This window comes from Mesoplodon bidens (genome assembly GCF_964165515.1).
Source record: "Mesoplodon bidens genome assembly, chromosome: Y".
Taxonomy (NCBI): domain Eukaryota; kingdom Metazoa; phylum Chordata; class Mammalia; order Artiodactyla; family Ziphiidae; genus Mesoplodon; species Mesoplodon bidens.
The window spans coordinates 48,758,446-48,830,534 of NC_138180.1; the positions used below are offsets into that span (position 1 = coordinate 48,758,446).

A 72,089-nucleotide genomic window follows, 5' to 3' on the forward strand; every position below is an offset into this window, starting at 1 on the left:
TTCTTTGTCCTCCACCCACCCTTTCACAGTATCCGATTACACTGTGGTGTCAAGACTTTCTGGTGAAAAATAACACAAAGCACCCCCATACCTGTCAAACAACCCTGTCAAGGATGGTGGGGTGGTACCCTACACAACTGAGAAACAGTGAAAACAATACAAAATGTTTTGTTCCAAAACTGTATTATTTCATGACTTTCTAAGAGTTTATTTGGAAAGCTCTATGGAGTTATAAAACATGTCTGATTTGTCTCTCTAATGAAGTGCCTACAACATGAGGCTTAAAAAAAAGTGATTATGGATCATGTTCTATTCATGTCACCTTTGTTTTGCAAATTAAATTTGTTATGCCACATGAGCTCAAAGACATGAATATTATAATAATGCCAGATCTATAAATTGCAAGAAGAATGAATTAGAATTTTAAAATGCATTCAGTTCCAAGGAACTGGATTTCTTGAGGATAGATTTTTCACCTACAGAGAAAAGGTATTCTAAATTACTGTGTTTCCATCTTAACCATTTAATTTCATTCTCATTTTGGTAATTCATATTTTTCAACATAATGAAAACATTAAAAACAAGCAAAAGCTAAATGGTAAACTATTTTAAAGTACTAGTTGGACTTGGTAATCTAAATGTTCTTAATATTAATATTATTATGGTTAAGTATAATAACAATAAAATAGTTACCATGTGACAAAAGGTATTCTATACTTTTTGCATGTATTAATCCATTTGGCTTCAGAAACATTTTACATTTTAAGTATAATCATTATCTTCTTGTACATACTGACAAACATCTTATAGGTTATGTGATCTGGTAAATTACATATTTTTAATGTTAATATTGTTATGGTTGAAGATAATAATTATGCAACAGTTAAACAGTTCTTACTATGTAACAAACACAATTCTAGGCTCCTTACATATATTAACTCATTTAGCCTCATACACATTCTATAATTTAGGTGTAATCATTACCCATGATGAATGAATTAAGGAACTGAAAAACAGAGAGGTTAAGTAACCTCCCCAAGGTCACACAGCTATATGTGGTACACCCTGGATTTGAACCAAACAGTCTGCATGAACCAGGAAAACAAATGCCGACTTCCCTTAAGCCACATCAATTAAACTTTCAGTCTGTGTGTCTGTATGTAAATGCACATGCAAACTGAGTAATTTCATTTTTATTTGTTTATTTATTTTTTTTTTCAAACTGAGTAATTTTAAATCAAACTGATTTGACTTCAACAAATGCATCTGAATTTTAAAATCCAAACGAGTATGGTCTTTGTCAAAGTACTCACCCTGAATATCCGAGGCAAGTTCAGTGTGCTTCAGCAGCCGCCTCTCTTGTTCAAATGATTCTCACCTCGCGGAAGAGATCCTGCAAGTGATGAAATGAATCAGCAAGCTCCACAAGAAAAGCCAGCTCAGCACTCAGACCTGTCTGGTTCTAGGCCAGAACTAGAATTTTCCAGTTGTGCATCAATCATCTTGTCAGACCTCTTGCATAGTCAAGTATCAGTAAACAGTCATTAAGTACCTACTGTATGCCGTTCCCTCAGCTAAATCCCAGAGCTTTTAAAAGGTAAGTATGCCTCTACTGAGCTAGCAGGATTCACAGAAAAAGGATCCAATTTATATCAAATATTTATCATTTGCCCCTCTACGGGATAGTCAATAAAATACCCTAAACTTTTGAAGACGATTCCAAAAAAAAAAGAGCTCCCTGTCTTTTCTGTGACTATGCTGCAGTCCTGATAGTGTACTTTTTTCCCCGTTTTATTGAGATAGAATTGACATACAGCACTGTGTACGTTTTAAGATGTAAAACATAATGATATGATGTACACACATCATGAAATGATGACAATATGTGTAGTGAAGATACATCATCTCATAGAGGTACACTAAAGAAACAGAAAAAATACGAATGTTTTTCTCGTGATGAGAACTCAGGATCTATTAACAGTTTTATATAAAATGTGCAGCAGTGTTAATTATCTTTATTATGTTGTACGTTACATGCCTCTTACTTACTTATCTTAGAACTGCAAGTCTGTACCTTTCCATTGCCTTGTCTCACTCTCCCTCTTGCCACCTCCCACCTCATAATCACAAATCTGATTTTTTTTTTTTTTTTTGCAAGTTAAGTTTGATTTGGGGCCAGATGAGGACTGCATCCCAGGAGACACTGTTTCAGAGAGCTCTGAGAAACGGCTCCGAAGAGGCAAGGGGGGAGCCAGGCAGTTTTGCAACAAAAGGGCAGGTAGTCCGAATGTCATAAGATGATTGTTAATTAACGAAAACCAGGTATCTCAAGTTAAGGAATGTAGCGCTTTTCTATGTATGGGAAGATGCAGGAGTCTGGGCTCACTGAAATCCTTCCTTTGACCTGCACCTCAGCAGTCTGGGGCCAGTATCCTGTGTTTTCATATCCTGAGTTTCCTCAGGGCTCACCGCGGGGAGCGGCTGCAGCCTGATGGCTGCTAGATGGCAGGTATTCTTCCCTTCCTGAGTTCCCTCAGGGCTCACCCTCCCACCTGGCTGCAATCACTGATGACTGTGACATCCTTTGTTTACTGATACGGCAGGAAATATCCGATTTCTCAAATCATCCTCTTGGTCAGGAATTTGACCAATACTTGGGAGACATTTCATGACCAAATTTAGTCCCATGGCGCTGGGAGGCTCATCCCAGATCAGGAGAAAACTCTTGCTGATATGCCACTCCAGGTGCTAATTTCCGGATTAGGCCCTGTTGATAATTAAAGATTCTCTGGATCCTCTGTCTGTTATGATTCAGGAAATGTTCTCCCTTATTGCTTCTTCCCATACCTAGAACCACATTATTACAATTATTTTATAAGAGTCATAAATGTGATCTATTTCCTCAAGATGTTTAGTCATCATCAATTTTGTTGGAGACCTGGTTACACACTGGGTACTGTAAGAGACAACAATCTTATAAAATAGACAGGATATAAGTAATGCAGCTAGTAACACTGACAAAGCCATAGTGTAGCAGGGAGACATAAAGCACAATTTGGAAACAAAGAACAAATTAAAACACTGATTAGTATAACTAGTTGTAATCCAATTGCAATAAACCATCAAGTCCACAGTAGAGCCAGCTGGAGAAGCCAAATTCTGGCAGGTCTGAACTCTTTTTCTCTGAGTCTGTTTGTTCTTGAAGTATAATTGACCTTCAACACTATGCTAGTTCCTGTTACACAATGCAGTGATTTGATACTTCTATACATTTCAAAATGATCACCTTGATTAGTCTGGTTACCATCTGTCACCACACAAAGATATCATACAATATTGACTCTCTGATGAATGCACTTTTAAACTCTTTACCCATACTCTGAAATTCCATTGGCAGGATACAGGTCAGGAGTCATGCTGTTTTAACATGTGACCTGACCCCAGGGACTGGGTATGGCAGGATTCCACATCACTGGTGCCACCTTAATTTAATGCTTACACTCCTGTCTTGCAATGGCTGGTGTCATCTTTTCTCCCTCATTAGACCGTAGCCTACCTGCCTCATTCATTATTATATCCACAGGCCTGTGAAAATGCCAACACACAGAGCAATCACAGGTGATACTGCTGAAAAAATACATTCATAGATTAAGGAGACAGTTAATAACCTCTTAACAAGACTGTGTGGAATAAAACACTTACTTCAAAGTATGAGTTCTGACGGGTGTGTTAAAAAATCTATCATATTACTTTACAGACAGCCTTGCTCTTCGTGCATTTAATACTTCTAGCACTGACACCCATGGCATGTCGTAATTTATAAATTTAGTAAGACACAAGTTCAGACAGCATTGTTAAAGATGTTGGGAAGACATCATTTAGGCGGTGAAAAAGCCTAGCAAATAATCAAACATCGATATCTAATATAATCTTTCTTCTCTTTATAGCATTCACAAGGGGACACTATTACACGTTAAAATGATGTTCACAAGTCTAGGTTATTGATAAGATGTCTGGAAGCAAGATATGCAAACAGGAGTCTTACATACATTTACTATTAGGTCACTGACTGTATCATCAATTAAGTTATTGGCAGTTACTGGGTTAGATTATCTCATATTGATGGCTTTTTATATAATGTTTCATACTAAGTTTGAGATAGAAATCTCTAGAAAGTAAATTATACATTATATTTACCTATGTGTGTTGGGAATATACATCATACATATTAATTTTACATGGGTAGTCATTATTTTGTTTCTCTAAATTTGTATTTGTTTGTATTCTCTAAATTTTCTATGAAGAATGTTTCTTTAGAAATAAGACAAATATTTTATTTCTTAAAAAACTAAACTCTTACAGGTGTAGAAATAACTCACACTTCTTTTGTGAAATAATGATTCCCCCTTGAGTGTGCGTGTGTATAGCCATATACAAACATAGTTCAAAAGCCTATTTTCATGACCTAGAAGTTACATTAGCAATAGCTCTAATTATGAGCTCATTAATAGGAAATTATACTAGTTAATATAGAAATTATACTTATTTTTAAAATTTAGTTTTCCTCACTAAAAAAAATGAGTTCATAAAGTGGACTCTAAGTAACGGCTATTTAGAACCTCAATGAACATTTTAGATACAAACAAACATAGAAACAGTCTAAACAAGTAACATACTCTATAGCCATTTGACTTTTATTCAGGACAGAACCTAACTCATCTACCTTTGAAATCAATCAGTACTCTATAAAGGTGAAGGAGGCAAGAGATGAGAGGGACAAAAATGACCATATTAATCTCAGCTTTCTTTTTTTTTTAAACATCTTTATTGGAGCATAATTGCTCTACAGTGGTGTTAGTTTCTGCTTCATAACAAAGTGAATCAGTTATACATATACACATGTCCTCATATCTCTTCCCTCTTGCACCTTCTTCTTTTGAATGTTTACATATTTGATTTTATATCTGGATTTCAGTCATGTCTCAAGGAAGGCACACAGAGCATGTGTGCCCTTTGATGCGTGTGTAGACTCAAGTGGATAATGATAACTGGGTCTGAAAGCTGACTGCCCTCTCTCTGGAGGTGATGTGGGGAATGATAAAGCACAGGCAGGGGAGAGTCCGCTGGTTTCTAACTGGACTAGGGTCGTGTTAAAGTGAGACCTCCCTGGCACTCCCAACCCTGGGAATTGGGGCTTCTCTCTGCCATTTACATGCTTCTGGGATCTGCGGTGTCCCACTCGCATCAGCCAGCAGGGGGAAGCCTGTAGACAGTTATAGAAAACAATAAACACGGACCATGTGAGGAAACCTATTTGCACATATGGGTCAGTTCCATCTGGTATTACGTTTGTGGGATTTTGCACGTCATCTTGCAGGATGCAGGCCCACTCTTCTGAAAGTCACTCAGTAACTAAAGGCAAACATTTCTGAGAATCTGCTGTGCTTAATTGCTACTATCCCTTTAATCGAGTTCCTTGGACAAAAGCAAGGATCAGAAGTTGCCTCAACACTTCGAGAGCAGCCAATGAATAACCAGGGGGGAAGGGAAAATATAAGATAGTGATAATAGTCTCTCAACAGTGTGCACTAAAACAACCCCCGTTTACTACTTCGCAGTAAAACAGTTAAGGGTACAGCTTTGCCCTCTGACGAACCTGGGGTTTCTTTCCTTTGCTCCCTTCTGTTTGGCCAGGTGATCTGGGAAAAGTGCTTTAGCGTGTGTGAGGCCACTTTCTCTACCTGCTTCAGAGCATTTATTGTGGAGATGGAGACGAGGAACGTAACACAATTAGCAAAGGCTCTGGCACACAGTATGGGCTCAGTAACTATTCCTGATTACTATTAATTGTGATTACTCTTCATGCACAGGACATTTAATCCAGTGCAAAGGTGCAGCAGAAAGTGTCAGGAGTATCTGTCCAGCCCACGAGCCTCCAGGCCTTGGCACCCATCCCTCGCCATTCCTCACTGCTTGGACCAGGGAGGGATCGTGATACACATTTGGCCAATCATATATTCTCTCTACTGGACACGCAGCCTAGAGGGAGAGGGAGGCTCTTCTTTGCGACATTTGGCTAAACCGAGGGGCTCCCACGTTTGCTCACGTGCACCTTGAGAAGCAGAGAGCAGATCTCCTGAGAGGAAGGGAAATAAAAGAGATGCTGACAAGACCCTGGCAATCCACATTGGCAGCAACATGGATGGACCTAGAGACTGTCACACTGAGGGAAGTAAGTCAGACAGAGAAAGACAAATACCGTATGATATCGCTTATATGTGGAATCTAAAGAAACGGTACAAATGAACCTATTTACAAAACAAAACTTGAGTCACAGAAGTAGACAACAAACATGGTTACCAGCGGGGAAGGGGGGGCAGGGATAAATTGGAAGATTGTGATTGACATATACACACTACTTTATATAAAATAGATAACTAATAAGAACCTACCATATAGTGCATGGAACTCTACTCAATACTCTGTAATGACCTAGATGGGAAAAGAACCTTAAAAAGAGTGTATATATGTATATGTATAACTGATTCACTTCGCTGTACACCTGAAACTAACACAACATTGTAAATCAACCAAACTCCAATAAAAATTAATTTTAATTGAAATGTTAAAAAAAAAAAACGACCCTGGCGATCCAAAGCAGAAGCATGGTTTCTGCAAGCTTTCATCTTTTTAGTGCCCATCCCCTCCAGACTTCCACCGTTCCTTGGGTTCTGTATTCTAACAATAATTTTCTTTATCCACATATGATGATTTTTGGTTTTTTCTCTCAGCAACCAAGGGAGTCTTAACTAAGGCAACAAATCTCAAAAACAGAGAATCTTTTTAAAGAGCTCATTCTTTTACAAGTAGAACCCAATAATCCAGACAGACTCATTTCAGGCGTAGCAAAGAATTTCGTTTCTCCCCTTTTCCTCCAAGATCATATCTGGGTATACGGGAGAGGACTCCCGAGCAGGGCTATCTAGACGGGCCCCGTGCTCAGAAGGCTCTCACACCTGGTCTACTGCTCTGCTGTTATCATCTTGAAATTCTTAATAATTTTACCTCTGAGCTTGCGGTTTACGAGTGAAGTCCGATGGGTCAGTAGAGAGCGTACACACGAATGAGCAGAGCGGATGCATGCGATGTGCATTTCTGCTTTCCCTTGCCACCGCTCTCTTGCACAGGGCCTGAGGTGCCCATGAACAGGCGCAGAATCCCAGTGGACCCACCACGTGGGGGAGACACCCAGTCTCACAGCCAGCACAGGGTAAGCTCGCCACACCCGGAACTGAGCCGGCAGGGGTGTTGCCAGCCTCAAGAGGACACGTTACTCATCCCCACCAGAACGTCCTACAAATGCAGAAGGCAGGCACACGGGTACTAAGAAACACAAATGACCAAGAGAGAACCCTAGTACTCCCTTTCTTCCTGAGGTCACTTCCCTGTATTGGCCAATCTCTTAACCTGGAAGTGATGACATAGAAGAAAAGTGAAGGAGTAACTCTAGTTGTTTTCTTGCAATCCGTGCATATTGGTCAGGTGGAGAATGACCAATGTGGACTGGTCAACAGGCTGTGCAGAATCTTCTAGACCCCCTGATGACCAGGCTGAGGCTTATTTTAGCACTGGCTTTCTATGTGGGCACCTCCATCGACCAAACCTGCAACATGGCTCTGGTGTCACAGTGGCCAAATTGAGAACTTCTCAAGAACAGTGGTCCTCAGCCCTGGCTACACCTTAGATTCACCTGGGAGCTGTGTCTTCCTAATGATAATATTGAGGTCCAGGCTCCATCCTACATGCATCAAAAGGAGCAGAATTAAGACACTGTACTGGTGTACCACAGTTCCCAAGGCTATGTCTGCAGAAACAGGCAGGGCGATCTTTGTCTACAAACCCCATCCCAACACACATACATGAGAAATGGGGCATGCGCACACTGATTTTCTACCTCAACACCCCTCCTTCCCTCACTCAGCTGGGCCAGAGGCTGGGATGGGTTTTCCCCCTTTGCTTAGGCAGGGACTTGCCCTAAGTCATAACCTGAGGCCCCGTCATCCACAGGTAGCCAAACCAAATCAATAGTCCTCGTGCCATCACAGTACCTGACGTGGAGGCCCTAGGCAAAGACGCTGCACCAAAGCTTTGGGCATGAACAGTGCTGCCTTGTGTGAACAAATAGAGAAGGGAAGAGACCCCTAAGCCTAAGACGTGAGAACTTCCATGGTTAACGGTTTGCCACAGGACGAGCCTCTCAAGATCCTGGGGTGATGGTGCAGCTGGACAGGATCACTGCTGCCTTCACTTATTTATGACAACGATCGTTGTGAACGCCCCGTGAGTGGACATCTGCTTTTAAACATCTGCCACTACGGGGACAGTAGAGCAAAACAGTCAAGGAATGGATCCTGGCTGAGCCAACGATCAAGCGTGCAATCTCGAGAAAGTTACTTTGTCTCTCTGTGCCTCATTCAGCCATCGTCGCCATGTGAGCGCCACTGTCGGTCACCCCACAGGATTCTTAGGGATGTTGAATGTGCATTGGTGCGGACAAGGTCCCTGGAGGAGACAAACAGCAAAGACCACGCAAGTGTGCGTTCAACAAGCAGCAGCGAATGCAAATTTGGCGTTGCTCCACGCCTTTGAGCACAGAAATAGAAACCAAAAATATAAATAAAAAGCACGCCCAGAGAGCCTTTGCGCTGCAGAAAGTATCATAGTCACTTGCCACTCTAACATAGAAAGTACAGAAAAAAAAAAAAAAGCATAAGTCAAATGTCAAGAAAAATGTGTAATTAATAGAAATGCCTCTGATTTCAACAATTACGCGTCAACATCTGATGAAAATACACCTCGGGTGGGTGGCCCATACGAGTGGGGTCACTGAAATGAAGTCTACATGGTTAGGAGATCCTTCTCACACAATATTAAGCAAAAATGTTATTTTAGTTTCTTTGCTAACTGAAGGAAAATAACCTTTACACTCGTCTGTGTTCACAGAATGCTGAAATGAAGCTAACTTATATTTTAAATATTATCTTGTGAATGCTTCTGTACCCTACAGAATCCAAATCTTTCCTATAATACAACTGGGAAAACGGGGTCATGTTGGTGATAAGCTGATTTTCTAAAATTTGGAGTATACGAAAAAAGTAAATGAAAAATAAAATTTGGAGTATGCGTGCATGAAAAAACAGGAAAATTAAATTTCAGAATTACGAAGACCTTTTGGAGACCGCTGACCTTACAATTTTACTTTTACAGCTGTTTTCTAAGTGCCATGTGGCCATGCAGCTACTCCAAGGACTCTGTTAAGAAAAGTTTACTTTCTGAAAATGGCCCTTCAAAAACATGCTAAGAGCGCAGTCCTGCTCCCTCAAGGGGAGAGAGTGAATGAAATATGAGAAGGAAAGTTTGGAGCTTAAAATGACAGCTTAAATAGGGCTCTCTGGCTTCCATGTGGGAATTTAGAAATACGAAACTAACGTTAGGCTGGAGGTAGACTTCGCCAAGCAAGGAATGCTGCTGAAATGACTCTGAACTTGCCATCTCTTTTATTCACAGAGAATGAATTCTGTGTGTTCATTATTTTAAATGTATCTGCCTACTGGGAAATAGCACAGTTCATCAGAACTTGGGATTCCTTTTTTCCCTCAGGAAAAACTGAATCAGTCCATATGATTCAACAAGTATGGCTCCATAATACTACCACATTCTAAGTCACTGCTCTGCTGCTAGTTTTCTGAGAATTCAAGCCCTAACAGAAGACTCTGAAATTACAGCTCTCTTTTCCATGTCAGCCTGGGTCCTTTCAAAATTCCACTTTGACCTCCACTTCAGACTTCTCACCCATTTTACCCATTCATTTTGTAGCTTTGTGAATAGGGAATGTATCTGTGTATAGTTTGCTATAACACATCACTTTTGTCTTAGAAATTCTGTGAAGATGTTGTAAAGAATGATTTTGAAAGTTTATGTTAGTGGTATATTTCTTATGGTTTTAAAATCAAATATGAAATACATTAGTGGACACCCACTAACTGGTGACTCTAATCTTTTCCCAAACGCTCAAAGTAAGGGATGACGGGAGGACCTTTGAGATCACTTCCCACTCTACAAAATGCTTTTGGTAGAAGGGCACTGTCATTATTGTCACAGCTGTTAAAAACAAACATTGATTTAGCATCTACTTCTCTGACCCTATGTGTAGGGTAAGATCCTTGGTGGCACCTCCAAGAACCACAGCTCCGTACATGGAAACGTATCGCAGGGAAACATTCGCATCCATTTACACCGATTTGGTGAGCAACGGTCTTGTACCATCTCTAATATCCAAAATAGCTCATATAATTCAAAAAAGGCAAACAAAACTATTGATTAATTCAACGGTGAACACTTATGCTGAGCAGCATGTACTGTTCCTCTAAACACACCTAAAATCGCAACCAACTTTTCAACGCCCCAAACATCACAGTCGTGTTCTTATTTGTTTGGGGAAATACTCGCCAGGTGAATACGTATCATGAAGTTTTCTATATTGAAAAGACTAAATTTCCCTGTCTTATATGGAGATTCTAGCTGCATGTCTGCTTGCTTAACTCTGTACTGCAGCGGATGTGTTGGCTTAGGCTTGCCCAGCTGACTCCATCCGGACTTGGCAATGCGTCCCTTCACTCTGTCCGTCGTCTGCAGTACTCGCTCCCCCGTTCACGGGCTCACATCACTGTATCCCCATTTGCCGTTCACACTGACTCTTCCAGGGACACGCATGCGACAAAAATAGAACCAGCAGGAGTCTTTTTCTAAGTTGAGAGGTGGGTAGTGAAAGAACTTTTCCACTGATATGCTGAGAGTCGGTGAGGCTGCCGGCAGCCTCCTGGGGATGTCCGGACTGCAGAAGGAAACTAAGATGACAAAAACAGGAAATGGCACCATGGTGGCCTTCCAGCACCCACTGCATGCTGGATCCAGCCATCTCTACAGTCAGTCCTACCTCTATACCTCCCCATATTTGATATTTATCCATTTTGGCTGTGCTGGGTCTTAGCTGCGGCACTCGGGATCTTCACTGCGGCACGTTTAGCTGCGGTATGTGCAGCATACGAACTCTTAGTTGCGGCGTGCCACGTGGGATCTAGTTCCCCGACCAGGGATCGAACCCAGTACCCTGGCATTGGAAGCATGGAGTCTTACCCACTGGACCACGAGGGAAGTCCCTAAACCTCCCGATATTTGAACTAGCACATGCTTTTTGCTTAAGCCAGTGAGATATCTGAAACATAAACTAAAGACTCCCAACTCATATAAACATTTAGCTACTTTCTAGATGCCAGGCCAAAAACAGGAAGTAGAGACTTCCCTGGTGGCGCAGTGGTTAAGAATCTGCCTGCCAATGCAGGGGACAAGGGTTCGAGCCCTGGTCTGGGAAGATCCCACATGTCGCGGAGCAACTAAGCCCGTGCGCCACAACTACTGAGCCTGCTCTCTAGAGCCCGTGAGCCACAACTACTGAGCCCAAGTGCCACAAACTACTGAAGCCCGCGCGCCTAGAGTCCATGCTCCGCAACAAGAGAAATCACTCAACGAGAAGCCCGCGCACCACAACGAAGAGTAGTAGCCCCCACTCGCCTCAACTAGAGAAAGCCCGTGTGCAGCAACAGAAGACCCAACGCAGCCATAAACAAACAAACAAATAAATAAATAAAATCCAAGGAGCACAAGACGGTCCCTGCTCCAAATCAACTCTGAACACAGAAGGTGGAGGCAATCCGCATTTCTAACCAAAATGAAAGGTGAAGAATACTACCGCAATGCCTCAAGCATGGTAACAAAGAGAAGGGTGTGATTAATATGGACAGAAGGTGTTTGAATTTAATCCAAAAGGACTTACTGAGACAAAGGAGTTTTTTAGGCCCAGAAGAATAAGTAGAATTTAAGAGTAGAAAAATGTGAAAGCACATTCCAGTAAGAAAAAACAGTGAACTAAAAATGGACAGTTTATCCACTAAGGTTTTTTTTTAATTTTCTAATGCCTACTCCAGTCCTTGTCATATATTAGACACTAAAGTATATTTAAAGAGTGAACATGCGCTTCCCTGGTGGCGCAGTGGTTGAGAGTCCGCCTGCCGATGCAGGGGATACAAGTTCGTGCCCCGGTCCGGGAGGATCCCACACGCCGTGCAGCAGCTGGGCCCGTGAGCCATGGCCGTGAGCCTGCGCATCCGGAGACTGTGCTCCGCAATGGGAGAGGCCACAACAGTGAGAGGCCGGCGGACCGCAAAAAAAAAAAAGAGTGAACAAAGGCATGAATACAATTGATTAGATACATGATTTATCTGGAGTTAGGACCCTGGTCAATGACATGACCCCCTTCTATAACACTGTTCCTAATGGAAATTATGTTCTCTTTACAATAATCTACTTTATGACACAGCTTCCAGGAAAAGGAGTAATCAGAGTGACTTAGTGCTGTAACTTATAAATGCAGAAAGGGTGGCTTGAGTTAATTGCTACACTTGCTTTTTTTTTCTTTTTCAGATGCAAACAAGTTTCCCAAATGTTATCAATTTATACATCACATTTATGAAACACTTTTACCACTTTTTAGTAAAATTATAAATACCTAAATGTGAAGACCAATTACAAATTCTGACCAAAGAAAGGACTGAAGGAATAACAAGTTTCTGAGACCCGTCAAGGGCCAAAGAGCACAATCCTGGGCACATAATAAGAACTTACTAGCTCATTAATTCACTTCTGAACCCCTGTAGGGGAGGAAGGTCTGTCCGCACCGTTGTAAAAGTCATGGGTGCAAAGGACTGGCATGGAGTGGGCCCTCAACAGGTGTAATAATTATTAACAATAAGCTTCCAGCAAATAGGAGTGGATGCAGAAACAAAATACACCAGAATTCTTATTGTCTCCCTTGGAACTGAGGTGATTAGATAATTGGATGTTTTGGCCGTTAGGCTGTTTCTTTTGACGACAGCATTGGTAATGATGAGATCCTGTACTCCACATTAAAACGGGGGAGTATTTTGGTGAATCTGATGACGCATACGGCACCAAAGCCGACACTGTTTATCACTCAGTGCTATCACCTGTTTGACACTGATAGTACTTCCCCAATAATCCCCTCCACTGGAAGGTAATTATCTGAAGGGGAACGAGAGGGACTATTCCCAACCATCTGTACAAATGGTGGACCACAAGCAGCCAGGTCAAGGGCAGAGCTGTTCAGCAACAGAGAAAACAGGGCAGAGAGAATACAGATTTTCTTTTATTGGGCTTTTAAAAATGTTTAGGACTCTGTCAGGCATCTGGTACCCCACTCCCACCATCACTTCACAACACCAACCCCTGGCTACCAAAGATCTAAAACCCCCTTTGTATAAAAGATGTCTCTTAAGTATGAAAATTTTGAAAGCTTCTCTGCTCTATTTCACACTTATACAGAATATCAACGGCAAGCACTGTAATTAAGTAATTCTAATACAATAACAAACACTCAGAAAATCTTTCTACCTTGATCTCTCAGTTCAGTGTACATTATATTTGGAACCTTTCACATATTAAATTAAAACAAAGCTTATACATAAAGGTTACATTTTTCTTAATGTTTTTTCTAATAGAAATAGCTTGATATTTAGTTTCTATGCCATGTTAAGGTGATCGATAGTGTACACTTTCAGATGTCTCCAATCCCAAGTAAATTACACTTCTTAAGGACGCCTAGGTTTGAATTGTTTTCAAATGTCACCAGTCTGGTTACATACAGACATTTGCATATATATGTATATATATAACAGAAAATATATTACATATATAATTCATATACTTTTTGAAAAACGTATTCTTCCATTTAGGAAAGAGTCACTCAAGGGACTTCCCTGGTGGTCCGGTGGTTAAGACTCCATGCTCCCAATGCAGGGGGCACAGGTTTGATCCCTGGTCTGGGAACTAAGATCCCTCATGCTGCTCAGTGCGGACAAAAAATAAAATGGAAAAATAAATAAATAAACATAATCACAAAAGTACCATCACAGCTCTACGCAAGAAAAGAGTCACCCAGTTATACTTCAAGTAGTTGGTTCTTCTAGAGTATTTCTAACAGAGAGAAAACAGGTGTAATGGAAAAGGCCCTTACATTAGTGAGATCTGTTTAGCTTGCAAGATTTAGCAACTCGGTTGTAACTCACTTAAGAAAACAAAGAGCAAAGGGTGGCTGCGGTGTGGGATGAGCCAGGGATGGTCGCGGTTGCATCCCCAGGCTCAGGAAATGCCATCACACCTACTAGGCCAGCTTCTCTCCCTTTCTCAGCCCCGACTCCCTGTAAACTGCCTCTATTCCCGGGCTGCCCCTCCACACGGTGGCCTCCGCTGACGACCAACGCCTCCTTAGGGAGAACAACCACCTGTGGGAAGGGATGGAGCCTCTTCTGTGGGCTCACGTGGGATGCTCTACTGCAAGACTGCAGAACGGCCTTGCTCAGAATTCTACGGTAGTCTCAAAACAAGGGAATGCTTCAACAAGGCACAGAGGGCGTGGTGACCCGAGGTATCACCTTGAGGCCCCCGTGGCAAAGGGCGCTGCTGTGTGTGCCAACGGTGTGGCCACAATCCTCTGAAATTAAAGGCTGTGCATCTAATCTTTAAAGTGCATCAAGTTCAGCGTGCAGGGCTCTGGGAGGGGGTGACAGGGATGAGGAGTTCGTACACGGAGGGAGGGTACGGGTGTCGCGGGGAACGGTGGCATGTGCCCCACAGAGCTAAGATGCCAAGGTTGGAAAATAAATGCCACCGCATGGACAGTAGACTGGAACACGAGATTACACTCAGACACTTTGCGATAAGGCTCAGTCCTTGGGGCAGAGGTGTGGCAAGCATCCCTTATCCCTCCCTTATCCCCGTACCTTTCTCTCTTTAGGAGACTACATGATCAAATCTTGCGGGAGGAAGCTGGGGATGTGGAAAGCCTTGGGCACTTTGTTTCTGTGCCAGCTGCTCTCGTAGGTACCTCCCAGAGCTAAGGGTTTGCTGCCCCCCAGCTCAGTGTGGACATGCACAGCACCTGTGTGTGGCTTTGTACGAGCACACGATCACGCCTCTGCAATTACACCTCGACTGTCTCCCTATCCTCTAGGCTCTAGATGAGGAAGAACTGAATTCCTGTCAACTTTGTGTGCCCTGAACCAGCACTGTGTTTGTTAAACAATGGATACTTAAATGTTCGACAAATGGTTAGAAAATAAACCAGTTCAAAACTAAATTACGCGTTTTCCCTGGTGGCGCAGTGGTTAAGAATCCACCTGCCAGTGCAGGGGACAAGGGTTCGAGCCCTGGTCCGGGAAGATCCCACGTGCCGCGGGGCAACTAAACCCGTGAGCCACAACTACCGAGCCCGTGAGCCACAACTACTGAAGCCTGCATGCCTAGAGCCCATGCTCCACAAGAAAAGCCACCGCAATGAGAAGCCCGTGAACAGCAACGAAGACCCAATGCAGCCAAAGATAAATACAGATAAATAAATTTATAAAAGAAAAAACAAAACTAAATTACTAAGGAAAATAGGCAAAACCAGGCAAAAGATTTACTGAAAAATGTTCTGAAAAGGCAATTAAATTACTATATATTCACATCACAAGAGTAATTTACTTAAATCCAACAATCACAACAAATATTTATGAATCACACACTATGTGCCAAGTGCCATGCATGGCGCTGAGATTATAAAGACAAACGTGAATGAATCTGATATTCTTCCTTACCTTAGGAAACGGAACCGTTTAATTAGTTGCATGTGGGTATGACATGGGGTAGAAGGGAGAAAGAAGGAGAGAGTTTAAAAAAAAAAAAAGAGTTTAAATTGTTAAGAATTACACTATGGAGCTTTGTGGACACTTTTCCTGTGACCCTTAAATTTGGCGGCAGGGCTGGTAATAACCGCTGATCTCATCTTTCCTTGAAGCAAAGGATCCCAAAGCCGTGGTGTGCGTCCTGGCTGCCCCAGCGACAAATTTCTCACCTGTCTTCTGTGCCCCAAAGCAGGAAATAGGTGACCCTACCACCACTGCAAATTCTGGCTCTGTGGACCTTGTCTCTCCTTAAATTTTCGATGTCACCGTCTCACTTTACACCAGACCACCCCAGGAGTCAGACCGGGGCTTTGCAAACTTTAGTGTGAAGAGCAATGCCTGGGGATCCTGTTAAAATGCAGACTCTGCTTCAGGAGATCTGAGGCCTGGGATTCTTCCTTTCTAGTAAGTTTCCTGGAGGATGTTCTCTTGGGAAGACCACACCCTACCAGAGACTTAGAAGGCAAAGGAAGGCTGCAAGAATGAACAGCTTGTCCTTCTGTATTTCCTGGATATACACACACTTGCCCTTCCTGTCACTAAATTCGAATGGTAGTAAAGAATTCAGAGTAATGCAGATGTGCTATGCATAGGCATTAGGGTGCCTGCAGGATCAGCTGTCTCAGAAGTCTACTTACAAGAATAAACACGAGATCTCTTCCTTAGTCACGACATCCAGGGTTCTTGCTTACAGAAAGTGTTGTGGGCCAGAGCCCAGGTCACTAGCATCCCAAATGAGGGAGAAAAGGAAAAAAGTCCAAGGTAAAGGCCATCTGGGGAGCTCCCACCCACTCCCTCTCCTGCTTAAGGTAGAGACACTAGCGTTTTTCGGATTCTCTTCTGTACTTCAGTGAGAGTAAATCTGTCCTTAAACAAGGGGGCCTGGAGAACCTACAACCAGAAACTCTGCAATTCCTTAAGCCCTGCTTGTTAGGATTAGATAGGGAAGACACTGTTGAGAGAGAGAAGGAATTGTCAGTCCTTTGAATCCGGGCGGGAATGCAAGCCGAGTGGGCTGCCTTAGAAAGCTGCTTCTCAGATCTACCCAGAGCCAGTGGTGCTACCAGACGACACAGGCTGACCTGCTGAAGGCCTGCTATGCAGCATGAACGTTACGACTTAGCACCAGCTCGGATTTTACCATCCCATTTTGCAGAGAAGTCACCTGGGAAGCTCAGAGAGGTCATATAACCCACCCAAGGCCACACAGCTTAAGGCGGGCTAAGGATGTAAACGCTGCCCAAAGCCATAGTGAGGCCTTTCCAACAATGCTTAAGTAAACATATGAGGAAGACTTCCAAAAGCTGCGGGGCATTCAGTCCCAACGTAGCCCCTAGACCCCGCCCTTACAGGGAGAGCTGGACCGCCCCGAGGCGGAGGGGGAGGGAAACCACTGCCGGGGAACAGCCGCCAAGAAGGCCAAGCACTTCCGGTACACAGCAAACGAGGGTCGTTCAGGGTCAGCAGACTTGCAAGTGAGGGCCGGCCCGCAGGTGGCGCATACGGACTAAAATGCATCCCGAGGTATCCGAACACAGTATGACTCGAGTCGAGAAAGTCTTATCCCTTACCCGCCCTAGCGGACACCAAGGTCAAGCGGCCGAACGCGCGCCGCCATGTCGAGTCCAGAGGTTTAAGTGGAGCAGGCGGAGCCTAGCGGACGCCCGCGTCGGCGAGATGACGTCACAGACCCGCGCGGGTAGTCCGGCCTCAATCCCTTCTGCGGAAGCTTCCTGGGCGGGCGGGTCCGGCCCTGATAGGCGGGGCCGGGTTGAGTGACGGCCCGGCCCCGCCTTCCGGATGAGGGACGGGGTCTGGCGCGGGGAGGACGAAGTTCTACACGGAAGTGCCTCAGGCCTGCGTTGGTAGGGTGGAGTGCGGGGCGGGGCGGGGCGGGGCGGGCGGGTGGGGGGCAGGTTCCGGCCCCCTGGAGGTGGCTCCCGGGCGAGTGGGTCCGCGTAGGCATCCCCGGGGGGTGTTGCAGCAGCGACCCTCGTCCCGCCATCCCCAGACCACAGGGTGGGGGGACACTGGGCCTGCGTACGCTGGGTCGGCCCCCCTGGAGACCCATCCCCTTCTCTCCTCTCCAATCTGAAGAAATTAAACCCAAACCGGGGCTCGGCTGCAGCCATTGAGCCTCCTTTCGCACAGGGCCTGGCTCTGCGCATCAGAACGAGGGTTTCCGGTTCCTAAATTCCAGGCCGGGGCCAAGTGCCTAATCTGAAAGTCCCGGGACCCCCGAGAAACCCCTGAGGGCATCCAGGGGGAGCAGTTGGGGGGGGCACTGTTTTATACACGTGGTGAAATCGTTTCCCCTGAAGTTTCATGAAATATAGTTTCATTGTTAGATTTGTTGCAAGTATCAGGTGATGCAGATGTCATTTCTTTGAACCTCCAGTTGCCCTCACCAGTCATGACCTCAGTTTGTCTTGAGAAACTTGGCTATGAAATACACTGCATCGTTGAATAATTGAGTATTGCATTATTGAATAATTGAGAGCATCAGGTTAAAAAAACAAAACAGCAACAAAAAACGGATGCTCACGATGGAAACGGTGGGGAGCCAAGACATAGGTTTTAAACTCACTGATGCACTCGCAAAGAGCAAATGTGTCTTTCATTTGAAGTTTGCTACCGTCTCTAATGATTTTACCAATACCCCACACCCCCAAAAGTATCAAAAGGTCAAGAAAAAAGGACCAAATGCCTTGCCAATGGGAATTTAACCATTTGGTCTTTACCAAGTAATTAAAAAGTAGGTTGCATAGTCTATGTACTGAACAAATATAGACTGTTGTAATTTTTTTTTAATTAATATGATTGTAGTGAGTCAAGGTGAGAGAGGGAAAAGTTTCCTTGAAAGATTTGGGTGTTTAATTAGACTTTAATTGAAAAGATTATGCTTAGAACAGAGAATTCTGTATATAAAAGAAAGCCTTGGAATGATGACTAGCATAAGAGTACACAGCGTGTGGAACAAACTATACCAACTTAACGGGCATTTTTGGGTTTTGTGTCACCAATTTCACAGCTAGAATGAAGCACATCAACTTGTCGTTTGCAGCGTGTGGGTTTCTGGGCATTTACCACTTGGGGGCAGCATCCGCACTTTGCAAACACGGCAAAAAGCTCCTGAAGAATGTCAAGGCCTTTGCCGGGGCTTCTGCGGGATCCTTGGTTGCTTCTGTCCTGCTAACAGCGCCACAAAAAATAGAGGTAATTAAGTAGTAACTAGGCTGTGTTTCTCATCCAGAAATTACGCCCAAACAACGAAGATGATTGTTAACTATATACTAAGTTAATGCAGAGAGATAATCCTTTGCCTGGGAAACAGAAAAGGTTGACTTCTTCTAAAATTTAATCATTCGGGATCTCTTCTCTCCATTTGGAAAAGATTATTATTTTGAGTGACAACAAGACAAGGAAATAAAATCCCTTCTTTTACTCTTGAGTGTTTATTTAGTCTTAAGATTCCAGCTTTGTTTCTTTCAAGCAAAGGATATTTCTCCATTAACTGATCATGAGAAGAGCACAGAGCCTGTTCTCAAGGCCTTGAACATGTAGCTGATAAGTCTTTGCTTGCTCCTATTTACAGACAGGCATATAAACTAAAATGTTGGCCTGTAATCTCTTTTTTTAAAAATTTTTATTTATTTTTGGCTGCATTGGGTCTTCATTGCTGTACGCGGGCTTTCTCTAGTTGCAGCGAGCAGGGGCTACTCTTTGTAGTGGTGCGAGGGCTTCTCATTGCTGTGGCTTCTCTTGTTGCAGAGCACGGGCTCTAGGCACGCCGGCTTCAGTCGTTGCAGCACACGGGCTCAGTAGTTGTGGCGCACGGGCTTAGTTGCTCCGCAGCACGTGGGATCCTCCCAGAACAGGGATCGAACCTGTGTCCCCTGCATTGGCAGGCGGATTCTCAACCACTGTGCCACCAGGGAAGTCCCTGTAATCTCTTTTAAGAGGAATGATATTGGAATTTAATTTGTTTTTCATTCCCACAGTAAGAAGAAACCCTGAATTCCAAGCAGTTTATCTAGAAGTAATAAAAATAAGCATTAAGTATTTCATTTAATGTAATCTATGTTTTTAAAGTCTGTTTTCTGCTTCTAGACAGCCATCAATGCATTCTCTGTGAGAACTAGCTTCTGCAGGTGGAGAATATTCTATTTGTTAATTACTTACATTCTCTAGCAGCTTGGAATAGTAATCAAATAATGATTAACATTTCCTTGCCCAAGGATGAGTTTGTTACATTTAAATGTTGAAATCCACAACATTTTAAACATCAGAAATCTTGTTTTCAAATCTCTGATGAGCTGCTTATGGAAGAGAAACTGGACTTTAGACCAGTTATTCAGAAATCCACTGCTCTTTTTCTTTTTTATATACTAGAAAAGTGATGGAAAATTTTAGAGATTGTACAGGATGAGAACCTGAAATCAGGGAAAGTATACATGAAGTGTGCAAACTCCCCCCAAAGTAGCAGACTCATGTGCTTTGAATTGCAAGCTAGTCCCTCCCAGCTTTTTATTTCCTTTCTGAAGCAGGGGGCTACTAAGGGGTTGTTTACTCCTGTTCAGTGCAGTCTTTCCTTCAGGTGGGAGCAAATCCCAAGCTTTGGATTTGGGTGGATTTGGTTTCGAATCCTCAGCAGATTTCAAAATATATTAAGTGTGATTTAGAATTAGACTGATTTGGAAATACTGTGATCATATAGCCCCTTCATTGAAATTCTGTGACGTTCAGACATTGAATCCTTTACCTGAATTTGTGACTTGATATCAGTCTGATTACCTGTTCTTATTTACATTTTCGATAAATTGGAGATCGAGTCGTATTGTCTCATTGTGTTGGTCAGACCTTAGGGGTAACTCTTTATCGGGCGCTCACGCTGGCAGGTGGAAAATGATCTCTGGATTCACCTAGGGCATCCTCGTTTCTCCTTTCTCAAAATCAGTTTTCAGCCATTTGCCTTGAGGTTATTTTATTTCTTTTCTCTTGAGCATTTGAAATCTACCCCTTGAAGGATGGCTTTGAGCTTTCTTAGGAAACTGTTTTCTACCTACTCAAGTCCCTGTTAGCTCAGTTCTCCCTGTTGATAGATATATAAGTTCTTCCAGCTTCGTGGTGTTGTGACAGAGATGTGAGTAATGAATCCAGTTCCAAGCCGGTGCACGTACAATTAAGAGCAGCACCTAACGCTGGTGTATTTTAGGTGGCAGGCAGATTTAGACTTTGATATGTTAAAAGCTCAGCGCAGCCAGCCTTTCCTCAGCCCTCAGAATTTGCCAGGCATGGTGTTCGACACAGCGGGGGGCTAACTCAAAGATAAGTGCATTCCTTAATAGGTTTCCAGTGGCCGTGCGTGTATGTGTGTGTGTGTGTGTGTAACCAAAAATAACACAAGAAAATAAGCTGGGTGTGCAGTGTGGCTTAGTAGAAAGAGCATACACCGGGCGGGGCACCCCCATTTCTCACCTAGAAGTCTACAGCGGTTTTTTTTTTTTTTTTTTGCCGCCTGTTAGCCCCGACTGGGGGGACTTTTATGAAAGACCAGTGCCCCAGGCTAATCTCCAAGGACTCTGATCCGGTAGAGTCATCATCGCAAGTCCCTTCTCTGTTGGTGGCGGTGGTGTGAATCCTCAGCACTGTTGTAGAGCTGCAGTCCGAATGTTCTCGAGGCCACAGGATTGGGGTGGGTGAGGAATTTAATTATATTGGAGAAGCCTGTAGAGAAATGTGCTCAGTTACAATTAGAACCCAGCCGTCAAGGATTTTCCACAGGTGGGCAAAGAGCCACGTGAGGTGGTTTAAAAATAAAAAGAAAAAGAAAAACATATTGCAATTGGCAGACCATATAGCTTGCCTGGGGACCAGGAATGGTGGGTGAGGAGCAGGCCTCGTGGGGATGCGTGCCTGTGAAGCATCCGACATCTGGGATTGGCTTTATACAGTCCAGGTGCCTTGTGTGATAGGCACAGGGTTCTGGAACCAGAATCGTAATGTTTTTGACAAAACATAGGGTCACCTATTAATTTTCTTTTTCAGGAATGTAACGAGTTTACCTACAGTTTTGCCGAAGAAATCCGAAGGCAGACTTTTGGGGCCATGACACCCGGCTATGATTTCATGGCCCGATTGAGGTACATATAGAGTACATTTCCCCTACCGCCCCCCCCACCCCGAAGCCTGTGAAGACAGAGGATGCTCTGGATACCTTGTAGCAAGCTCAGTCAGCATTCTCTCTCCTGAAACATTTACAAGGCGGTCCGTAATTAAAGGTGAATCGTGCAGTGCGTGGCCAAGCCACTCAAGATGGCTGTGCGCTTGCTCTCTGTACATCCCCTGCTCGACCAGTCCTTGCTTCATCTGCACCCACTACTCTCACAAACGGGCTTCCCTCCTGCCCCAGCTAATCCTGGGCCAGAGCGGCTCCACCTGGTAGTTTATTAAAGGGAGATACCTGCCCTCCACGATGGGTGTTAAGCTGACGGGCTGTGAGCTGTTAGTTTCTATGGTAACAGACGAGCCCACCTGCCATCCATTCCCCATATAAATGGTGGCGTCCTTCGCCCCCGGCTAGCCAAGATGGCTGCTTGTCCTGGCTGCCGGCTGCCGAACGCGATGGGGTGTCTCTCCAGGACTCTTTTGCTTTGGACATGTAAGATTCCCCCATCCAGTAAGCCATAGGTGTCGCTGTCACTGTCTCCGGGCTCTTTCTCGGGTCTCCAGTCTGGGCAGCTACAAGGCTTGCAGGCCCGTGGGGCGCAGCCCGACACGCGGGTCCCTTTTTCTTCTTCAGGAGCGGAGTGGAGGCGATTCTCCCTCCCAACGCGCACGAGCTGGCTCACAACCGCCTGCACGTCTCCATCACCAACACCAAGACCAGAGAAAACTACTTAGTCTCCAGTTTTCCCTGCCGGGAGGACCTCGTTAAGGTAACATGGCCGCTTTCCTTGTTGGGGGAAATGAGCAAGTGCTGATATACGTACTTGCCCCAACAGTGAGCGCGCCCGCGTTCTTTAGATCCAGCATTGCATACCACGCCTGATAGATGGTACACGCTCCAGAAATCATGCGTCTGACGGATGCATCCGCTAGTATCCCTCCGAGGCTCCCAGAGGCCTCCGGAGTAGCTCAGTGTTTTTTTGTTTTGTTTTTGCTGTACGCGGGACTCTCACTGTTGTGGCCTCTCCCGTTGCGGAGCACAGGCTCCGGTCGCGCAGGCCCAGCGGCCATGGCTCACGGGCCCAGCCGCTCCGCGGCATGTGGGATCCTCCCGGACCGGGGCACGAACCCGCGCGTCCCCCGCATCGGCAGGCGGACTCTCAACCACTGCGCCACCAGGGAAGCCCAGCTTAGTGTTTTTTTCTTGTGATGTTCCGTGTGCTCACGTTTATCCTGCGATTAAACTTGAGTAGCAAGAACCTTTCCTTACGTTGATGTAGATAATACTTCTGCAGTTTGTGTAAGAGTTTGTCTTAGCACTACCGTATTCGATCCTTCCACAGCCCTGTAAATCAGGTGAGATTACTGTCCTTTTGTCGCTTTTTTAAGAGAAGAAACGGGTGGAAAGGTTTTGCGTGACCCACCCCAGGGTGTACTGATTGCCAGTGGGAATCCAGGTCTCTTACCTTTTCACTCTAATGTTCCCTTTCCTTCCTTCCATTTTGCGTTGATGCCTTTCTATCCAAACGCATGTGAAAGTTGTTTGGGAAATCATTGCCTCTGGGATAGGTCAGCTGATTTGCAAATAACAGTGCATTGCTAAGGTAATACATTAAATATTTTAAATTTGAAAGGGTGCACTTCTCTTAGAAAAGCCAGGCTGTTTTCTTCTTCTTCCTCTTGTGGGAATCGTAGCAAGCTTCAGGTGATACAGAGGACGTGTGTTTGGATACAGCAGCAGGCAATAGATTGAGAGAGCTACAAGTTCCACCTGAATGAGATGATAAATGCATTAATTTTTACTATCAAAACTCACTGTTCGGGCTTCCCTGGTGGCGCAGTGGTTGAGAGTCCGCCTGCCGATGCAGGGGACACGGGTTCGTGCCCCGGTCTGGGAAGATCCCACATGCCGCGGAGCAGCTGGGCCCGTGAGCCATGGCTGTTGAGCCTGTGCGTCTGGAGCCTGTGCTCCGCAACGGGAGAGGCCACAACAGTGAGAGGCCCATGTAACGCAAAAAAAAAAAAAAAAAAAAAAAAAAAAAAAAAAAAAACTCACTGTTCGAATTTTATGTTTGAATGATATGATTTGAAATACCTAATGAAATGTTGAGCTGACAAGTAAAATTACTTTGTGACTTAAGAGATTAGCATATTTTCACTCCCGTCTCTCACTTATACATTAATAGTCATTCCATCTTAGAAAAATATTTTTCTATAATATTATTATACTCTTGTGTAGACTTAAAAAAATAGAAAGGGAGAAGCTGATAATCCATGCCTGAATTGTCACAAATTGTCAATGCCAACGCAGATATATCAGGCTTGCAGTGGTTAGAATACCTCTTCTTTTTGGTAAGAGAACAAGGTTGGGAGCAAAAGACTATCATCCTATCATGAAACAAGAGGGGAATTCTACCCACAGTTACTACCTTCTCCTTGAGTCTGTCCGTGGCTACTGTATCTACAGTGGCCGAGCCCCTGATGTTTCCTATATCCCGCCCTGATTTACTTACCACTGTTCCTCATACGAATTTTACTGCTCTGTTTACTTAGTTTTTGTCTATCTTCCTTCACGAGAGTGTAAGCTCGGGGTGGGGGGGTGGGTAGGAGGGTCCAGGGACTGCTGTGTTCTGTCCACTGCTGTATTCCCAGCGCCTGGCACAGTGTCATCTCCATCAACCTGTGCTCCATGAGTGAATGGGAATGAATAAATCAATGAACTAAGATGGCATCTATTAAAAGAATGAAGAAGCTGGATCCTTCATGTTCAATGATCTGGCCAAATGTAATTGAGCTCGTTAGTGGCCCAGCTGGGACCACAGTCCAGGCCTCTAACATTCTGCTTGGTAGCCATGCCCCCCTCTCCCAACGCGAGATAAAATCACCCTCCTAATTCCTTTCATGTGGGAGTGTCGTGAGCTGAATAACATCCCCAAAGATGTCCACGCTGTAATCCCCAGGACCTGTGAATACGGCGTCTCCCATGGCAAAAGGGATTGTATAGATGGGGTGAAGATGAGGGTCTTGATGGGGGAGGTGATCCCGGGTTATCTGGGCCGACCCAAACTAATTTAATCACACGTGTCCTTAAAAATGGAGACGTTTGCTGGTTCTGAGACTCAGGAGCCTTTGTATGAGGAGGGCACTAGGGGTGCTCCCCTCGACAGCCCGTGAGGCGGAGGGACCTCAGTCCTACAGCCAGTGGAACTGAATGCTACCAGTATCTGAATGAGCAGGAAACCAAGTCTCCCCTCAAGCCCGCAGGAAGGAACGCAGCCCTGCCAACACCTGGATTTGTTTTGCCCAGGTGGATCCGGGCCCGTGCTCATACATTTATTTGTGTGGTTTTAGCCTTTCAATTTGTGGTAACTAGTTATAGCAGCCATAGCAAACTACTGCAGTAAGCAAACAGGACTTTTTTTTTTTTTTTTTTTTTTTTTGCGGTACGCGGGCCTCTCCCTGTTGTGGCCTCTCCCGTTGCGGAGCACAGGCTCCGGATGCGCAGGCTCAGCGGCCATGGCTCACGGGCCCAGCCGCTTCGCGGCATGTGGGATCTTCCCAGACCAGGGCCCGAACCCATGTCCCCTGCATCGGCAGGTGGACTCTCAACCACTGCGCCCCCAGGGAAGCCCGCAAACAGGACTTTTTTGATTTGCTTTGTTTTGGATAATAACTACTCAGAGAACTGGTGTCATTACTTGAGTTCATTGAACAGAAGAGAACTAGTTGGCACAAACGTATAACACCTTGTAAGGAGAATCATTGAATAATTAACATGTATCCTAGGTTATACGAGAAGCAGTTTAAATGTTCAGTAGAATGCTCTAACCTTTTGCAGAAACTCAAAGAAAGGAAGGATAGATGATTCCTTGACAGCAGATGGTGGCTATAAAAATGTATGAAATGTATGCCTGGAATACTCATGAGCATGAGTAAGACTGGTGAAGACTGCAGGAGGGAGGGAGAAGAATACGAAGGGAAAATAAAATATCTCCCCCTCCCCCCAACAGACACACACGCTGGGCAGTGACATGCTGTGTTCTGAAGAAAGAGGCCAGTGGGAGACCGCTGTCTGGGGTGGTGGTTCTGACCGCCTCATTCAGTGTCAGGGGAGAGAAGAAAGGCGCCGGCTACTCCCCCACGTCCTTAGCTAGAGACCGGAGGGCGCTGAGTTCCAGAAGCCAAGAAGGAGAAGCAGCCCACAGTTTGTAACTGGCGTCTCCTGGGAGCTTTGCTTGCCTGGCTCTGATCCCTCAACCTTGGGTTTAATGTCTATGATCTGGGAAGTCTGTAGGTGACAGACGGAGATTAAATCAATTGCTAGCCAGGACAGGAATGTGGGCGAGTACTAAATATTGGTGATTTTTAATCAATGCCTCGTTTATTCTCTTAATTACTAGATTTTCTTTTTGATGCCAAGCTCTTCATTATCCACCAGCCGACTGCTGCCTTTTATTACAGATAGGCTGTCTGTGTACCTGAAAATCAAACTAGAAAGCTGTATCTCAAAGTGTATGCATGGGTGTCCGTGTGTCTCTGTCTTGTTACACTGTCTTGGATTATCACTTGTTTTTTGTGCATCTCCCAGTGTTCCTGTTTAGGTCTGTCATTCCCTGATAGCGTCCTCTGAGGCTAATTACGTTTGAGCCTCAGTTTTCTCAACTGTGAAATGGAGATGAAAGCTAATCAGTGTTACCATGGCGAGTAAATTGAAAAAATCATGTAAAAGTGTGCTTGAAATAGTCAAGTCCTATAAGCTTGTTAATTACAGTCAATATTTAGTAAATAATGAACAAATAAGATAATAAGCCACACACATCACTGGTCAGCATCCCTGTGTAAGTCTGTCATGAAATTTTAAGGTCCCAGCTTTCTTTTTGCAGGCTGGGTAGGCTTCACCCTTTCTTAAACATTTTCTTCTTTTACCCCTTATCTTTGTTCATGAGCAACATGCTCACCTACATCTATAAAATCTCGGGAAATGGATTACGACCAAGTTTTTGCTGCCTTTAGGCATCTGATTTTTACACCTCTTCAACCATTGACCTGGTGTACGTTCACCAATGTGCTTGTGTGATGATTCATACTTAAAATTATATTAACTTCACTTTTGGTGGCATGAAAAAATTATTCTTTCATCTGATAGTTGCAATGATAGTTGATTATTTTCTGAGAACCTCTTTGGACCAATTATGTGGTCCAAAGACTCATTTTATTTGGGATTGGATTTCCATAGTATTTGGGATCTTATGTCCATGGTGATTTCATTCAGTGCTATGGTCTGAATGTTTGTGTCCCCCCCAAATTCCTGTGTTGAAATCCTAACCCCCAATATGATGGTATTTGGAGGCAGGGGTCTGTCGGTCATGAGGGTCATGACTGATTAGGTCATGATGAGGTCATGAGGCTGGAGCCCTCATGAATGGGATTAGTGCCCTTGTAAAAGAGACCCCCGGAGAGCTCCCTCACCCCTTCTACCATGTGAGGACATAGAAGTGGGTTCTCAGTAGACACTGAATCTACCAGCCCCTTGATCTTGGACTTCTGAGATTCCAGAACTGTGAGAAGATAAACTTGTGTCCTTTCTAAGGCACCCAGTCTGTGGTATTTTGTTGTAGCAGCCTGAGCAGACTGAGACAGGAACTTGGCACTGACAGGTGAGGATGCTGCTGTAACAAATACCTAAAAGTGTGGAAGCGGCTTTGGAGCTGAGTAACGGGCAGGGGCTCAATGAGTTGGGAGGTGCCTGTTAGAAAAAGCCTGCGTTGCCGTCGGTGATTCTGGTGACGACTTGGAAAGAAAAAAAAACAAACCATAGAGAGAGCCTCCGTCTTCTTAGAGAGACCTGGGTAGTAAAGGTCATAGTGATGAGGTCATGTTATCAGACAGTGGAGGAAAGGTCACCCGTGTTATACATTGACCAAGAATAGCAGGATTATGTTCATGTCCTCGTGATCTGGGGATGGTAGAACTTGCAAGTGATGACACTGGATATTTGATGAGGTGATTTCTAAGCAAAGTGTTGAAGGAGCAGCCTGGTTTCTCTTGGCTACTTAGAGTAAAACGCAAGAAGAGAGAAATACTTAAAGATGGAATTGTTCCTCAGAAGCAAAGCAGAACTTAAAGATTTGGAACCTTCTCAGCCTATGCATACTGAAGAGAATAAGAGAGCCTGTCAGGAAGGGTGTGGCCATCTGGCCAGATAACCTTGTGATAAGGAGGTTCGATGAGTTGGCCGTCTAGACAGAAGCCAGGACCTATATGTAGTCGAAGACCATGGACACAGGCCATTCAGAGATCATCAGGGCAGCTCCCTTCCACCAGAGGCCCCCGAGTGCCAGGACCCCCGCCAGCACAGGGCACTGCAGAGACGTCCCACTAGGGCAGTGCCCTGCAGAGCCATGGGGCCGGGGCTAAGCCCCACATTGCCCCGTAACCCCATACCGTAGAGCGCTGATTCCAGCCCTGGGGAGCATCAGCCAGGAGGCCCAGGCACAGAGGCAAATACTCGTCATGGCTCCTTAGCAACTCCTTGATTTGTGGGCCCATTTACATATTGTGCCCTGAATGTCCCAATGTATACATCTTGCACCTCAACTCACTCATTTTAAGCTCCAGATTTAATTCTGGGCTATCCTTCTTCAGAAGGAAACTTGCAATCAGGAAATCCAAACATATTTCAATATTAGCCTCCCGCAACGCATACTTAGGGAAGTAAACCCTTTATTTAAAAGACAGTCGTACGCCACCTCCACAGCTCAGCAGGAATGACTTTGAAATCAACCGTGCCACGGAGGGGGAGGGCTAGTGTTCTGGCGCTTGTCTGAATTGGTACAAAGCATCAAATTTGTGTTTAAAACTGACGCCCCGCGTGTGTGCTCTGAAATGCTCTTTTGACATCCATGAATGCTCTTTGGCACACATACACCCAGCAAGCTGTTCCTGCAGAATGGTGGCCCTCTTGGGAAGAGGAACCCTGTCTCCATCGCCAGGATGTCCTGAATTTCCTTGCACACCGTGAGCATATGTTCTTACAGCAAGACCTTCTCACGTTTAGCCCTGTGAAGGTGAAATAAGGACTGAATTTAAGATTGGTCATTATCTTGAAGACTGGGTGAGACAAATTTGAATCTGTCTTTGAATTTCAACTACACCAGCAGGTTCTGAATACACAGCCAGATTCTCATTAAACTCCACAGTCAACTTTAGGCGTAAATGAAACTGGTTGACAATTTATTCTCTAAGGAAGCCAGGCCACGTAACTTTCTAAACACCCCTTTTCTATAACATGTAAAATGAAAAGAGCTAGTCTGAACGTGTATTGAATACACACTTGGCCATGCTTTATACAGTTGCTACAGGAAGTCGCTGACTTTTATTTTTATCCTTGTGTATTTGGTGAGAAGGAAACAGAAACCAAATCAATGGTTTAACATACATGTAATTCTTAAAGTGCTGGGCTAAGTGACAGGGCAGGAACACTAACTAGGTCCCTGCCTTCTGTATCGGTGTCCTCAACCAAAACAGTCTGCAGACATGGCTAAATGTCCCCAGGGGGCTCAGACCCCCAGCCCCCCAGCTTGAGAACCACTGCCCTAGATGTATCGATATTTGTTGGTGAGAAAAATTTCACTGGAACACCAGTGAGGTAAGACAGTAAAAGCATGTTGAGGCCTAATAGTACATATTTCGTGAACTGTCCCCAGCCTTAGAAAATCCTGTTTGCTTGCAGTAAAATGGCAGTAAGCTGACATCGAATTAAGACAAGCCGCTTAGTTCCTAACTATCAAAAGCTAATTTTTCCACTAACCATAGTTTGATATACAAATCACTAGCCCATATAAACTATGACAGAACAAATACACTGATTTTGGGGGGAATGATGGGTATTTTCCAGTTCACTGCACTTTTCCTATCAGTTCAGAGGATTCTTACTGTTACTATATGTATCAAAGTAATTGGATAGCATTTTGCATCTAAACAGCTCAAAAAGAGTTCTAAGCATTAACTTGTGAACTTCACATTATAATTTGACACACGGGAGGTAAAAAACCCACATAATTCTGTTTCTAAGGGTAGTGATTTTTTTTTCTTTTTTTTTTTTTTTGGCAGGCCACATTTCTGCTTGTTATAGTGAAGTAAGTCATTACAGTTATAGAGTGTGTTTGGCTGTTTAAAGGCGTCTAAGTACTGTAATTTCCCAATATGTGTGCTATCCACAAATTGTTTCGGTTATCGCTATGGTGCAGTGTTGCATTTTTGCTGAATAACTTCATTAAATAGCTGCATTGTGCTTGCAGAAGGTACCTAGGGTCTGTAATTAATTTTTTAAAGGAGTAGCCAACTGATGATAGGGCCAGGTTAGGGTGAAGGCAGTGACCATAACTGTGAACAGCCTTGCTCTGAAAAATGCTCAGCTGCCCAGGTCGGGGCTACCAGGGGGCTGACGAGGTTGGGCCTGAAGAGGCTTGGTTTCTATCCTGTTGGCCCCACGGATGGATGTGATCTTCCACAAATCACCGGAGGGGATGCTCACTCCTGCTTGGCGTCTTTGTGGAGAGGGTGTGGGTAACGTCATGGGGGCCCCATGCCGAAAGCTGAGATTTTGAAGTGAATGCCTAAGTGGGGGGCTCATTTGCATTGACCTTTCTTAGAAGGCCGAGAAATCTTGTGCAAGGGTGTCATCACACCATGGCTTAATGCTTTGCTCTCCACACCTTAAAGTTCGAATACCTGCATTTTCACTCCACACGGGGCCCAGATGTTGCGTAGCTGATTCTGGCACCCAGCATCAGCCTGGCACAGCAGAAATGTGCAGTAGCACCTGGCATGATCCCTTCCTGTCTCCTGCTAGAGTCCCTTTGTTGTGCTTTGACACCATTGAGATTCCTTCTACTCCAATCTGAAGCCCCACCACGCTGCTCGGGCCAGCTGTCAGGGGCCTGTGGCTGAGGCCGCGCTTGCACCCAGGACTGATGCTCTGGCGCTCACGTACACCAGCAGCATGGGAGGATGCTGTTTCCCCACTACGGAGGGTCTTCATTCCTACTATGGAGAAGGGGGGGGGTACCTGCAGGTATCAGTAGCATCCGGCTGTGAAGGAGATGCACACCTTTTCCCGTCTGTGGGATCTTTGGTCACGAGGAGCCATCGCATAAGAAAGTCTGTGCCAAGTCCCAGCGGTGTCGCAATACAGTTGTGTCCGGTCGCTGCCCACAGAGGAGTGTCCTATAGAAATCACGTTATGCTGGTGACTGGGTCTCTCATTTACTCGCACTTCATTCAGAATAAATCAGCTATTTTTAAAAACTTTTATTGGAGTATAGTTGCTTTACCATGTTGTGATAGTTTCAGGTGTACAGCAAAGTGAGTCGGCTACAGGTATATGTGTGTCCCCTCTTTCTTGGATCTCCTTCCCATTTAGGTCACCACAGAGCACTGAGTAGAGTTCCCTGAGCTATACAGTAGGTTCTCATTAGTTATCTATTTTATACATAGTATCAATAGTGTATATATGTCCATCCCAATCTCCCAGTTCATCCCATTCCCCCCCCCTTTCCCCCCTTGGTATCCATAGGTTTGTTCTCTACATCTCTGTCTCTGATTCTGTTTTGCAGATAAGATCACCTATACCATTTTTCTAGATTCCACATAGATGCATTAATATACAGTATTTGTCTTTCTCTTTCTGACTGACTTCAGTCGGTATGACAGTCTCTAGGTCCATCCACGTCTCTACAAATGACCCAGTTTCATTCCTGTTTATGGCTGAGTAATATTCCATTGTATATATGTACCCCATCTTCTTTATTCATTCCTCCGTTGATGGACATTTAGGTTGCTTCCATGTTCTAGCTCTTGTAAATAGTGCTGCAGTGAACACTGGGGTGCATGTGTCTTTTTAAATTATGGTTTTCTCTGGGTATATGCCCAGTAGTGGGATTGCTGGGTTTTGAGAGCGGACCTCACAAATCATACTTAAAGCATTCTTTCTTTGGGGGAAATGCCCTCTGATCTCTAAAGAGTTCTAAGTGGATGATGTACAAATCATTTTGGCGATCATAATCCAGTTCTGAATAATATCTACTTGGAAAAAAAATCTCGTGAACTCTCTGACAACAAACAGCCATGGAGTCTTCAATTATCAATTGAAGGATTGGAGCTTAAGTATTCCATATCTAATACTGTATCTTTCCAAATAGAACACTAGCGATTTGAAAACTGCATTGCAGAATAAAACTTGTACATGTCAGAAAAGCTCCCAGAGCTCAGCTTCTTCTGCGGGAAGAAATGGCAATATTTTAAATGGCAATCTTTTTCGACTTTTTAAATGGAAGAGAAAGTGTAATTGGTGCCCCTCCCTGCCAGTGTCTCATTAATATCCAGGCCATGTAACTAGCCCATGAAATTTGCTACATCCTGGTGACATAAATGAAAACATCCCCTGAGCTGTAATAACCAGAGGGGTTTGCTTCTCTGGAAGATAGAGTGAAACTTTCAAATAATTCTTACAGTGTAGGATAGAACGTCGTAAATAACTTACTTGCAACCTGTACACACTCAGGAATTTAGACTTATCTGGACTTTAATTGTGTAATGACTTGGCTGTCTACAATTTAAGTGCCAGTATTACTCGGGTGAAGTGGATGGAGTTGGAGAACAATGAATTGTGCATATCTCTTTAAGGTCTTTTCTGATATCAATAAATGTTATCTTCTATTTAAGGGTGTCCCACTGTGTACTTGAAATACATGGAACTTATTTTATTGTTGTAGTAAATTTTTTTTTTTTTTTTTTTTTTTTTTTTACGGTACGTGGGCCTCTCACTGTTGTGGTCTCTCCCGCTGCGGAGCACAGGCTCCGGACGCGCAGGCTCAGCGACCATGGCTCACGGACCCAGCCGCTCCACGGCATGCGGGATCCTCCCGGACCGGGGCACGAACCCGCGTCCCCTGCATCGGCAGGCGGACTCCCAACCACTGCGCCACCAGGGAAGCCCTGTAGTAAATTTTTGTACGTTTAAACAATTTTAATATCATAGTAGGTGACATGAAATGTATCGTAAGAATGTTAATGCCTCCTTTCACAAGCTGTTTCTTTATCCGTCTAGGTCCTGTTAGCCAGCAGCTTTCTGCCCATTTACGCAGGACTAAAACCAGTGGAATACAAAGGACAGGTAAGATGCTTACAGCTGACAAATGATCAGTAAATCCCGTGTTCATACGTTTCCTTCGAAAGATCCGATTGTATTATTATTCTGGTGGCTCCAACTCCATTTGTGTGACTTGTTTCCCCATAGTTTTGTTTCTATTTAGCAGAAAAAACAAAAAAAAATCAAGTGCAGGTGCTGTGGTGCCCTATCACCTGCACACTTGCACACACACACCGATAACCAGACACAATATCTATTCACCACACACCAGAGTTAAAAGTTGTGTGATCAAACACAGTAGCTATTTAATACATAAACCGGAGATATGCATCTCAGAACCAAATACAGTATCTATTTAACCCACACCAGAGATACATACTTTTTGTCATCAAATACACTGTCTCTTTAACACCTACTCAAGATCAGGCACATATTCATGGATGATTAATGCCATTTGTCTTATATATACATGATATGTACGTATTCATTCATAGATGTGCACAGGAAAAGTGTTTAATAGCTGTCACTCATTCTTTCACTTTGAAGGTCCAGCACAGGGCCTGTGCTCAGTGAATGCATGATCTTACAACCAAGGAATTGACTTTTGCAAATCTGTTAGCTGATGTGATTGGGGATCTGTCTGTGTTCTGACCTTGTCAGGCCTTGTGATTTTCTTTCTCTGAGTTTTCCTGGTCATTCCCGCCCTTTTCTGTGCTTCTCATAGGATCCTTGGCCCAAAGCAGTCTGCCCTGGGACGGTTGTCTCAAACGGGCAGATGAGGAGGGTAAGGCTGAGTCACTGGATGAGGCCATGTAGATGGACAGCCTCAGAGTGGACCATCAGGTCCCACTTGGACTCTGTTTATTACCTATATGCATACAGTATGTTATTTGCAGTGATGGGCTTACATGTTGTAGGCTAAAACCCTCTCTGTGACCAAGTAGAAACATAATATACATTGAATTTTTTAAAGCAGCATAAAATAAACATAAGCTCATGGAAACCCAGGTGTTTTTTTTGTTGTTGTTGTTTTGGGTTTTTTTTTCCTATTTCGGATACTGCCCCTCAGAGCTAGCAGATACTCAGGTACCAAGGAGTATGATCTTTGCTGTCATTTGAAGATTTGAGAGGTATCCCCCTTTACATAATGATTTTAAAGTCAGTTAAGTAGTATTTTCTCTTAGAGCTGTAAAAAAAATCAACATTTATGTTTACATATAAATTTCGAATACAGATGCTATCAAAATCAACTTTACATTATGATTATGACCTTTAATTTTATGATCTGAAATGTAATGATTTTACTTCACGCTATTGCTTGATAATATATAATCATGACAGAAATGGCTAAATGGTAGAAAAAATATGCAAAATGCTCAGGTGTTTCATGAGATTGTGTACGATCATGAAAAGGGGATTCAGAATCCAAGAATCAACAGAATTGCTGTTGCGATGGATAAATTAAGAGGTGGTGACTGAGAACGTGGGATGTAGGTATAGTAAGGAAGGTGATGGAAAGGAGATGGGGGGGAAAAGGAGGGATGGAATCAAGGCTAGAAGAGAGCTGAGTCCCAGAAGCCTAGTATATTCTAAGACTATGCTGAACATTTCCCGTGTTTAATTAGTAATAACTGTATTATGAAGGAGATGCGGGTGGTAATGGCTCCTAGTTTCTTCCAACATACACTGTCCTCTTCTTCCTTAGTAACAGAAACCCAATTTTTTCCTGGGCCTGTTACCATGTAGATAAAAGGCCACATTCTCCAGCTTCCCTTGCAGCTAGGTGTGGCCACCCCCTTATGTGCTGGCAGTGAGAGGTAGGCCGAATTACTGTGGGACTTACAGGAAGGGAGGTTGTGTGCCTTTCTTTCCTTCCTGCTGCCTGGGACTTAGATGTGATGACCAGAGCTCTGGCATCTGTTCTGGATCATGAGGTCACAGATCACACCCTAGACAGAGACAAATAATGAGATGCAAAGACCTGGGCCCTGAGTAACTTGAGGAGGGGGACCTTACCAGGCCACCTTCTGTATTTCTTTTACCAGGAAAAGTAAAACTTCTGTATTTATTGCTTTCTCTTGGATGCATTAGAGTCTACTCCCATGTGCTGTAGGGATTATTACTCCCATATTTTACAGATGAGGAAATTGAGTTGTAAAAACATTTTCACTTCACTGAGGTCACCAGGCTTAGTAAGGGGGTCACTTTCTCAGGATGATTTCTAATGTTTGCATCTGTGCTGTGCCTCTTGCTTTACTTTGCCTTGGTCATTCCTTTAAAAAAACATCTCCCTTATTTTATTTCTGTCCCTCCCCATCCCCACTGCTCCAGGTGTATGACAGGAAGCCTAGGAATAGTTAAAGGGTGAAATGTTCTCAGTTGAATTTCCTGCTATGTGATTGAATACTTAGATGGGAACATGAAAGGGCAGCCTCAATTAAACAGGGAATGCAGCACCTGGAGGTGTGAGAAAAAAGGGACCTTGGGAGGCGGGACAGGCCTTGCTGATGACTGACATCTGTGCACAGTTGGCACGTCATAATTACTTGTTGAATAGAACCTAATGTCTCCAGAAAGCGTTCGGTTTACCTTGGGTATTTAATGAAGCCCAGGAAGAGGGGCCCCCGTTCACACAATGATTGACAGTGTGCTCCTCGGAGACCTTGCTTCGTGTTACAGCCACACAGTGGCGACTTGCCAGTGCCCTTGTGTGCTTGCTATGGACTCTGTCAGCCCCCTCCCTTCCCTCAGCTGAATACGCTTTCTAGACCAGGTTAGTCTGGAGAATCGCTCCATTTTCAGGGAAATGCGAACTTTGCTTTAAATGCAGTGTTTTGCTGTGGGTGTGAGCTTTTCCTAACTCCATAAAACTTTGTGTCACGCTTTCTCCTGTTCTGGGCTTTGATGCTTTTGTGGGGGTCAGGTTTTGATTTGCTGGTTGGCCTTGGTGGTTTTTCTGCAGCGATGGCGGTTGCAGCAGCAGGGGGGCAGAGAGAGCTCAGCATCGCTTGGGTTTGAGGCAGACCAACAGGTGTCCTGAGCTGCTTCTGCATGCAGCTCCTGTCCAACCCGCTGACCACTCATCTCCACGTCCGGTGTCACTTAGCTATGGAACATACTGGGTTTCACTGATACTTATTTGTGGACCTGATATTTTTATTGAAAAAAATCTTTTATTAATCACGTAGAAGTTTCATACCTTCATAAGACTTAAAATTGACTTAAGCCACAGTAAATAACAGCATAAATACTTCCTAAACTGTCTACCAGTTGTTCGAAGTGGTACAACATCTTGGAAAACGGCTTGGTTTTCCTAATTTTTTATTTTTTGAATTTTTAAAATTAATTAATTAATTTTTAAATTTTATTTATTTATTTTTGGCCGTGTTGGGTCTTCGTTGCCGCGGGCGGGCTTTCTCTACTTGCCGAGAGGGGCGCTACTCTTTATTGCGGTGCGCGGGCTTCTCATTGCAGTGGCTTCTCTTGATGCAGAGCACGGGGTCTAGGCGTGTGGGCTTCATTAGTTGTGGTGGGCTGGCTCAGTAGTTGTGCCGCACGGGCTTTGTTGCTCCACAGCATGTGGGATCTTCCTGGACCAGGGCTCGAACCTATGTCCCCTGCATTGGCAGGCGGATTCTTCCCACCAGGGAAGTTCCTGGTTTTCCTAATTTTTTAAAGAGTTTTTGTCACTTTCTCTGGCTTTATCTTAGGAGACTGTTTTTAGCACCCTACTTATACTTGATATTCATTAACAATTGAATAAATGGAAATAAATTGAAGTTCAGTCTTATCATTTTTACCAGTGGATTTTCCTTCAGTGTACATGGCCTCTTTCCAGTGAGTGAATAAGCTGTGGGAATGTGCCTACTTTCAGAGCACGTTTTCACAGGTTCTGGTCATCAGTGTGGAACAAGAATAAGGATTTTCAAGAGGAGCTCTTAACTGATCAGTTTTTGTTTTTGTTTTTTTAATATTTATTTATTTATTTATTTAGGCTTTGCTGGGTCTTAGTTGCAGCACGCGGGATCTTTTTAGTTGCAGCATGCAAACTCTTAGTTGCGGCACGAGGGATCTAGTTCCCCGACCAGGGATCAAACCTGGGCACCCTGCACTGGGAGCTTGGAGTCTTACCCACTGGACCACCAGGGAGATCCCTGATCAGTGTTTTTTTGTTTGTTTTTTTTGTTTCATTTTAAGACATGGCATTAGTGTTGGCAAGTGACTATTTTATTGTTATTTTGATATTTTAATCTGTGGAACTGTGATGCAGATCACAAGAAGAGCTATAGGTTTGGTTTTTGCTCTGGGTTAGATTTCAAGTAATATTTTAACAGTGTATTGTATAGAGAATATTTATCATTGTATTCTAGTCATTGAGCCTTTTGCATGGGTTATGAATTATTAATCTTTTCATTATTGGCATATCTGTGGGAAGGAGAATTGTAGAATACTCTGTTACTATGTATTTATATACAATTATTATTACAGTCCTTTGGCTTGTATTTCTTCATGATTTAGACATGTCACGAGGATACATAGCTCAATCACTGTCATAGCTGGGCGACCAGCTAGATTTGGCTTGATGGAACTCTGGTTATCAATTTACAGCTATGCTGAAATAGAAGCTCTTATTTTTCATCGGCTTTTTAAATTCTGCATGTCTATTTGATTTTTGTAAAAATAGGTTAGTTTTCCAGGGAACATCTTCTATTAATAAATAGCACTTGTAGAATTTCAACTGCTAGAGTTTCCTGAAAGTTGGGTACGTAGAATCACCATTTTTGAGCAACCTTCAGAAATCCAAAAATTAAGTCGGCAATTTACCCAAAATCATTATTTAGTACAAGTCAGTACTGCAGGTTTTCTCAGGCAGTTTTTAATTTTTTAAATTTTATTTATTTTAACCTGTCACCCTTTCATTAAAAAATCTCCTATGTCTCTTGTCCCCTCCTGTGTTTCTTCATCCCACATGGTAGATTCTGACCTGTGTCCTGGGGGGTGGGTATCTATTTGACATGAACACACTCCCTCTCCCTTCTCCCCCTCCCCCCTTCATCCCTCCCCCTTCCTCCCTCTCCCCCTTTTTCGCTCTCCCCCTCCCACTTTCACCCTCTCACCCCTCCCCTTCCTCCCTCTCCTCTCACCCCTCCTCCTCCCTCCCTCTCCCCTCCTCCTCTCCTCCCTCTTCCCCTCCCCCTCTTCCTCCCTCTTACCCTTCCCTCTCCCACCCACCCTCTCCCCCCTCACCCTTCACCCTTCCTCTCTCCCCCTTCCTCCCTTTCACCCCTCCCCCTTCCTCCCTCTTACCCCTCCCTCTCCCCTCCCCCTTCCTCCCTCTCCCCTCCCCCTTCCTCCCTCTCCCACTCCCTCCTTCCTCCCTCTCCCCCTCCCCCTTTCTCCCTCTCCCTTCTCCTCCTCCCCCTTATTCCCTCTGCCCCCTCCCCCTTCATCCCTCCCCCTTGTCCCTCTCCCCCTCCCCCTTCCACCCTCTCACCCCTCCCCTTCCTCCCTCTCCCCTTCCCCCCTCCCCTTCCTCCCTCTTCCCCTCCCTCCCTCTTCCCCTCCCTCTTCCCCCTCTCCTTTCCTCCCTCTTCCCCTTCCTCCCTCTCCCCTTCCTCCCTCTCCCCCTTCCTCCCTCTCCCCCTTCCTCCTCTCCTCCCCCTTCCTCCTCTCCTCCCCCTTCTTTCCCCCCTCACCCTTCACCCTTCCTCTCTCCCTCTCCCCCCTCCCCCTCCCCCTCCCCTCCCCACTCTGTTTTGAGTCATGCCCAAGAACCTTGTGTAGGTGTGACTGTTTGTTCTCTATATCATGACAGCAAACAAGGTATGTTTGTAACTAAAATTTTTTTTTCAAACCTCCTTCACTTCCCCTCAGCCCTGCAGAAACAGTTCTGGTCTTCCCTGCTTCTGCTGTGTCTTACAGTGTGTGAGGAAGAACAGTGAGTGTGGAGTGAATGGACCAGCTCCACCCCTTTTGCCAGCGTGCTTTCCAGCAGGGCTGGCAAATATTTTCTTTTCTTTTTAATTGAAGTAAAGTTGATTTACAGTCTTGTGCCAATCTCTTCTGTACAGCAAAGTGACTCAGTTTTACACAGAGACGTTCTTTTTTCATATTCTTTTCCATTCTGTTTTATCCCAGGAGGTTGGATATAGTTCCCTGTGCTGTACAGTAGGACCTTGTTCATCCATCCTATTTATAGATATAAATGTCTCATTCAGTCTTCCAAAAAAAGTACTTTAAAAATTTATTTTATTGAAGTATAGTTGATTTACAATGTTGTTTAATTTCTGCTGCACAGCAGAGTGACTCAGTTATACACATAGATACATACTTTTTCATATTGTTTTCCATTACTCTTTATCACAGGATATTGAATATAGTTCCCTGTGCTCTGCAGTAGGACCTTGTTGTTTATCCATTCTATATATACTAGTTTATATCTGCTAACCCCAAACTCCCAATTCCTCCCTCCCCCACCCTCCTTTCCCCTGGTAACCACAAGTCTGTTCTCTAGGTCTGTGAGTCTGTTTCTGTTTTGTAGGTAAGTTCATTTGTGTCACACTTTAGGTTCCACATGTAAGTGATATCATATGGTATTTGTCTTTCTGGCAAAAGTATTTTTTGTTGACTTGGTTTTTGAGCAAAATACACTTAAAGCAAATTCAGCCCTGCATCGCGGTTCCATCGTGAGCATATCGCAGTGTGGAATGCACATCCAGGCGCACACTGGGTGTTGTGGAAACACTTGCTAGATGAACAAATAAGCCCTTTCAGCTGAAGTGACCACCTCGAATTTTAAAGTTTCCTCTTTAATTATGTAACAAGAGTTGCTGGAATTCGTGAGCCTCGCATGTACCCATAACATGTCATGTGTAAGGCAGGGGTTGACACGTACTGACAGATGAATACCCTGCTGGGCGTGGGTGTGACAGGTGCCATTACCCTTTAGAATAAGTGCATTAGCTCTGGTTTCCAGTGCTCTCACCCTCAGAGGACAGTCACGCTAGACCCCCTACCCCACCACGGGACACGAGGTTTTCTTCTCTACTGAGTAGTTGTGCCTTCACAACTCTCTAGGCTTAGGCAGTGGACCTTACCATGGAGCACGTTTAGAATATGGTCAGAGATGGGAATCAAGGGTATTAGGACAAGTGACGGCAACTGCGGGGACAGAAGCTAGTTTGATTTTTGAAACACATTTTGCCCGGGAATTTTTTTTTTTTTTTTTTAACGTATTTGGGCCTTCCCTTTCCTTTGAGGATGACGGTGCTAGGTACTGAAACTAACCAACACAGGGCAAAACTACCCTGGGAAGACCCATGAGGAAAACTGTGGAATCCTAGGACTCAGGGCAGTAGTTCCCAGCTTATGGAGTCCTGTCCACGAGGTGAGAATGGGGGACTGACCTGGAGGAATGTGTTGCAAACAGTCAGAATCATGGCCAGGAGTATATAAAGTGCAGAATTTTAAACCGTCTGTACCACACGCAGTATATTTGCAAGGAGGAATGTTGGCTGCTGTTGGCGTCGTTTCCAGAAGTTTTGCTAGAATCTGAGTGCCCGAGTGTGTGTGTGTGTGTGTGGTTGTTGGGAGTGATACAGCTCTGGAGAGCATGAAGCAGGAGTAAGATGCACACTGCATTGAGAACATCGGAGCTGGTGGGCTTATGGTGACACAGGAGTCAGTAACGCTGAAAATCGAATCAAGTCATTTGATAAGCTATGTGTTTTCCCTAGTCATTTATCCAATCAGAATAAGCTAACAAGAGCGAACAAAACTTGGAAAAAAAGATCTTCAGTTCCCTGGAACCTCAGTCATTAGCCCTATGGTAGATTAGAACACTTAGCAATTTAATGAGCCAGACTGACCTTCTCTTCCTTAAGTTGAATAAATCAGGTGAGTTCTCAGTTAAGTTATATGACCCTTGGTACATAGTTTTAATTTCCCTTGATGAAACCTGTATGAATTTTTACATCATTAGTGAGATATTCTACTGAGGATAAGAAAGGCAATTTTGGAAGGTGTCTTTTTTGTTCTCTCTCTAGGTACTATCCTATTCCAGAAATTGGTATCTACACCCAAAGCAATCAGGGAAGAAGAAAAAAAGCTCCAGGTCAATAAGGCACAGAACCAGATATCTGGGGGCCTTCTCACTACAAACCTCCCTTTTGTAGACTGTGTTTGTATAGTTGTGTGCATGTGTATATATGTATGCGTATTTCCACATACACATATTATACACAAACATGTGTGCTCTATAATAAACATAATTATATGTGTTTTGTTCTTTTAAAAATAATGACAATAAGCGAATTAATCTAGGTCAGGTTCATTTTAATCTAATCTATTTATGTTTTCTCCTCCACCAAAATGCAATTCCCTCAACAGAAATTTTCAACACATTTTCACCTTTTATTACTTTCTTTTATTCCCTTTGTGGGGAGTTGGTGGCTGGCTGAGGCCTTTGTAAACAGTGCAGTACTGATCATTTAGTAACCAGCTCTAGAAGTCAAAACAAGAAAGACATTTAAAAAAAGACATGTTAGAAAAGAGGAATGAACAGTTTTAACTGAGTTAAGGATGCTTTACTTTATTTTTTTATTTTTTAAATCTTTGGCTGTGTTGGATCTTCGTTGCTGGGCGTGGGCTTTCACTAGTTCAGGGGAGCAGGAGCTACTCTTCGTTGTGGTGCATGGGCTCAGTAGTTGTGGCTCGTGGGCTTCAGTAGTTGCAGCACGTGGGCTTCAGTAGTTGCGGCACATGGGCTCAGCAGTTGTGGCGCACGGGCTTAGTTGCTCCGCGGCATGTGGGATCTTCCTGGACTGGGGATCAAACCCATGTCCCCTGTATTGGCAGGTGGATTCTTAACCACTGCGCCACCAGGGAAGTCCCAGGATGCTTTATTCTAACTGGTTTCTTGCTCCTCAGCCCACCTTCTTGCTGTCTCCACAAAAGATTCTTTTGTGCAGCATTCTCCACAATTTCCAGCCCCCCCTTTTTCTTTTCACATCCCCTGCAGGGTATTTCCAATTCAGATACAGCTGGGAGCATTTGAACTTCAGCGTTGCATGTGTGCTTATTTATTTATCGTTAGAGCTGATTCTGTTAACGTGTGGGCTCAAGGACCGATGGAGACTCTTTTGCCTTGAAACAGTGTAAGGAGTATTATCATCTTTGTGTTTCTTCAATCCTTTCCCAGTGTACCATTCTGCACAAGCCTCTAGAAGCTTCTCTGACCTGCTCTGTCCATGCCTTTCCTTTGAGCTTGGGTCTGAAAGCACAGAATCTCTTCTGAGTAATGTTCCTGTTTAACACAGCGCCCCTCCTCCCCAATTCTTCAAGGCTTGAAGACCTTACATACTCAGGAACCGCTTTGGCAATGGAAGGGTTTCTGGCGGTTCTATTTATTTTTAAGTTTGCTACAGAAAATGCCGATTTCCAGTTCTTAGGATAAAAGTAGAACCTCCTGGGACTTCCCTGGCAGTCCAACGGTGAAGACTCCGTGCTTCCACTGCAAGGGGCCACAGGTTCCATCCCTAGTCAGGGAACTAAGATCCCACAAGCCACGCAGCACAAACTCCCGTTTTGGGGACGGTTTGCTCAGTGTCACAGTAAACCTGGCTTTGCATTCTGATTAGATCATGAACCCCAGCCTAATTACCCATGGCTTCTTATGCAAGCACCGTCATCAGTAAAAATTTAGGTACTTCTTATGTGAAATGATCCACTTAAAGCTTTTAAACAATTGGAGAGACTTCCTGATTCCGTTCAGGGTTCTTATTATATGGGTTAATGATATGCATACAAAGATTTGCTTTGCTTCCAAAACAAACCTAATCTGACGGGTCCTGATAAATCGTAAGTTAAGGGCGTTCCCAAGGCATGCACTGTTAGAGGAAAGGGTCCTTTTGGGGAAATGCATGCTCATTTTCTTCACATGGGAGGGATGCTGTCGACAGGTGCTGATGAGCGGTGTGCTTTCCACAGAAGTGGATAGACGGAGGCTTTACCGACAGCCTACCCCTCCTGCCTGTAGGCCGGACAGTGACCATCTCACCATTCAGCGGGCGAATGGACATCTCCCCGCAGGACAAAGGGCAGCTGGATTTCTATGTGACCATCACCAAGCAGGACATACTGGTGAGTAATGATGTTCACTGGTAAGTGAAGCCTCTTCATCTCCGAGAACTTTCCACGTGCTTCCAGAACTTTGGCAACTCAGTTTTATGTACAAATCGCATAAGTATCTTAAATAATCTACACGTGTCACGCATATGGACATGACTGTTACTATCAACAGTCTATTTGTGAAACGTTTTCCATGTCTTCACTTATTTTTCAGGGCAGTCTACTGGGCAGGATTTCAGTGCACTTTTAAATTAGATCATTTAGTTGTTTTAAAAGCTGGCAGGGATTCAGTAGGTAAACACATCAGAGAAAAACTTAGGACCTAACAGAATAACTTACATAAAAATGTGGATTCCCTTCATCTCGTCGCATAGTTCTCAGCAGGAGGTGATATTGTACGCAGGAGACACTGGCAGGGTCTGGAGACAGTTTTGGTCATCACGTCTGGGGTGTGTGCTGGCGTCTAGTGGGTGGAGCCCGGGGACGCTGCTCAGCATCCTGCAGTGCACAGGACGGTCCCACCACAAAGAAGCATCTGGCTCAAAACGTCAGTGGTCCCCAGGCTGAAAAACCCTCATGCAGTGTATGGGTGGGGGTGAATTTTTAAATTTAATTTTCTTCCTCCTGATTTTTTTTTAATTGCTAGTAGCACCTATGATAAGAAAGCTTAGGTTACAGAGATGATGTCCATTTACCTGTACTGTGATATCCTCCAGCTTCCGTTTGTCTTTCTGTCCTAGTTGTCCATGGCAAACTTGGTGAGGTTTCACCAAGCCCTTTTCCCACCAAGCGAGACGATAATGGAATCACTATATCATCGTGGCTTTGATGACACCATCAAGTTTTTACTTAAAGAAAGTTGGTTTGAATACAACGCTTAAAACTTTACAATGCAAAACACATTTCAGACCTTTTTTTTTCTGTGGTATGTGGGCCTCTCTCTGTTGTGGCCTCTCCCACCGCGGAGCACAGGCTCCGGACGCGCAGGCCCAGTGGCCACGGCTCACGGGCCCAGCCGCTCCACGGCACGTGGGATCCTCCCGGACCGGGGCACGAACCCGCGTCCCCTGCATCGGCAGGCGGACTCCCAACCACTGCGCCACCAGGGAAGTCCCAGACCGTTCTTGATGGGGGTTTCTAATTAAATCCTTTTTTAAAAGCCTATCGTAACTCTCTATCTGTTTTGTTATTAGTTTTGGTAATATTTGTAATGTTTAATATTTAAACCATTACTCGGTGCAAGGAAATGAGGCATCTTGGTTGCATTTGGCAACGTCATTAAGAAGGTTCCACTCAGGTGACAAGGAATCGTTTCAAGAGAACCATCACGTCCGTTGACAGCCCGTTGGAAAGGTACGGGGTTCTCCGGGGAAACCATGGAATGTTGAACACGAGGGTCGTGGTGTGCACGTTCTCTGCACGGATAATGTGTCAGCACCCTTTAGACGTGAAGCACGGGTGTTGCCAGGAGACAACGGTGTCCTGTCGTTCCAGAACGGAAGGAAGTATGTTCTCAGGCTGCGCCCCACTCCCTCTCAGGTGGGCCAGGAAGGATGTGAGAAATCGTCGGCATCATGAAAGGCCTTTAACAAGGGGTGGAGCAACAAAGGCTTGCTTTTCCTGGGTGTGTACAGTTGTTTCTGGTGTGGAGGTAGAAAGGTGAAAAGCAGAGAGTAACCGGAAGCCCAGAGTTTGCAATTAGCTGTGTCTTCCCTAGTCCTCGTCCTCCGTAAAGCTGCTCGCCAGCTAACGTGATTGTCAGGCTCTTCGGACGCCTCCCTGTTAATATTCTCTGTCCTTACCTCCCCAGCTCTTTCTCTGTCCTGGTTTCTCTGTCTTTCTCTCCCTGTTCCTTCAAGGCCATACTTCACCAAGTGTTCAGCCATTACTGTGTGTACCAGACATAGGTACTCTAAGAACTTAAATGGATAAAATACTACTAGACACAAAGAACCAAGTCAACCAAGTAGCCTAGCAAATAATAATTCAATCCAGAATCATCGTTCCTTCATTATTTTTAAATCGTGCTATACTGACCCCAGGTCTTCCATGTTTTGAGTAGTTGTCCTGTCACTTGACTCGTGTGTAGGTTTACACTGACTCATGTACACCCGTTTTAAATCTTAACTCGTTTTTATGGTGCTTTTCCAAGCATGAGCTCTTAATTACTATGAAGCAGTGAGAGACAAACCAGTTTAATTGCACGTCTTTAATTGTTTTGCATTTCTCTTTTTACCGTTTGAAACCGTTCTTTAAGTCAATTTTATGGTTCTTAGAAGCCCAAAATACACAACTTTTAGCACAGAAACACCAACGACTGCTTGTTTTCTTACGAGTCATGCCAGGACTCAGAGAGTAGTGATGTTTCTTGGGGGTCTGTGTTTTTCCTACTCTAGCAAACGTAGTTAAATCTTAATATGTTGTTCTCATGAGTGACTTGAAGTGGATGGATTCTCCATTCTTCCATCTGTTTATTCACTAGATTTTCCCCTTACCCATTATTTTATGTGAATAATCTATGTGTATACTATTTCAATAAATTACTCATCGATTCCTCCCCCTGAGCAAAAACAAACCTTCATATGTTAGACTTTTAAAAACTGTATCGTACCTTCTACGTATGTCTTTGACCATGTGAGTGGATGGTACTTGCCTTGAAAAATCCTGTAAGATGGTCGAAAGATGGGTCTGCAGGGCAGCAGCTTTCTAACACTTGGGAGTCATGGCACTGTAATACAGCACCTCATCTGTAGCATCAGTGTCCTCCAGGTGTGCTGTGCCAGCTCCTCAGCTGAGGCCCGTCACAGCCCGTGCTGCGTGGTGGTTACAGTGCGTCCTCATGCAGCTATAGTGACAGAAAAGGGCGCTAACGACAGGGTGCCCATGTTATTGGGACCAGCCCTTCAGAGCGCTGTAGCACTGGTGTATGGAACGTCTGAAGAGACTTTCTGACCCAGATCCTGATAGGTTTGCTCGGTAATTACTGTGACTGGCAGCTTGATAAGTGCCCATTTCCCTGTTGGGGTAATTTCCTAATATCTTTGAATCTGTCATTTAAAATTTCATTAGTCTTTTCTTCTTTTCAGTAACACTCTTTACTTTGTAACTATGGTAACCCACTGCTTCCACTGACAAGTAGAGAAAATAGATTTGGTTTTGAAGTTAAGTAATGTGTGAAAGGACCAAGCAGTATATTTAAAAAAAAAAAAAACCCACAAAACTCTCTTACATTCTGGTTTCCCAATATGGGGCATTGTGTATGCATATGAGAAGCTTGCAAAGAAAGAGCTTTGAGGCTCTGAGCATCGAATTATGATTCTAAACAGACATGGGCAGTTAACATGGACACATTTCATTTATGCTGCTTTTTTTCCTGATGACTAAAACACATACATATAATTACATATATATATATATATATATATGTCATAGAAGTGTTTCTGGATCTAGGGCATTACTTTTACAGTTGAGGAACCAATAATTAGGGAAATTCAGAGTTTTGAGGGTTTTTCTGGCCTGAGTTATGTCTACACTATAGCAAAATAAAACTGAAATTTGAAGTAATTATCCACATAACTTGAAGTGGGAGGAAAAGCAGTAACTGCAGATGAGGAAAAGTGGATAAACTTCAGTAATAATAATAATTGCTATTATATAAGAGTAACAGTATTATTATTTCATTATAACTTTATATTATAGTACTATTAAAAGTAGTTATTATCATTGTTCACAGATTGACAGTTTAGGTGGGCTGAATTCACATAATTGCTCACCTCTGCACTTAATTTTGCCCCTATTGACACAACTCAAAGCTTTGCTGACTAAATGCTAATACATATAGTTATGTATCCTCACATATGTCCCCTTGGGATAATTCTCCTGCTCTCTTTTTTTTTTTTTTAATATCCCTTTCTCTTGACGGACTTCAAGAGGGGCAAGAATAGGATTCAATCTTTTCCTTGTTATATATAGAAAGCATCTCTGAATATGCAGTCTTGCCCAACTCATAATAGCATATCCAACTTGATCTTGAAATAAGGTAAAGGTAGTTTGTTGGAAGCACAGATGAGGGAAGGGATGCATTTCACTGCCACTCTTCATGGCTCCTTGTACGGGATGCACAGAAGCAATGGTAGTAGACGGAGGATGTCATCATCCCTAGCAAGGCATCTTAGTCCATTCAGGCTGCTGTAACAGAAAACCACAGACATTGCTCCCTGTTCTAAGGACTAGGAAGTCCAAGATCAAGGCACTGGCCGATTCAGTGTCTTCACAGGGTGGAAGGGGTGAGTAAGCTTTCCAGGTCATTTCTGAAGGACGCTAATCCCATTGATAAGGACTCCACCCTTATGATGTAACCATCTCCCAAAGGCCCCACTTCCTGTTACCATCGCCTTAGGGGTTAGGATTTCAACCTATGGTTTTTTTGTTGGGGGGACACAGACATGCCATCTGTAGCTCAAAGTGAGATAGATTTGCTGCTCTACAATGAGGGGAGGGAGGAATGTCCATGAAACCCAGGTAATTCCCTTGGGTATCCCCTCTACTACCATCTAGTGGACTAGTTAGTGGAAAACTACTTCGACTGTCTATGGCAGAAGCAGGAATACAGATCAGTCAGGACTGAGCATTTGGGTCATTGCGCTGGAGGACGGGCTCTGATCACCAGAGGTGTGGGTGGAAGCAGAGAGAGTGCGTGATGCAGAATGAGTGAGTGGAGTGAGACTTAGCTGGGGAGCAGTGACACAGCCACAGGCGGATGTCCTGCAGCACAAGGCAGAAGCAGTGCTCTGGGACAGCCAACCTGATGCAAGACAGTCAAGCCTTGGCACTGTTCAGAACCCCGGGCCTCCATCACTGCTGACTGTGGGAGCCGCCTGGTCATGTCCCTTGAGGGCACTCTCTGTGTGACTGTGTTTATTTGGCTCCAACCACCTGGCTTGTGGGAACTCAGTTCCCTGACCAGGGATCGATCCAGTGAAAGTGAAAGGGCAGAATCCTCATCACTGGACCTCCAGGGAATTCCCTCTCTCTGACTTTAACATAGCCAGAGCCACTGTCTTCTACTTGCTGCCCAAGTATAGTTGATAGAATTAAAATGCATCAATTCCTCCTCGACAACTAGGGAAAAAGTAGATGAAGCCTTGCAAATTATCTTTCTCTTAATGTCTTGTGTTTAAAAATCCCTGTGAAGGGAGGCACTGTTTTACGGTAGGATATCTGTCTTCCTAAAGCATTAAAAGATTGGTAAACACAAAAGGATTTCAATTAGGTTGTCAGTTACAGAGACAGAGACTCACCATTTGTCTCCGAATGAGGGGTTTGATGCTTCATTGGAATTTACTTGCAGTATGAGGAGGAGAACCATCATTTGAATATGATGGTTTTAACACACTAAAGCTGAAGGGGAATGTATGGGCTGCTCTACTATCATTCCTCATGTTTCACTATCAAGTGTGTTTTTAGATTAGCAGCTTTGTAAATCCCTGCCTAGCACACTGAGAACTGAATACATGATTGAATTTGAGCGGGTTTTCTGGCTTTACAATCTGAAAACTTGTTTCCAAACACAGGAAGGTTGTTTGATTGCCCGTTAAAACCACCTATATATTGTGATGCTTGGTACACCATTCTCTTCAGAGATTTCCAACCTCTCTTTTCTTTTGTAAATGACTTTTTAAAAAATTAATTAATTAATTTAGGCTGCATTGGGTCTTTGTCGCTGTATGGGGCTTTCTCTAGTTGCAGCGAGCGGGGGGATATTCTTCGTTGTGGTCTGCGGGCTTCTCATTGTGGTGGCTTCTCTTGTTGCAGAGCACGGGCTCTAGGAGCACGGGCTTCAGTGGCTGTGGCATGTGGGCTCAGTAGTTGTGGCTCATGGGCTCTAGAGCGCAGGCTTAGTAGTTGTGGTGCATGGGCTTAGTTGCTGTGCAGTATGTGGGATCTTCCCGGACCACAGCTCAAACCCATGTTCCCTGCATTGGCAGGCAGATTCTTAAGCACTGCACCACCAGGGGAATCTGTAAATTTCCAACCTTTCTTGAATATGACCTACTTTATATGGTGATCCAAGACCTATATGCATATATTTTACATACACATGTGTATACATAAATTAAAAAATTAAAAATAATTTCATAAGACAATACTCTCATTATGTGTAATTCTTTTTGATATTTTTATCACATTTTATTAAAAAATATTGTCATGACATTTAAATGATTTCACAGCTGCTAACGAGTCAGGAGCTAGAGTCTGAAAACACTATTCTAAACAAATTTTAGAACATCAGAGTCACTGAAGTTCTCAATTTCTGTTTAAAATGCCTTTGTTAAAAAAAAAATCACCCTTCAAATATGGCATAGTAGAATAAATAATCAGTACTATGTTTGAAATATTTATTTCTTCTCTCACCCTAAGTTCTTTTTTTGTGTGGGAGGGACTTTTTTTTCTTTATTCAAACAGAAAGTCACGAAAATTATAATCATCCTCATCAGTTCACTCAGTCCCATTTAATTAATTTTTTTTCATCTCGATCTTTTGTTAGCACTTTTATGAATTCATCAGTTTTCCTTTAGAGTTCTGAAAATGCTTATTCATTCAGTTCAGCAGTATGGTCAGTTACCAGAAACCTGTACTTGTCAGAGTCTTTTCCATGAATTCTTTGAAGATGAAACCCTTTTATAGGAACATTTTGCAAAAGCATCAGAGTACAACCAGAACTGTCTGTAAATGACAAAAGACTTAAAAATGACCACGGTTAAAGATTTGCTGAAAGTTCATAATAATGCAATTGACAAGGAAATTTAGTTATTTCTGAGATATACATTTTAAATAACTAGAATAATGACTTATAACATAAGATATTTAGAAATTTCATGTAATGTCTGAAACATTTATGTTAACATATTTCCATACAAATAACCCAAAGAAGGTTTAGTATTAGTTGTTTTTTTGTTTTTTTATATTGCAGGTTCCTATTAGTCATCAATTTTATACACATCACTGTATACATGTCAATCCCAATCGCCCAGTTCAGCACACCACGATCCCCACCCCACCGCAGTTTTCCGCCTTTGGTGTCCATACGTTTCTTCTCTACATCTGTGTCTCAACTTCTGCCCTGCAAACCGGTTCATCTGTACCATTTTCCTAGGTTCCACATACATGTGTTAATATACGATATTTGTTTTTCTCTTTCTGACTTACGTCACTCTGTATGACAGTCTCTAGGTCCATCCACGTCTCAACAGATGACTCAATTTCATTCCTTTTTATGGCTGAGTAATACTCCATTGTATATATGTACCACATCTTCTTTATCCATTCATCTGTTGATGGGCATTTAGGTTGCTTCCATGACCTGGCTATTGTAAATAGTGCTGCAATGAACATTGTGGTACATGACTCTTTTTGAATTATGGTTTTCTCAGGGTATATGCCCAGTAGTGGGATTGCTAGGTCGTATGGTAGTTCTATTTTTAGTTTCTTAAGGAACCTCCATACTGTGCTCCATAGTGGCTGTATAAATTTACATTCCCACCAACAGTGTAAGAGGAATCACTTTTCTCCACACCCTCTCCAGTATTTGTTGTTTGTAGATTTTCTGATGATGCCCATTCTAAATAGTGTGAGGTGATACCTCATTGTAGTTTTGATTTGCATTTCTCTAATGATTAATGATGTTGAGCATTCTTTCATGTGTTTGTTGGCAATCTGTATATCTTCTTTGGAGAAATACCTGTTTAGGTCTTCTGCCCATTTTTGGATTCGGTTGTTTGTTTTTTTGTTATTGAGCTGCATGAGCAGCTTCTAAATTTTGGAGATTAATCCTTTGTCAGCTGCTTCATTTGCAAATATTTTCTCCCATTTCTGAGGGTTGTCTTTTGGTCTTGTTTATGGTTTCCTTTGCTGTGCAAAAGCTTTGAAGTTTCATTAGGTCCCATGTGTTTATTTTTGTCTTTATTTCCATTTCTCTAGGAGGTGGGTCAAAAAGGATCTTGCTGTGATTTATGTCATAGTGTTCTGCCTATGTTTTCCTCTAAGAGTTTGATAGTGTCTGGCCTTACATTTAGGTCTTTAACCCATTTTGAGCTTATTTTTGTGTATGGTATTAGGGAGTGATCTAATCTCATACTTCTACATGTCCCTGTCCAGTTTTCCCAGCACCACTTATTGAAGAGGCTGTCCTTTCTGCACTGTACATTCTTGCCTCCTTTATCAAAGATAAGGTGAACATATGTGTGTGGGTTTATCTCTGGGCTTTCTTTCCTGTTCCATTGATGTATATTTCTGTTTTTCTGCCACTACCAAACTGTCTTTTCTTTATTTTTTTACATCTTTATTAGAGTATAATTGCTTTACAATGGTGTGCTAGTTTCTGCTTTATAACAAAGTGAATCAGTTATACATATACATATGTTCCCATGTCTCTTCCCTCTTGCGTCTCCCACCCTCCCTATCCCACCCCTCTAGGTGGTCACAAAGCACCGAGCTGATCTCCCTTTGCTATGCGGCTGCTTCCCACTAGCTAGCTACTTTACATTCGGTAGTGTATATATGTCTATGCCACTCTCTCACTTTGTCCCAGCTTACCCTTCCCCCTCCCCATATCCTAAAGTCCATTCTCTTGTAGGTCTGTGTCTTTATTCCTGTCTTACCCCTAGGTTCTTCATAACTTTTTTTTCTTAAATTCCATATATATGTGTTAGCATATGGTACTTGTCTTTCTCTTTCTGACTTATGTCACTCTGTATGACAGACTCTAGGTCCATCCACCTCATTATAAACAGCTCAATTTCGTTTCTTTTTATGGCTGAGTAATATTCCATTGTATATATGTGCCACATCTTCTTTATCCATTCATCGGATGATGGACACTTAGGTTGTTTCCATCTCTGGGCTATTGTAGATAGAGCTGCAATGAACATTTTGGTACAGGACTCTTTTTGAATTATGGTTTTCTCAGGGTAGATGCCCAGTAGTGGGATTGCTGGGTCATATGGTAGTTGTATTTGTAGTTTTTTAAGGAACCTCCATACTGTTCTCCATAGGGGCTGTATCAATTTACATTCCCACCAACAGTGCAAGAGGGTTCCCTTTTCTCCACACCCTCTCCAGCATTTATTGTTTGTAGATTTTTTTGATGATGGCCATTCTGACCGGTGTGAGATGATATCTCATTGTAGTTTTGATTTGCATTTCTCTAATGATTAATGATGTTGAGCATTCTTTCACGTGTTTGTTGGCAATCTGTATATCTTCTTTGGAGAAATGTCTATTTAGGTCTTCTGCCCTTTTTTGGATTGGGTTGTTTCCTTTCTAACTCATTTTTGTCACTTGACCTTTTATCGTCAAGATGGAGCCCTGCTATAACTGTACGTCAGGCTCAATCCTTTCAACTCTTGTATCAACATATCACAATTTCTTTGTCCATGTTTCTATCGATGGACATTTCAGTCATTTCAAGTTTCCGAGATTCACAAATAACGTTGGTACGACCCTCCTCAGACATGTTTTCTTGTACAGTGTGTGGAAAACTCAAGGGTACCTATGCACAGGTGGGACTGCTCAGTCGTCTCAGGTTGCACATAGCTTGAACTTGAGTAGATACTGCCAACTCCTCTCTAAGGCAGACGCACCTCTTTCACTCACACAGCACTGAGCACGAAGTCCTACCACTCCTTATTTTTATCAATACGCGGTTTCCTCAGGCTTACTAATTTTTTCTAATCCTATTTTTGCTTCAACTTACATTTTCCCGGTTAATAGACAGGTGGACATTTTTAAACAATAGCAACTTTAAAGAATCATAAATATTGGCTGTTGAGCAGCAACTTATCCCCAGTCACCTGTGAGTCAGTTCCCGCACCTGCTGTCCCACCAACTGCCAAGCACTTTCCCTTATACTTCCTATAAATAAGGACATTCTCCTACACGTGCACAATATAATAAAATCAGGGAATTAATATTGATGTGTGTCCTCAGGGTTGATTCATGTTTCATCAGTTGTCCCAAGAATGTCTTTTATGACAAAAGAACTCAGGTAAGAATCATAGGTTCCACTCGGTCTTCACATCTCTTCAGTTTCCTTCAGTCTAGACCATGTTACAGTCCTTTTTTTTTTTTTTTTTTTTGACTTCATGGACCTGGGAGTTTGGAAAATTATGAGTCTGTTATTCTATTAGTTTCCTAGGGCTGCTGTAACAACTGCCACAATGTGGGTAGCTTAGAACAGCACAGAATTATTCTTTCACAGTTCAGTAGACCAGAAGTCCAAAAATCAAGGTGTTGGCGAGGTTGGTTCCCTCTGGAGGCTTTGAGGAAAAAGCTGCTCCAGGGCATCTCCCCTAACTTCTTGTGGTTGCTGGCAATCCTGGGCATTTCGTGGCTTGTGGCAGTGTCACTTTAATATCTACCTCTGGCTTCACAGGAGCTGCTTCCCTGTGTGTCTCTGTCCTCTTATATTCCCATAAGGACATCAGTCACTGGACTTAGGACTCTCCCTAAATTTAGGATGATCTCATCTTGATATTCTTAATGAATTATATCTGCAAAGACCTCGTTCCAAATAAGGTCACATTCTGAGATGCTGGGTGGACATGAATATCAGAGGGATATACTGTTCAACCCACTCCACTTATTTTATAGGATTCCCCTCCTTTGGAGTTTACCTGCTGTGTTTCCCAAGATTGGCAGGAAAACCACAGGTGATTTCCTTCTCATTAAGGTAGGTGGTGCCACCTTCTCATTGCATCTTAGCAGATGAGAAGTGGCTTAACCTTGGTCAAAAGTGATATCTGCCAAGCTTCTTCCCAATGAACTTACTCTATTCCCTTTTACATTAAGTACCTTGTGGGGAACTATTTTTAAATCACATAAATATCATGTTCTTCACTAAGATTTCCATTTGTTTAGATGTGTATGGACCTGTGGTTTCCTCTTCTAATGGATTATAATCTATGATCATCATGCATTTTTTTTTTTTTTTTTTTTTTTGCTGTACGCGGGCCTCTCACTGCTGTGGCCTCTCCCGTTGCGGAGCACAGGCTCCGGACACACAGGCTCCGCGGCCATGGCTCGCGGGCCCAGCCGCTCCGCGGCATGTGGGATCTTCCGGGATAGGGGCACGAACCCGTGTCCCCTGCATCGGCAGGCGGACTCTCAACCACTGCGCCACCAGGGAAGCCCCATCATGCATTTTTATGGTCAAATTTTCCTCAGTTTCGTCAGTGGGAGCGTATTTTGGCTGATTCCACTTTCCTTTTCTTCTTTTTAATTGAAATATAGTTTACAATGTTGGGTCAATCTCTGCTGTATAGCAAAGTGACTCAGTTATATATATATATATATATATACATATATATATATATAGTTTTTTATATTATTTTCCATTATATATATATAGTTTTTATATTATTTTCCATTATGGTTTATCACAGGAGAGTGAGTAGAGTTCCCTGTGCTATACAGTAACACCTTGTTGTGTATACATTCTAAATGTAGTCGTTTGCATCTACCAACCGCAAACTCCCAGTCCATCCCTCTCCCTTCCCCCATCCTCCTTGGCAACCACAAATCTGTTGTCTATGGCTATGAGTCTGTGTGTATTGCATAGATAAGTTCATTTCTGCCATATTTTGGATCCACATATGAGTGATATCATGCGATATTTGTCTTTCTCTGTCTGACTTCCTTAGTATGATCATTCCTTGGTCCATCCAAGTTGCTACAATTGGCATTCTTTCATTTTTAACGGTTAAATAATATTCCATTGTATTGGGTTGGCCAAAAACTTTGTTTGGGGTTTTTGGGAAGATGTTATGGAAAAACGTAAATGAACTTTTTGTCCAACCCAATACATACATACCACATCTTCTTTATACATTCATCTGTCGATGGACATTTAGGTCGTTTCTATGTTTCGGCTATTTTTGACAGATCCTCATCACTCTTTGAGCAATTCCTTGCTCTCTGGAACAGTACTCTCCAGGCTGATCTTGTCCCTTCTCTGCCCCAGCTCTGGAATCAGCTATTTCTCCAAAAGTTGTAATTCCTTATAGTAGAAAATGGTATTTATATTTATAGTACGTATAAACAAAACTTATTGGCCAAATAACAGTCTTATTGGTGTGATGCAGCTCCCAGGTCATCTCAGTGAATAGTGATAGGGAATTTGGACGTATATGTACGTGTGCATGGACATACCAACATTTACATCTAAGTATGTTGATTTCTATGTCTCTGTATCTGTGTACCTGTCTATCTAATATATGTAAGCTCTCCTTCTTTGCCAACTTGGTTGTGCTGTCTTGCCTGTCCATCATGCAACAGTTGGATTTTGAAAGTTCAGCAATAAAATTCTAAATTAAGTCATATGCAAATTGCCAAAAAGAAAAAAAAAATTTTTGGTCTGTTGCATTAATTTGATAACTTGCAATATGCAAGCTAGATTAATAAAATAGTGACAACTAAGAAAAAAGAGGTTTCTTTTTTTGATTTTCCTCAAATTCTATAGATATGTGTTATCATACGGTATTTGTCTTTCTGTTTCTGACTTACTTCACTCTGTATGGCAGACTCTAGGTCTATGTACCTCATTACAAATAGCACAATTTCATTTCTTTTTATGGCTGAGTAATATTCCATTGTATATATGTGCCACATCTTCTTTATCCATTCATCGGATGATGGACACTTAGGTTGTTTCCATCTCCGGGCTCTTGTAAATAGAGCTGCAATGAACATTGTGGTACATGACTCTTTTTAAATTATGGTTTTCTTAGGGTATATGCCCAATAGTGGGATTGCTGGGTCATATGGTAGTTCTATTTGTAGTTTTTGAAGGAACCTCCATACTGTTCTCCATAGTGGCTGTATCAATCTACATTCCCACCAACAGTGAAAGAGGCTTCACTTTTCTCCACACCCTGTTCGGCATTTATTGTTTGTAGATTTTTTGATGATGGCCATTCTGACCGGTGTGAGATGATATCTCATTGTAGTTTTTATTTGCATTTCTCTAATGATTAATGATGTTGAGCATTCTTTCATGTGTTCGTTGGCAATGTGTATATCTTCTTTGGAGAAATGTGTATTTAGGTCTTATGCCCTTTTGTGGATTGGGTTGTTTCCTTTCTAACTCATTTTTGTCACTTGACCTTTTATCGTCAGGATGGAGCCCTGCTATAAGTGTACGTCAGGCTCAATCCTTTCAACTCTTGTATCAACATATCACAATTTCTTTATCCATGTTTCTATTGATGGACATTTCAGTCATTTCAAGTTTCCAAGATTCACAAATAACGTTGGTACGACCCTCCTCAGACATGTTTTCTTGTACAATGTGTGGAAAACTCAAGGGTACCTATGCACAGGTGGGACTGCTGAGTCGTCACAGGTTACACAGAGCTTGAACTTGAGTAGATACTGCCAACTCCTCTCTAAGGCAGACGCACCTCTTTCACTCACATAGCACTGAGCACGAAGTCCTACCACTCCTTATTTTTATCGATACTCGGTTTCCTCAGACTTACTAATTTTTTCTAATCCTATTTTTGCTTCAACTTACATTTCCCCGGTTACTAGACAGGTGGACATTTTTAAACAATAGCAACTTTAAAGAATCATAAATATTGGCTGTTGAGTAGCAACTTATCCCCAGTCACCTGTGAGTCAGTTCCCGCACCTGCTGTCCCACCAGCTGCCACGTACGTTCCCTTATTCTTCCTATAAATAAGAACATTCTCCTACACATGCACATTAAAATAAAATCAGGGAATTAGTATTGATGTGTGGCCTCAGGGTTGATTCATGTTTCACCAGTTGTCCCAAGAATGTCTTTTATGGCAAAAGAACTCAGGTAAGTATCATAGGTTCCACTGAGTCTTCACATCTCTTCAGTTTCCTTCAGTCTAGACCATGTTATACTCTTTTTTTTTTTTTTTTGGCTTCATGTACCTGGGAGTTTGGAAAATTATGAGTCTGTTATTCTGTTACTTTCCTAGGGCTGCTGTAACAACTGCCCCAACTGGGTAGCTTAGAACAGCACAGAATTATTCTTTCACAGTTCAGTAGACCAGAAGTCCAAAAATCAAGGTGTTGGCGAGGTTGGTTCCCGCTGGAGGCTTTGAGGAAAAAGCTGCTCCAGGGCCTCTCCCCTAACTCCTTGTGGTTGCTGGCAATCCTGGGCATTTCGTGGCTTGTGGCAGTGTCACTTTAATATCTACCTCTGGCTTCACAGGAGCTTCTTCCCTGTGTGTCTCTGTCCTCTTATATTCCCCTACGGATATAAGTCACTGGACTTAGGACTCTTCCTACATTTAGGATGATCTCATCTTGATATTCTTTTTTTTTTTTTTTTTTTTTGCGGTATGCGGGCCTCTCACTGCTGTGGCCTCTCCCGTTGCGGAGCACAGGCTCCGGACGCGCGGGCCCAGCGGCCATGGCTCACGGGCCAAGCCGCTCCGCGGCACGTGAGATCTTCCCGGACCAGGGCACGAACCCGCGTCCCCTGCATTGGCAGGCGGACTCTCAACCACTGCGCCACCAGGGAAGCCCTTGATATTCTTAATGAATTATATCTGCAAAGACCTAGTTCCAAATAAGGTCACATTCTGAGATGCTGGGTGGACATGAATATCAGAGGGGTATACTGTTCAACCCACTCCACTTATTTTATAGGATTCCCCTCCTTTGGAGTTTACCTGCTGTGTTTCCCAAGATTGGCAGGAAAATCACAGGTGATTTCCTTCTCATTGAGGTAGGTGGTGCCACCTTCTCATTGCATCTTAGCAGATGAGAAGTGGCTTAACCTTGGTCAAAAGTGATATCTGCCAAGCTTCTTCCCAATGAACTTACTCTATTCCCTTTTACGTTAAGTACCTTGTGGGGAAGTATTTTTAAATCACATAAATATCATGTTCTTCACTAAGATTTCCATTTATTTAGATGTGTATGGACCTGTGGTTTCCTCTTCTAATGGATTATAATCTGTGATCATCATGCATTTTTATGCTCAAATTTTCCTCAGTGTGGTCAGTGGGAGCCTCTTTTGCCTGATTCCTGTGTCCTTTTCTTCCTTTTAATTGGAAGATAGTTTACAATGTTGGGCCAATCTCTGCTATACAGCAAAGTGACTCAGTTATACATATATATATATATATAGTGTTTTATATTATTTTCCATTATGGTTTATCACAGGATAGTGAGTAGAGTTCCCTGTGCTATACAGTAACACCTTGTTGTGTATACATTCTAAATGTAGTCGTTTGCATCTACCAACCCCAAACTCCCAGTCCATCCCTCTCCCTTCCCCCATCCTCCTTGGCAACCACAAATCTGTTGTCTATGGCTATGAGTCTGTTTGTATTGCATAGATAAGTTCATTTGTCCCATATTTTGGATTCCAGATATGAGTGATATCACGTGGTATTTGTCTCACTTAGTATAATCATTTCTTGTTCCATCCAAGTTGCTACAAATGGCATTATTTCATTTTTAATGATTGCATAGTATTCCACTGTATTGGGTTGGCCAAATTGTTTGTTTGGGTTTTTCCGTAAGATGTTATGGAAAAACGTAAATGAACTTTTTGGCCAACCCAATACATAGGTACCACATCTTCTTTATACATTCATCTGTCGATGGACATTTAGGTCGTTTCTATGTTTCGGCTATTTTTGACAGATCCTCATCACTCTTTGAGCAATTCCTTGCTCTCTGGAACAGTACTGTCCAGGCTGATCTTGTCTCTTCTCTGCCCCAGCTCTGGAATCAGCTATTTCTCCAAAGGTTGTAATTCCTTATAGTAGAGACTGGTATTTATATTTATGATACGTATAAACAAAACTTATTGGCCAAATAACAGTCTTATTGGTATGATGCATCTCCCAGGTCATCTCAGTGAATAGTGATAGGGAATTTGGACGTATATGTACGTGTGCATGGACATACCAACATTTACATCTAAGTATATTGATTTCTATATCTCTGTATCTGTGTATCTATCTATCTCATATATGTAAGCTGTCCTTCTTTGCCAACTTGGTTGTGATGTCTTGCCTGTCCATCATTCAACAGTTGGATTTTGATAGTTCAGCAAGAAAATTCTAAATTAAATCATATGCAAATTGCCAAAAAGAAAAAAAATTTTTTGGTCTGATGCATTAATTTGATAACTTGCAATATGCATGCTAGATTAATAAAAAAGTGACAATGAAGAATAAAGAGGTTTCTTTTTTTTCCCTTAAATTCCATATATATGTTAGCATACGGTATTTGTCTTTCTCTTTCTGACTTAGTTCACTCTGTATGACAGACTCTAGGTCTATCCACCTCATTACCAATAGCTCAATTTCATTTCTTTTTATGGCTGAGTAATATTCCATTGTATATATGTGCCACATCTTCTTTATCCATTCATCGGATGATGGACACTTAGATTGTTTCCATCTCTGGGCTATTGTAGATAGAGCTGCAATGAACATTTTGGTACAGGACTCTTTTTGAATTATGGTTTTCTCAGGGTAGATGCCCAGTAGTGGGATTGCTGGGTCATATGGTAGTTGTATTTGTAGTTTTTTAAGGAACCTCCATACTGTTCTCCATAGGGGCTGTATCAATTTACATTCCCACCAACAGTGCAAGAGGGTTCCCTTTTCTCCACACCCTCTCCAGCATTTATTGTTTGTAGATTTTTTTGATGATGGCCATTCTGACCGGTGTGAGATGATATCTCATTGTAGTTTTGATTTGCATTTCTCTAATGATTAATGATGTTGAGCATTCTTTCACGTGTTTGCTGGCAATCTGTATATCTTCTTTGGAGAAATGTCTATTTAGGTCTTCTGCCCTTTTTTGGATTGGGTTGTTTCCTTTCTAACTCATTTTTGTCACTTGACCTTTTATCGTCAAGATGGAGCCCTGCTATAACTGTACGTCAGGCTCAATCCTTTCAACTCTTGTATCAACATATCACAATTTCTTTGTCCATGTTTCTATCGATGGACATTTCAGTCATTTCAAGTTTCCGAGATTCACAAATAACGTTGGTACGACCCTCCTCAGACATGTTTTCTTGTACAGTGTGTGGAAAACTCAAGGGTACCTATGCACAGGTGGGACTGCTCAGTCGTCTCAGGTTGCACATAGCTTGAACTTGAGTAGATACTGCCAACTCCTCTCTAAGGCAGACGCACCTCTTTCACTCACACAGCACTGAGCACGAAGTCCTACCACTCCTTATTTTTATCAATACGCGGTTTCCTCAGGCTTACTAATTTTTTCTAATCCTATTTTTGCTTCAACTTACATTTTCCCGGTTAATAGACAGGTGGACATTTTTAAACAATAGCAACTTTAAAGAATCATAAATATTGGCTGTTGAGTAGCAACTTATCCCCAGTCACCTGTGAGTCAGTTCCCGCACCTGCTGTCCCACCAACTGCCAAGCACTTTCCCTTATACTTCCTATAAATAAGGACATTCTCCTACACGTGCACAATATAATAAAATCAGGGAATTAATATTGATGTGTGTCCTCAGGGTTGATTCATGTTTCATCAGTTGTCCCAAGAATGTCTTTTATGACAAAAGAACTCAGGTAAGAATCATAGGTTCCACTCGGTCTTCACATCTCTTCAGTTTCCTTCAGTCTAGACCATGTTACAGTCCTTTTTTTTTTTTTTTTTTTTGACTTCATGGACCTGGGAGTTTGGAAAATTATGAGTCTGTTATTCTATTAGTTTCCTAGGGCTGCTGTAACAACTGCCACAATGTGGGTAGCTTAGAACAGCACAGAATTCTTCTTTCACAGTTCAGTAGACCAGAAGTCCAAAAATCAAGGTGTTGGCGAGGTTGGTTCCCGCTGGAGGCTTTGAAGAAAAAGCTGCTCCAGGGCCTCTCCCCTAACTCCTTGTGGTTGCTGGCAATCCTGGGCATTTCGTGGCTTGTGGCAGTGTCACTTTAATATCTACCTCTGGCTTCACAGGAGCTTCTTCCCTGTGTGTCTCTGTCCTCTTATATTGCCATAAGGCCATCAGTCACTGGACTTAGGACTCTCCCTAAATTTAGGATGATCTCATCTTGATATTCTTAATGAATTATATCTGCAAAGACCTCGTTCCAAATAAGGTCACATTCTGAGATGCTGGGTGGACATGAATATCAGAGGGATATACTGTTCAACCCACTCCACTTATTTTATAGGATTTCCCTCCTTTGGAGTTTCTCTGATGTGTTTCCCAAGATTGGCAGGAAAACCACAGGTGATTTCCTTCTCATTGAGGTAGGTGGTGCCACCTTCTCATTGCATCTTAGCAGATGAGAAGTGGCTTAACCTTGGTCAAAAGTGATATCTGCCAAGCTTCTTCCCAATGAACTTACTCTATTCCCTTTTACGTTAAGTACCTTGTGGGGAAGTAGTTTTAAATCACATAAATATCATGTTCTTTACTAAGATTTCCATTTGTTTAGATGTGTATGGACCTGTGGTTTCCTCTTCTAATGGATTATAATCTATGATCATCATGCATTTTTATGGTCAAATTTTCCTCAGTTTGGTCAATGGGAGCCTATTTTGGCTGATTCCTTTGTCCTTTTATTCTTTTTAATTGAAATATAGTTTACAATGTTGGGTCAATCTCTGCTGTATAGCAAAGTGACTCAGTTATATATATATATATAGTTTTTTATATTATTTTCCATTATATATATATAGTTTTTATATTATTTTCCATTATGGTTTATCACAGGATAGTGAGTAGAGTTCCCTGCGCTATACAGCAACACCTTGTTGTGTATACATTCTAAATGTAGTCGTTTGCATCTACCAACCCCTAACTCCCAGTCCAGCCCTCTCCCTTCCCCCATCCTCCTTGGCAACCACAAGTCTGTTGTCTATGGCTATGAGTCTGTTTCTATTTCATAGATAAGTTCATTTGTGCCATATTTTGGATTCCACATATGAGTGATACCATGCGATATTTGTCTTCCTCTGTCTGACTGACTTAGTACGATCATTTCTTGGTCCATCCAAGTTGCTACAAATGGCATTATTTCATTTTTAATGGTTGCATTCTATTCCATTGTATTGGGTTGGCGAAAAAGTTTGTTTGGGTTTTTCTATAAGATGTTATGGAAAAACGTAAATGAACTTTTTGTCCAACTCAATACATTTGTACCACATCTTCTTTATACATTCATCTGTCGATGGACATTTAGGTTGTTTCTGTGTTTCTGCTATTTTTGATAGATCCCCTCATCACTCTTTGAGCAATTCCTTGCTTTCTGGAACAGTACTCGCCAGGCTTATCTTGTGCCTTCTCTGCCCCAGCTCTGGAATCAGCTATTTCTCCAAAGGTTGTAATTCCTTATAGTAGAGACTGGTATTTATATTTATGATACGTATAAACAAAACTTATCAGCCAAGTAACAGTCTTATTGGTGTGATGCAGCTCCCAGGTCATCTCAGTGAATAGTGATAGGGAATTTGGACGTATATGTACGTGTGCATGGACATACCAACATTTACATCTAAGTATATTGATTTCTATGTCTCTGTATCTGTGTATCTATCTATCTCATATATGTAAGCTGTCCTTCTTTGCCAACTTGGTTGTGATGTCTTGCCTGTCCATCATTCAACAGTTGGATTTTGATAGTTCAGCAAGAAAATTCTAAATTAAGTCATATGCAAATTGCCAAAAAGAAAAAAAAAACTTTTCGTCTGATGCATTAATTTTTTAACTTGCAATATGCATACTAGATTAATAAAATAGTGACAATTAAGAATAAAGAGGTTTCAGTAGAAAATCATTCAAAAAAGTTATTCGCAGGCAAATGACAAGCCTATGCATAGTAATAAAGTGTGAAAGACATTCCATTAGGTCAGGAATAAGACAAGTATGCCTGGCATCTCTGCTACTGTGCCTCTGGTTTTGGAAGCTCTAGGAAATAGGGAAGCAAAGATAAATAAATAAAGGCTAAGGAAATGTGAAAAAAATAGCAAAACCAGTGTCACTTGTAAGTTGTGTCCAGCATTATGCACATGAGGTAACACACCACAGATGCTCAATAGTTGAGTAATCAGTGAATGATTCTGTGACTATAAATGCAAGATAATCGACTGAAAAAGTATTACAAAAAGTTAAAGAATTCATTAAAAATGCTATAATAATATACAAAAATTAATAGTACTTTTATACCAGCAGAATTTAAAATGTGGAACAGTGAATTCACTGTAGCAAAAAAGATTCATAACCTCTTAAAAACGTGCAAGACATATATGAAAACTGTACATATTTGCCTACTTATGTGATAATGACATAAAATCTTCTGAGACAGGAAGATTACACCCTGTGTGGTGTATAGTCTTATTAAGCTACACATTTTATACACTTTGATCACATGACCAATATTTTTATTTTCAAAATGTGACAAATAGATGGTAAAATTCATCTCGCAGAATAAATGCTCAATGACAGCCAAGAAAGGATAAGTGATTTTTTTCTTTATATTTTATTTTTTATTAACTTACAGTTGCTTTACAATGTTGTGTTTGTTTCAGGTGTACAGCAAAGTGATTCAGTTATACATATATATGTATGCATCTATTTTTTCAGATTCTTGTGTCTTATAGGTTATTACAAAATATTGAGTAGAGTTCCCTATGCTATACAGTAGGTCCTTGTTGTTTATCTATTTTATATATAGTAGTGTGTATCTGTTAATACCAACCTCCTGATTTATCCCTCCCTCCCTCCCTCTTACCCTTTGGTAACCATAAGTTTGTTTTCTATGTCTGTGGGTCTATTTCTGTTTTGTATGTAAGTTCATTTGTATAATTTTTTTTTAGATTCCACATATAAGTGATAATCATGTAATACTTGTCTATGTCTGGCTTACTTCACTTAGTATAATAATCTCTAGGTCCATCCATGTTGCTGCAAATGGCATTATTTTATTCTTTTTTATGGTTGTGTAAGATTCCGTTGTACATATATTACCACACCTTCTGTATCCATTCATCTGTTGATGGACATTTAAGTTGTTTCCATGTCTTGGCTATTGTAAATAGTGCTGCAATGAACACTGGGGTGCATGTATCTTTTTTTGGGGGGGCTGTGTTTTCTTTTCTGTGCAAGGGCTTTCTCTAGTTGCAGTGAGTGGGGGCCACTCATCACGGTGCACGGGCCTCTTACTATTGCGGCCTCTCATTGCAGAGCACAGGCTCCAGACGCGCAGGCTCAGTAGCTGTGGCTTACGGGCCCAGTTGCTCCATGGCATGTGGGATCTTCCCAGACCAGGGCTCGAACCCGTGTCCCCTGCATTGGCAGGCAGATTCTCAACCACTGCACCACCAGGGAAGCCCCACATATCTTTTTGAATTATGGTTTTCTCAGGATATATGCTCAGGAGTAAGACTGCAGGATCATATGGATTGGCAGGCAGATTCTCAACCACTGCACCACCAGGGAAGCCCCACATATCTTTTTGAATTATGGTTTTCTCCGGATATATGCCCAGGAGTAAGACTGCAGGATCATATGGTAGCTCAAATTTTTTAAGGAAACTTCATAACTATTCTCCATAGTGGCTATACCACTTTTTACATTCCTACCACCAGTGTGGGAGGGTTCCTTTTTCTCCACACCCTCTCCAGCATTAGTTATTTGTAGACTTTTTGATAATGGCCATTCTGACTGGTGTGAGGTGATACATCATTGTAGTTTTGATTTGCATTTTTCTAATAAATAGTGATGTTGAACATCTTTTCACGTGCCTACTGGCCATCTGTATGTCTTTTTTTGAGAAATGTCTATTTAGGTCTTCTGTCAATTTTTTGATTGGGTTGTTTCTTTTTCTGATATTGAGTTATATGTGCTGTGTCTGTATATTTTGGAAATTAAACCCTTATTGGTCGCATCATTTGCAAATATTTTTTTCCTATTCTGTAGGTCGTTTTTGTGTTTTGTTTATGGTTTGCTGCGCAAAAGCTTTTAAGTTTAATTAGGTCCCTTTTGTTTATTTTTACTCTAGGAGATGGACCAAAAAAAGATATTGCTGCAATTTATGTCAAACAGTGTTCTGCCTATTTTTTCCTCTAGGAATTTTATAGTATATGGTCTTATATTTATGTCTTTAATTCATTTTAAGTTTATTTTTTGTGTATGGAATTAGAGAATGTTCTGATTTCATTCTTTTACATGTAACTGTCCAGCACCATGTATTGAAGAGACTGTCTTTTCTCCACTGTATATTTTTGCCTCCTCTGTTGTAGATTAATTGACCATACGTATGTGGGTTTATTTCTGGGCTTTCTATCCTGTTCCATTGATCTATATGTCAGTTTTTGTGCCAGTACCATACTGCTTTGATGACTGTAGCTTTGTAGTATAGTCTGAAGTCAGGGAGCCTGATTCGGCCAGCTCTGTTCTTCTTTCTCAAGATTGCTTTGGCTCTTTGGGGTCTTTTGTGTTTCCACACAAATTTAAAATTTTTTTGTTCTAGTTCTGTGGGAAATGGCATTGGTAATTTGATAGGCATTGCATTGAATCTGTAGATTGCCTTGGGTAGTATATTCATTTTGACAATTTGAATTTTCCAATCCAAGAACATGGTATATCTTTCCATCTGTATCATCTTTGGTTTCTTTTATCAGTGTCACAGTTTTCAGAGTACAGGTCTTTTGCCTCCTTAGGTAAGTTTATTCCTAGGTATTTTCTTTCTGATGCAATGGTAAATAGGAATGTTTCCTTAATTTCTCTTTCTGATTTTTCATTGTTAGTGTGTAACGATGCAATAGATTTTTGTGTATGAATTTTGTATCCTGCAACTTTACCAAATTCATTGATGAGCTCTAGTAGTTTTCTGGTAGTGTCTTTAGGATTTTCCTTGTATAGGATCGTGTCATCTGCAAACAGTGACAGTTTTACTTCTTTTCCAAATTGGATTCCTTTATATTTCTTTTTCTTCTCTGATTACCATGGCTAGGACTTCTAAAATTATGTTGAATAAAAGTGGCAAGAGTGGACAACTTTGTCTTGTTCCTGATCTTAGAGGAAATGCTTTCAGCTTTTTACTGTTGAGTATGATGTTAGCTGTGGGTTTGTCATATATGGGTTTTATTATGTTGAGGTAGTTTCCCTCTATGCCAACTTTCTGGGGAATTTTTATCATAAATGCATGTTGAATTTTATCAAAAGCTTTTTCTACTTCTATTGAGAGGATCATATGGCATTTATTTTTCAACTTGTTAATGTGGTGTATCACACTGTTTTCAAATATTGAAAAATCCTTGCATCCCTGGGATAAATCCCACTTGATCATGGTGTAAAATCCTTTTAATGTATCGTTGGATTCAGTTTGCTGGTATTTTGTTGAGGATTTTTGCCTCTATGTTCATAAGTGATGTTGGCTTGTAATTTTCTTCTTTGTGATATCTTTATCTGGTTTTGGTATCAGGGTGATGGTGGCCTCATAGAATGCGTTTGGAAGTATTCCTTCCTCTGCCATTTTTTGGAAGAGTTTGAGAAGGATGGGTGTTAACTCTTCTATAAATGTTTGATAGAACTCTCCTGTGAAGCCATCTGGTCCTGGACTTTTGTTTGCTGGGAGTATTTAAATCACAGATTCAATTTCAGTATGTGTAATTGGTCTGTTCATATTTTTCATTTCTTCCTGGTTTTTCTTGGAAGATTGTACCTTTCTCAGAATTTGTTCATTGCTTCTAGGTTGTCCATTTTATTGGCATACAGTTGCTAGTAGTAGTTTCTTATGGTCCTTTGTATTTCTGTGGTGTCAGTTGACACTTCTCCTTTTTTGCTCCTAATTTTATTGATTTGGGCCCTCTCCCTTTTTTTCCTGATGAGTCTGGCTAAAGGTTTATCAATTTTGTTTATCTTTTCAAAGAACCAGCCTTTACTTTCATTGATTTTTTTCTATTGTTTTCTTAGTCTCTATTTCATTTATTTTTGCTCTGATCTTATGATTCCTTTCTTTCTACTAACTCTGGGTTTTGTTTGTTCTTCTTTCTTTAGTTGCTTAAGGTGTAGGGTTAGGTTGTTTGAGATTTTGCTTGTTTCCTGAGGTAACCTTGTATTGCTATGAACTTCCCTCTTAGAACTGCTTTTCCTCACACGTTTTGATCAAAGAGCACAAAAGAAGGAAGAAAAAAGAACTACAAAAACAAATCTAGGAAATTCCCTGGCAGTCAGGTGGTTAGGACTTGACACTTTCACTGCCATGGGCTGTGATTTGATTTCCTGGTCAGGGAACTAAGATCCCAAAAGCCGAGTGGTGCAGCCAAAACAAAAACAAACAAAAAAACAAATCCAAACAATTAGCAAAAAAGGATAAGTAATTTCTTAGTGTCTTTTGACTGTTTTTCTAAGGAAGCATTAGGGATGTTTCTTATTTAAGGGAAGCCAAATAAAGAGATAATTTTTAGGAAAATTATCAAAACTTTTTGTTGCACATGAGGGAACCCTGGTTCAAATGACCTTCAGCCAAAGAGGGTTAAAAGAAAGAAGGAGGAATCACTGGAACATCTGGCACACAGACCAGGCTCTATCTGGAACACACAACTGCCCAGATGAAGTCACCAGGTATTCACTATCTTTAGTGCTGGTTCTCCCCAGAAGGTGAGTAAAGTGGCTGCTCTCTGAGCAAAACTTGTATTTTACCATATTAGTGGCCACAGGGCATAAGGAGAATATTGTTTTTTAATAGACTTAATAGAAAATTCCAAGAGGCAATTCTGATTGGGCGTGATTGGGTCACATGCCATCTCTGATGTCCTGTGGGCTTGGGGCTGGATATTCTGACACTTCAGGCTTTGAGGCTATGTTCACCTTTTTGGCATGAGGCTCAAACACTATGGAAATAGGTAAGTACTGAAATATTTTCATTACTGGCTTTTTATAAAGAATAAAATTGATGTTTGCTCAGTAATGCTATTAAAAGGATCTCTTCCTCGTGGGAAGCCAGAGTTGTACATTTTCATCATATGAGTAGTCAACTGTGTTGAATTCAACAGAGAAGGTCATTTAAAATACAGATGGGAAAGCCTCCAGATATGACATCATAGAGACAGACTAGTGGTGAGAGCCTGTTTTGTTGGAGGGATGGGCTCTGGAAAATAATAGCAATGAGTTGAAGAGTGAAAAGAGATGAAAATATGAAAACAAAGTTCTAGTCTTCATTTTGAAATGACAGCTTGTGGGAAAAAACCCAATATGTCTTTGAGTAATGATGCTTTAGGCTCCTGCATTTCAAACTGCGGTCCTGGGCGTCGCTTAGCAACTCGTTAGAAATGTAGAATCTCAAGGTTCATCCCCAACCTCACAAACAGAGTCTGCATTTTAACTACATTCCCAAGAGATTCATTGAGTCTTGAGAAATGCTCCTTAGATGGTGCATTCCACAGGGATGGGAATAAGAAATTGTTCTGCGAGGGTAGTAAATGGCAGGTCATACAGTGTTGCTATATTTTATAGACCGATTTTTCCAAGGTGTTTGTTATTAAAGAGATGGAGAGAGGAGAGTAAACCTGAAAGTTAGGTGTGTGGATAGATATTATTTTTGGTCGGGGTCAGTAGGGACATTGGGAAAGAAGTGTCTAGCATCTTTGTCAGCACATGAGGAAGATCCTGTGGATGGAGGAAAGGAAGAGAACACCAAGAGTGTCCATTTATTGAGCAAGTTTCTGGTGAAAGATGGAACAGGCCGAGTCGAAGGCACCTGGTGCACGACTGAGAAGGAGCTCCTTTAGAGAATCAAGATCTCAGGCAGGGAGACGTGGACTAGAAAAAACAGATTGGTTGGATAGAAAAGAGAGTGAACAGGGTGTTGGCTTTCATTTCAGAACAAAAGACAAAGCATCTAAGTGTAGAACAGCTATGTAAAAAAAAAATAAATGTGAGCCTGCCAGACTAGCCGAGATCATTTATTTTGACTATTCGTGAAACCAATAAATTGCTTTGTACCACAATTAAAGAGCCAACATGTGCAAACAGAATAAGGACTCTGATGGTGGGAAATTGGAGATAGGAGAGTGGAAGGTCATGGTGTGAAGGATCCTAGGATGCTAAGAAAGCACTGTGGTGCCAGAGCTGCCCTGGATATGGTTGGATGGAATAACTGATTGGGAGAAATGAGGTGTGGGTCTGGGAGAGAAACATGGAAATACCACAACCGCAGGATGTATTCTTTCTGATGTGGAAGTCCATAAAACATTCCGTACATACAACTGTAGTGTTGGTGAGCCAGTCTCTAAACTCATTAGAGAAAACTGCTTTACCTTTGACATGAATAGAAAATGAATATCCAAATTCCATGACCATTTGAGGAAAAAGTCTATTAATAGGTGATAGGATGTTTCTGCAGTAACTTATTTTAATGGTTAGTAATGGCAGCATTCATCTTTCTACCACCAATGGTAGAATCACTTCAGCAGTTTACTTAATAATTTAAAGTTTAAGACTTTACAAAATAGTTTGTGTTATACTTTTATTGTACCCAAATTTTGCAAAAATCAGTTTTCTGATTTTAAGCTGCATTTAAATTTTAAACTGATTTTTCTGATTTTAAATTCTGTTAAATTAATTTTTTAAATTAATTAATTAATTTATGTATTTACGGCTGTGTTGGGTTGCGTTGCTGTGCCTGGGCTTTCTCTAGTTGCCGTGAGCGGGGGCTACTCTGTCGCGGTGCACGGGCTTCTCATCGCAGTGGCCTCTCGTTGCGGAGCACGGGCTCTAGGCACGCTGGCTTCAGTAGTTTTGGCTCACGGGCTCTAGAACGCAGGCTCAGTAGTTGTGGCTCATGGGCTTAGTTGTTACGCGGCATGTGGGGTCTTCCCGGACCAGGGCTCGAACATGTGTCCGCTGCATTAGCAGGCGGGTTCTTAACCACTGTGCCACCAGGGAAGCCCTTAAATTAGTTTTAATGTTTCAGAATGTTTCCTAGTGAATTCACTCTTCTGCTACTCCACGGTGCTAAGTTTTGTTCCCTCCCTCATCTGCTTAGATATCATGCTTCCCCCAGTCCTTCTCAGAATCAGCCTGTATCCTCACCTTCCACACCATGAGGCAATAAAATGCATCGATGGGAACTCCATCCCCTTCTCATAGTCCATCTATTAAATCTTCCTGTACTCACTCCTATTTTCCTTTCCTTCCGTCTTACTCAAATGGAGAGGATGTCTCTCCCCACCTCATAAACCAAAATGTGTGCATTAGTCTGTTGCCCCACACCTCTTACCCTTTCAGGGAGCTCTTTCTGTCATTCACCTCCTCTCTGCTGCATCATCAGCCTCTCCCCTTCTCTTTCATACTATGCATCACCACCAGGCTTCAGTATCTCTCACATGACAAGTGAAATAAAGTTCTCCAGGGCCCCCCTCCCCTTTGAGGCACCACCGTTTCTCTCTGCTCCCATTCAGAGCCAGACTCGTCCCACCTCCACTACTTACTTTCCATAAACCCTCTTCTATCCTAGTCTGGCGTGTGCACGGTCCCTCCATCAAAACTACTCCTGCCAAGTAGAAAGGTGTAAGGGGACAAACCCAGGGGCGTTTTCATTGCTGATCTTGCTTGATGTCCTGGCAGTATTCCACATGCTGTCCCCAAACAAGCATGCTCTCCCATGGTTTTCCTCTTATGTTCCTAGATGATGTTCTTAGCGTCCTGTGTTAGCTTTTTTTTCTTTCAACACAACCTCTTAATGTTGGGGCATCTCAGATCATCTTGCGAGCCCTTAGCCTTTCCCACTCGCTCTTAGTAGGTTAGTGGATCTACAGATGTGATCAGTGGATGACACCCAAGCTCTAGCTCTGGTCCAGTCTTGCCATTATATGACCCCTAGCCCCATTTATCCAACTGCCTATTGAATATGCCTCAACGGGGCGGTCTCTGACACAGCTTAAACTTACCTTTATCCCCACCATGGCTTTGAAACCCTCAGTTATGTTTTTCTTTTTCAAGTCGCACCCACCTCCCATCCAGATGTAGGATTAAGCATATATAGTCTTCAATTTTACTTATTGTCCTTTTTCGTTTTTTCATCTTATTCTTTCAAATGCTGAATTATACCACCTACTTTCCTTTTGATGGTGAACATCTGTTACAAATTAATTCTATTAATAACCAACAGATACTTTCATGGAATAATCTTGTTTGGTTCCTGTTACCTAATTTAAATATTTTTAGATCACATATTTTCAATTAGTGATGATATCCTCTGCATTTACAGGATCTTACCATATTCCAGAGGACACTGTATCCTTAGTTTTATCTGTTCTTTACCAACATGTATTTATAGAGTTTAGTTTTAATCTTATCCATTTCTACTAGCTATAAACAATGTGAGATATTGATGCATCCATCCTTTTTAATTTTGATAGACCACTGTTTTTACTTTGATACCTAATTTACCTGTATAGCATTCTTCTAAACATCCATATTTTATTTATATAATCAATAAAGCAAAAGCTTATTAATTAAACAAATTAGATTTCTATTGGCATTTAAACAAACATCGATTGCACACCTAATGAATTTTTCTCTATTTAATTCAAACCACAGTCTGCTGTATCTGATTTTCTTAAATGCTTTAAGTGCTGTATGAAGCAGACACAATACACACATACTATTAAACTTGTTGAAAACTGGATTGGTTCACTTAGGCTAATCAGGTCAAAAGTGCTAATAAATTTAAGGGTGTTTCTTTACTTTTATATTCTTATTCCCTCTTACTCATTTTTAGGGTTGTCTTTCTTGTTTTCA

General features: G+C 42.3%; 1 protein-coding gene across 4 annotated transcripts; it reads left to right on the forward strand.

The window, feature by feature from the left end:
* Positions 1-17,645: 17,645 nt before the first annotated feature.
* Positions 17,646-44,462, forward strand: LOC308609686 (patatin-like phospholipase domain-containing protein 4). Of its 4 annotated transcripts, none has more exons than XM_081223397.1 (7): positions 17,646-17,722; positions 18,889-19,073; positions 21,906-22,000; positions 22,660-22,795; positions 33,136-33,201; positions 43,137-43,317; positions 44,046-44,462. In XM_081223397.1, the coding sequence occupies exons 2-7, from the start codon at positions 18,894-18,896 to the stop codon at positions 44,132-44,134; spliced, it is 747 nt and encodes a 248-aa protein (XP_081079523.1). In that variant the 5' UTR covers positions 17,646-17,722; positions 18,889-18,893; the 3' UTR covers positions 44,135-44,462. The 4 variants fall into 4 exon arrangements, with proteins under 4 accessions (XP_081079523.1, XP_081079522.1, XP_081079525.1 ...); XM_081223396.1 differs by having other exon boundaries at positions 43,165-43,317; XM_081223398.1 differs by having other exon boundaries at positions 17,675-17,722; positions 18,922-19,073; positions 43,165-43,317.
* The last annotated feature ends 27,627 nt before the right edge of the window (positions 44,463-72,089 follow it).

Coding starts and splice junctions, on each gene's coding strand:
- LOC308609686 (XM_081223396.1), top strand. CDS start 18,894: ATGAAGCACATCAACTTGTCGTTTGCAGCGTGTGGGTTTCTGGGCATT. Junction 19,074..21,905: donor CAGCGCCACAAAAAATAGAG/GTAATTAAGTAG, acceptor TTTCTTTTTCAG/GAATGTAACGAGTTTACCTA. Junction 43,318..44,045: donor TCACCAAGCAGGACATACTG/GTGAGTAATGAT, acceptor TTTCTGTCCTAG/TTGTCCATGGCAAACTTGGT.